The sequence below is a fragment of the Aegilops tauschii genome, chromosome 3 (genome assembly GCF_002575655.3).
Source record: "Aegilops tauschii subsp. strangulata cultivar AL8/78 chromosome 3, Aet v6.0, whole genome shotgun sequence".
NCBI lineage: Eukaryota > Viridiplantae > Streptophyta > Magnoliopsida > Poales > Poaceae > Aegilops > Aegilops tauschii.
This window is the reverse complement of record NC_053037.3, coordinates 231508941-231581029: the sequence shown is the minus strand read 5'-3', so window position 1 is coordinate 231581029 and position 72089 is coordinate 231508941. Positions and strand designations below refer to the sequence as shown.

General features: G+C 46.6%; 1 protein-coding gene and 1 long non-coding RNA gene across 3 annotated transcripts; one reads left to right on the top strand and one right to left on the bottom strand.

The window, feature by feature from the left end:
* Positions 1 to 14454: 14454 nt before the first annotated feature.
* LOC109776651 (uncharacterized) lies at positions 14455 to 18323 on the bottom strand. 2 transcript variants are annotated; one of them, XR_005772614.3, is made up of 3 exons: positions 17772 to 18323; positions 17246 to 17302; positions 14455 to 15887 (listed from the first exon to the last, which is right to left on the bottom strand). It is a non-coding gene; the product is annotated as an uncharacterized lncRNA (long non-coding RNA). The 2 variants fall into 2 exon arrangements; XR_005772615.3 differs by lacking the exon at positions 14455 to 15887 and adding an exon at positions 16716 to 17163.
* A 7123-nt stretch (positions 18324 to 25446) lies between these two features.
* LOC141042858 (uncharacterized) lies at positions 25447 to 25953 on the top strand. The gene is made up of 2 exons (XM_073511763.1): positions 25447 to 25701; positions 25759 to 25953. The coding sequence occupies exons 1-2, from the start codon at positions 25447 to 25449 to the stop codon at positions 25951 to 25953; spliced, it is 450 nt and encodes a 149-aa protein (XP_073367864.1).
* Positions 25954 to 72089: the final 46136 nt, after the last annotated feature.

Sequence of the window (72089 nt, the reverse complement as noted above, 5' to 3'; positions counted from 1 at the left end):
CGGGGAAATCCCAACGCAACTCACAAGTAGCAGGAAGAATTTCTAGCATTGTTGCCGGGGAGATATCATCAACATCTATCAAGTAACTACACATAAACTTTCATCTCCTTGCATGTACTTTATTTGCCATTTGCCTCTCGTTTTAATCTCCCCCACTTCTGAAAAGTTCTTTTACAAAAATACAAAATTATTTTTGGTTTGCCTTTTTTCCTGTTTGCTTCTTTGCTTGCTTGTTATCTTGTTTGCTTGTTTTGAAACTATCATCATGAGTGGCTTTGGTATGGCTGAAACAGATGATAGTAGAACTCCTAAAATTGGATGTTCTACTAATCTTGATGCTAAAACTTTTGATTTGGCACAAGGCAATGTTATAGGAAAAAGTGTCATCCAAGAATTCTTTAATTGCGTTGGAACTTTGACTTGTGATGATGCTCCTATACTTAAAAGAATTAAAACTTATGCAGAAGCTATTTCCACACTTGTTCTTAAACTTGAGAGAAGATTTATTCGCACTCATCCTACCTTATAAATATTGTTTTATGAGTTGCCTGTTATAAAATATCCTAGAGCTAAAAAGATAGCTACCCTTGTCCTTATGAATGAGTTTGATCACATAGTGCGGGAAGCTAGGGAGATCTTTGATTTTTATGGTATGAACCGTGAAAACCCGGTAATAGATGAAATCCTTTATAATAGTGATTATTTGTTAAGGTATTTGCTTCACAATGATCGCATCTTTGATGAGAACCTTAAAAAGGAAATTCCTCATTTGAGTATGATCGAACAAGTTTTCAATGATGTTAATCAACAATATTCCAAGATTGTAGCCGGTAATCAAGGGGGATTTGCAGACGGGCAACTTGCTAATGCTAAAATTTATATGGATGATGTGTTTCATGTTATATTTGAAAAACCTCCCGATGAAAACACATCTATGGAAAAGAAGAAGAAAGATGACAACACTTGAAATTATGCATTATGCCTAGCTAAGGGCGTAAAACAATAACGCAAGTTGGGAGGCAACCCAATAGTTATCTTTTAATTTTTGTTTTCCTTTCTATTTTTCAATAAATATACAATTATTCTACTGTTATAATTGTGTTTTAGTGTTTTAATTAGTGTTTGTGCCAAGTAAAGCCTTCGGGATGATTTGGGTGATAGTTGCTCTGATGTTGTGCATTAACAGAAACTTTTGCGCCCAGTAGCAGCATTGATGTGCTCTGCTGGAATGCGATAAATTTCTGAATTTTTTAAACAAGATTGATATACAAATTTCCCATGTTGTCCTAATTTTTCAGAATTTTTAGAGTTACAAAAGTATGGTCAAAGTTCAGATTACTAGAGGCTGTTTTGTTTTTGACAAATTCTGTTTTCATTGCATTGTGTGCTTATTTTGATGAATCTATGGATTGTATCGGGGAATATAAGCCATGGTAAAGTTAGAATACATTAGGTATAATGCAATAACTAAATATGAATGGGTTTGCAACAATAGTTAAAGTGGTGATTTGCTTTATTATACTAACAGATCTCATGAAGGTTTTTTTAAGTTTTGTGTGATTGAAGTTTTTATGTTTTGGGAGAGATCACGATGGATGAAGGAATAATGAATGGCAAGATCCTAAGCTTGGGGATGCCCGAGGCACCCCAAGGTAATATTCAAGGACTCACAAGCAACTAAGCTTGGGGATGGCTCGGAAGGCATGCCCTCTTTCTTCTAACGACCATCAGTAATTTTACTTGGAGCTATATTTTTATTCGTCACATATCATGAGTTTTGTTTGGAGCATATTTTATTATATGAGTATTTGATTTGTTTGCTTTTTAGTTTGTCATAATCATCCTTGCTTAACACACTTATTTGAGAGAGCCACACGCATATCATGATTTGTAAGAATACTTTATGTGCTTCACTTAAATCTTTTGAGCTAGGCAATTGCTCTAGTACTTCACTTATATATTTTTGAGCACGGCGGTGGTTATATTTTAAATAAATAAACTATCTTGCTTCACTTATATTATTTTGAGAGTTCTTTAATTTTAAATAAATATGCTCTCATGCTTCACTTATATTATATTGAGAGCTGAAATTTGTTGAAGAAATATTTATGCTCTCATGCTTCATTTAGATCTTTTTGAGAATTAAGAATAGTAATGATAATTTGCACGAGATATGAATTTGGTCCCAAAGTGATACATATCCAAGGGGGATATAATAAAAACTTTCATCAAGATCATTGGATATTATAAACATGATTCGTTATAATAGTTTTGCGATATAGAGATAGTGATATGTGAGTCATGTTGATGAGTAATTATGCTTTAGTAAGAATATTAGTGTTAAGGTTTGATATTCCCTATGCATGAACGTAAAGTTAATAGTTATGCAATAAAATTGTATCCTACTTGTGGTGCATTATTCGGTGTTAATTATGTTCAATGCGCGTTTATGACCGTTTTTGGTTTTTGGTTGGTTGCTTCTCAATATATTTGCTAGCTTTCACTTGTAATAAGCGAGAATACTGCCGGTGCATCCAACTCCTTAAACCCAAAGTTGTGCCAAATGAGTCGACCACACCTAACTATATCTGGTATTTCCATGTCGTTCCAAGTAAATTTGTATGTGCCAACTCTAATTTTCAAAATGAATTTCCATTTTGTGTGCTTGTACCGCTCATGAAGCGGCAGGGGGTGGACAATTTTTTCCATGCTAGGTATTTTATTCTCGCGATGAGTGTATATTCACTTGTCATTGCACGAGAGTATGGCAGGTAATAGGGATGCCTAGTCCCGAAATGAAAAAAATACTATGATAATAAATTCCTTGGGAAATGTTGGTATGGAAGGCACCCGTGGATACGACTAGCCATGGATTGTGAAAGAATGGTGGAAAGGAAATAAACTTTACTTTTGTTTGGGAACCGCCTATAATTTGTCTAGCATGGAAGATATTGGGAATTATCGGTCGTTTTCGTTGACAGGAAAAGCATGCCTCTCAAAACAATTTTATCTCTCAATTTAAGCTATGAGCTCTGGCACCTCTACAAATCTCTGCTTCCCTCTATGAAGGGCCTATCTACTTACTTTTATGCATTTTTTATTTTTATATTGAGTCTCCATCTTCTCATATGAAGCACCAACTAGGGATGATGCAACCCTATGTGCCGTTAGTACCAATCTGGTTGATAAAGTCAACCAAGAAACACTAGGTATATTGTGCAAGCGCTACGTCGACAAGTTGTGACGACGAAAGCATCAGCCTGTCAAACCTCAGTGCAACGACATAAAGATAATGCTCACAAAAGAAGTTACAAGATGCCGGCGTTACAAGATAGACTTGAGGCGGAACGAGGTCGTGGAGGTTGGATAACGCAAAGAGTGCAATCCGTGACCCAGCCCAAGACTGGTTTTGGTCCAAAACATTCGCCCAATATGTTCATGGACAAAGAAATTGCAGAATACAAGGACTGGAAGTTGGCCTCTATTGTACGTTAGCTGAGACAAAATTTGTACATGCAAGTAACATGTACATGCGAGGCAGGATTCCATCACGTACACGTTTTGCTTAGAGAAGCTAGGAGGCCTGCGTGCCTAATTGGCCAGTTGTAATTAACTAGGATATTACTATTCGGTTAGGATTGCTAGGAAAGTAGGAGTAGTAGAAGTCACTTTCGATCTGTCGGCCGCCAGCCGAAGTAGTATTTATAGTTTATCTCGTATCATTAGGAGGGGGAGGTTTTAGCTTATATTTTGTTGGACGAACAGAGACTAGCAAACCGGGGCATCTTCTGTTGGTGAGTTTATTCGTGCATACTAGTTGAGAAGCTTATATTATTGCTTTGTGTTCGGGCGAGGGATTAGAGACGCCGTCTCTAATTTGCTGCTGATTCTCAGAGGATCGTCCATGTACTTCTTCATCAAGGTGTGCATGTTGTTTTCGTGGTGATTGCATCTACAAGGTCACGAGCGCTGCGTCGTTTCAAGTGACACTGTACCATGAAAGATTGGGAAAATTATCCGCGCCATTGTTTTTCTGTCGAAAGTCGCATCAAGTGGTATCAGAGCAAGATTGATCATGGTACAATTTTTTGCCTGCTATTTAATTCAATTGTTTGAAAGATGGTGGACTCGCAGCATGAGAAATCTGATCATGAGGAGGAAGATGAACTTCCGGTGGATCTGGAGATAAGTGACGATTTGTGTATCCATCTGATGTCGATCAAGGGAGCCAAAAGGAAGCTTGGGACAAGGGTTGAGGAATTGTCTGCAAATATTGTCGGTGTCGATGATAGGTTGAACGAGTGTTTGACTGCCTATGACCGACAACGCACTAATAGTCTGCAGGTGGTGACCGAGAGTCTTAATCGGCTCACTGCTGCAGTTCAGCGCCTTCAGGCGAGGGATGTGGCACCCCGACAGTCCCGCTCACAACGACAACGTCGTGACCACGACAAACGATGATGATGGTGATTTTTCTGAGAATTCTGATACCCGTGGAGGCTTACCTCACCAACCATGGCATGATGTTGGGGCTCACCGCTATGCTGGGCGACGCCGGTACTATGGCGGCAATGGTGCCCACGAGGATGATGGTTTAGGTCGAATCAAAATAATCATACCTGAATTCTCGGGACGTTGTGCTGGCCCGGAGAAATATTTGGAGTGGGAAGATGCGCTTAAATTTTTTGATGGTCACAACTACTCCGAAGAGAAGAAGGTTCGTATTGCATCAATGGAATTTACAGAGTATGCTCTTATATGGTGGGATAATAAGAACCATACTTACGAGGACCAGTGACATGGGCTGACATGAAGCGAATCATGAGGGAACGTTTTGTGCTTGCTTATCACACTTGCCAGCTTTATAGTAGACTGCGTCGTCTAGTGCAAGGTACAAAATCAGTTGATGAGTACTACAAAGAGATGCAAGTTTTAATGATCCGTACAGCTGTGCGTGAGTCTGCGGAGGCCACCATGGTACGTTTCTTTGAGGGGTTAGAAGAAAAGATTCGTGATCGTGTTGATTTAATGCGATATAACAATATTCATGAGTTACTTCATCAAGCGGAGCGTGCTGGACGTTGGGTAGTGGAGAAGCAAGCTTCATAGACTCGTCCAACTTACAACAGTGGGTGATGTGGTTCTTCTCATATCGAGGGTTCATACGTCTCCAAGGTATCTATAATTTTTTTATTGTTCCATGCTGTTATATTATCAATCTTGGATGTTTTATAATCATTTTATATCATTTTTTGGTACTAACCTATTGACATAGTGCCAAGTGCCAGTTGCTGTTTCTGCATGTTTTTTACATCGCAGGAAATCAATATCAGACGGAGTCCAAATGCAACAAAACTTCAAGGAGATTTTTTCTGGACCAGAAGGAACATAATGGGCCCTGGTTGTACCTGGGGGGTGCCCCGAGGAGGGCACAACCCACCAGGGCACGCCAGGAGGCGCAGGCACGCCCTGGTGGGTTGTGCCCACCTCGGGTGCCCCCGGACCACCTCTTTGCTCTATAAATACCCCAATATTCCCAAAACCCTAGGGTAGTCGACGAAATATTCATCCAGCCGCCACAGAGTCCAGAACCACCAGATCCAATCTAGACACCATCTCGGATGGGGTTCACCACCTCCATTGGTGCCTCTCCGATGATGCGTGAGTAGTTCTTTGTAGACCTTCGGGTCCGTAGTTAGTAGCTAGATGGCTTTCTCTCTCTCGCTGAATTCTCAATAAAATGGTCTCTTGGAGATCCATATGATGTAACTCTTTTTGCGTGTGTTCGTTGGGATCTGATGAACTTTGAGTTTATGATGAGTTACATCTTTTTATATCCATGAAAGTTATTTGAGTTTCTTTCATCTCTTATATGCATGATTGCTTATAGCCTCGTATTTCTTCTTCGATATTTGGGTTTTGTTTGGCCAACTTGATCTATTTATCTTGGAATGGGAAGAGGTGCTTTGTAGTGGGTTCGATCTTACGGTGCTTGATCCCAATGACAGAAGGGGAACCGACACGTATGTATCGTTGCTACTAAGGATAAAACGATGGGGTCTATCTCTACATAGATAGAACTTGTCTACATCATGTCATATTTCTTATTGCATTACTCCGTTTCTCCATGAACTTAATACACTAGATGCATGCTGGATAGCGGTCGATGTGTGGAGTAATAGTAGTATATGCAGGCAGGAGTCGGTCTACTAATCTTGGACGTGATGCCTATATAATGATCATTGCCTGTATATCGTCATGATTATTTGAAGTTCTATCAATTGCCCAACAGTAATTTGTTCACCCACCATTTGCTATTTTCTCGAGAGAAGCCACTAGTGAAACCTACGGCCCCTGGGTCTCTTTCTCATATATTTGCCTTTGTGATCTACTTTTCCTTTGCATTTATTTTCAGATCTATTAAACTAAAAATACAAAAATACCTTGCTGCGTTTTATTTTATTTGTGATCTATTTATTCAATATATTACAACTTTCTCCCGTCCACAAGCCATCCTAGGCATTGTTACCAGAAAGGGATTGACAACCCCTTTAACACGTCGGGTTGCGAGTGGTTGTTATTTGTGTGCAGGGGCTGTTTATGTTGTGTTGCTTGGTTCTCCTGCTGGTTCGATAACCTTGGTTCCATATCTGAGGGAAATACCTACCGCCGTTGTGCTGCATCATCCCTTCCTCTTTGGGGAAATACGGACGTAGCTTCAAGCGACATCAAAAGGAATTTCTGGCGCCGTTGCCGGAGAGAATCAAGTCAAGATAGTCTCCCATCAACGCACCAATTTCTGGCGCCGTTGCCAGGGAGGATCTTCAACATATACCAGATTCCTAATCACAAATCTCATCTCCTCGCAATTTACATTATTTGTCATTTGCCTCTCGTTTTCCTCTCCCTCACTTCACAAAAATTTGCCGCTTTATTCGCTATCTTTTTCCGTTCGCCGTTTTCTCGTCAGATCTATTCTTTGCTTGCAATCATGAGTGATTTCGGTATGGCACCAACAGATGATGGCCTAACTCCTCAGATAGGACATACGGGCAATCTGGATGCCAAAACTTTTATCTTGGGGCAAGGGAAAAGAACGTATCCAAGAATTTTTCAATTGTGTTGGAAATCTAAATCTTGATGATGCTCCTATACTTAAAACTACTAGATCTTATGCGGATGCTATTTCAGCACTAGTTCTGAAACTTGAAAGTAGATTTATTCGTACTCATCCTACTTTGCAAAGATTGTTTTTTGAGCTTCCCAAAATAAAGAATCCTAAGGCTAAAATGTTGGCCACTCTCGTTCTTATGAATGAGTTTGACTACATAATACGGGAAGCTAGGGAAATCTTTGATTTTTATGGTATGAATCGTGAAAATCCCGTGATAGATGAAATTCTTTACAATAGTGACTATGCACTAAGGCATTTGCTTGGGGATTATAAAATGTTTGATGAGAATCTTAAAAAAGAAGTCCCCGTTCTAGATATAATCCAACAAGTTTTCAATCATGTTAATCAACACTACTCTTGGATTGTTGCGGGAAATCAAAGGGGTTATGATGAAAACCAATTAAGGAATGCTAAAGTTTCCATGGATAATATATTTTATGTTGTGTTTACAAAACCCCATGATGAAAACACCTCTAAGAAAATTAAGAAGAAAGATGACAAAATTTAGATCCTTGCTTTATGCCTAGCTAAGGGCGTAAAACTATAGCGCTTGTTGGGAGGCAACCCAATGAATAAAATTTATTTTGCTTTTTGCTTTCTGTTCTTGAGTGTTTACACAATTATGCTACTGTTATGATTGTGTTTTTTGTGTTTTAATTAGTGTTTGTGCCAAGTAAAGCCTATATGATCTTCTTGGGTGATAGTTGTTTGATCTTGCTGAAAAACAGAAACTTATGAGCTCACGAAAACAATTGTTAAAAATCACCAGAACGTGATAAAATGCCAATTATTTTTGAAGAAGATTAATATGTAAATTATCTAGGTCGTCCTACTTTTTCAAAAAAATTGGAGTTACGGAAGTATTCGAAATAGTCAGATTGCTATAGACTGTTCTGTTTTGACAAATTCTGTTTTCTTTGTGTTGTGTCCTTATTTTGATGGCTCTATGGTTTTCTTTGATGAGTTTTTGCCATAGAAAAGTTGGAATACAGTAGATATAATGCAAAAACAAAATATGAATTGGTTTGTTACAGTACTTATAGTAGTGGTTTGCTTTCTTATACTAACGGATCTCACGAAGGTTTTGTTGAGTCTTGTGTGATTGAAGTTTTCAAGTTTTGGGTTATCTTACGATGGATGAAGGAAGGATAGAAGAGTCTAAGCTTGGGGATGCCCCGGCATCCCAAGCTATTATCCAAAAATGAGCAACCAACTAAGCTTGGGGATTCCCCTGAGTGGCATCCCCTCTTTCTTCTAACGACCATCGGTATTTTACTCGAAGCTATATTTTTATTCGTCACATAATATGTGTTTTTCTTGGAGCATCTTGTATGATATGAGTCTTTGATTGTTTCATTTTGTGTTTTAAGTCTTGATCCCTTGCTGGACACACCTATTTGAGAGAGCCAAATTTATGTCATGACTTGTTAGAATTGCTCTCTATGCTTCACTTAAATTTTTATGAGCTATGGACTTGCTCTAGTGCTTCACTTATATCTTTTTGAGCACGGTGTGCTTTAGTATTTTTGAAGAAATACTCTCTTGCTTCACTTAGATTTATTTGAGAGTTAGTAAAATTTTCAAGATATTCTCTCTTGCTTCACTTAAATTATTTTGAGAGAAAGAAAAAGAATTATGCTCATGATCTTCACTTATATTTGTTTGAGCTTATGAAAAGCAACACATGAAAATTAGTCCCAAAGTGATATATATCCAAGAAGGATATAATAAAAACTCTCATGAAGATCATTGGACAAAATAAACTTGATTCTTAGTAATAGTTCTGAGATATGATGATGTGATATGTGAGTTGTGTTGATGAGTAATTATGCTTTAGAAAGAATATTGGTGTTAAGGTTTGTGATTCCCTATGCAAGCACGAAAGTCAATAGTCATGCAATGAAATTATATCCTACTTGTGGTGCATTATTCGGTGTTGATTATGCTTAATGCTTGCTTATGAGATTATTCGTTCCTTGGTTGGTCTCTTCTCAATCTTTTGCTAGCCTTCATTTTGCACCTAGTATGATCTCTACTTGTGCATCCAAATCCTTTAAACCAGTTTTGCCACATGAGTCCACTATATCTACCTATATGCGGTATTCTTTTGCCGTTCTAAGCAAATTTGCATGTGCCATCTCTAATTTTCAAAATAAACTTCTCTTTTGTCTGTTCGTTTCACTCGCGGAGCGGTGAGGGGTGGCTACTATTTTCCATGCTGGATGTGTTATTCTCACAATGAGTGTTTATTCACTTGTCATTGCACGAGAGTAAGGCAAAGGTTTTAGGGATGCCTAGTCCCGAAATGAAAAAATGAATTTACTTTATGTTGTCAAATAATAAATTCCTTGGAAAGTGTTGGTATGGAGGGCAACCGTGGATACGGCTAGCCATGGAAAGTGAAAGTATGGTGGAAAAAGGAATAAACTTTATTTTTCGTTTGGGAACCGCCTATAATATATCTAGCATGGAAAGTGTTGGGAACTCTAAGTTGTTTTCGTTGGTGGGATGGATACACCTTCCAAAAAAAATTATCTCTAATTTTTCGCTTTGAGCTCTGGCACCTCTACAAATCCCTACTTCCCTTTGTGAAGGACCTTTCTTTTACTTTATGCAATTTTTATTTTGAATTTGAGTCTCCATCTTCTCTTATAAAAGCACCAACTAGGAGGCAATATGATTATACTTGAGTATTGGGTGTAGTTAATATGCGAGTGTGTTTCATGATTGGATCAATGGTTGAGCATGATGGGCTAGGGATAACTTATTTTAGCGTTGATATTTTGAAAGACATGGTTGCTTGTTGATATGCTTGAGTATCTAAATTTAAGAACAGTAAAACTGAGCCTAAAGCAAGCTCTCTCAGCGATTCACATTCCCGGCCGTCCAATTTCACGATCTGAATGTTTCTGGCCGTTGGATCTCGTGTGGAAAGCCATCTCTCCCGCAACTGGCCCAACTGTTCTTTGGGCAGCTGCTCCCGAGGCCGAAAGGAAGGCCTGTGGTTAATTGGGCCGTCAGGCAGCCCATTACAGCTGACGAGGGATTCAGAGGAGCGATGGTGTGCGTCCATCCAGTCTCAGTGCGTTCTTCTCAGCCGCCGCACTCACCACCCCTGTCGTCGGCGCGCTACAAGCAGCACCGCTGCCTCCCAGTGCCAATGCCCTAGAGCCCCCACTCACGCCACCGCCCAGTGCCGTTGTTCCCATCGTTTCGTCCACACCGCCCTGCCCAACGTCGCCCCCCCCCAATCGCATCAGCGCCCACGCCGCCGCCCAGTGCTGTCGCCCCCGCATCCCCCACCCATGCCGACGTCTTCGCATCCCCCATCCACGCCGCCGAACCTGGAGGTCCGGACCAACAAAGGCAAAGTGAGCGGCGACGACGGCAAACCACCCCCTCCCATCGATGCGGATCAGGTCAGGAAAGAGATGCGGGGGCCAGACCTTCACATCCTTGCTTTGCTTCCTCATGGAACTAAAGCGGCGACATCCCTGGTGGGAGCGAACAAGGGTGTGAACCCAACTCAATACTGCAGCTGGCGAGTGACGCGAGACGTACAGGCGGAACCCTAGCCGGTGGAGGCGGCCATGGTTATATCCCTTCTGATTGATTCTATTTTTCCCTTCCAATCCGCCACAGGGCGTTAGTTCTGGTGTATTTGTTTGGGAAATCCTAAGGACTAAGGCCGATTTGCACAAAAAAAATCCATACCATCGGGTTGTGGCTCTGTAATTTTTCTGCAGTTGCACTTAGATCTCAGTTGAGGTATTCGAATCCTAAAGCTGGATTTCCAATGTCTGCTGGCCACGTTAGCTTCCATGTTCTCACACATGTCATCTTATTATCCAAGCATCTGCGTCCATGATTTTATACGGTTGATGCTACAGGCTATGTATATACAGTTTTGACTATTGCCGTCGAATTAAATCTTACCCAAATGGTATGTAAAACTAAGCCTGACGATGTTCTCACCGCGCAACGTGCAGACCTCACTCCCTTCGCCAGATCATCGCCGAAATCGACGCACAGATGACCGGCACCAGGGAGGAGTTCGACAGCGAAGAGAAGATCTGTGTTGGCCTGGTCAACGAACGAGCCCAACGAGGTGGGCGACCATGCTACTCATCATCGCTGAGAAAGGGTTCATCAATATCGTCGTCGAGTTGCTCAAGCACTCTGACAAGGAGAGCCTTGCGAGGAAGAACAAATCAGGATTCGATGCTCTGCATGTCACTTCAAAGGAAGGCCACGGAGGTGAGCACTGACAAACACTTCAATACTAAGCCACTTCTGATTGGTCATATTTTTACATGGGAACAGGGGAGCTTTGGACCTTGTGTCTAGACTGGAATCTCATAGTTCGCATGAAGAAAGGGGTTTATGGATTTCTAAATTAATTGATTGCCCTAGTTTTTTGAAGGGGAGCCTTGGCGGAGTGGTAAAGCTGCTGCCTTGTGACCATGAGGTCACGGGTTCAAGTCCTGGAAACAGTCTCTTGCAAAAATGTAGGGAAAGGTTGCGTACAATAGACCCAAAGTGGTCGGACCCTTTCCCAGACCCTGCGCAAGCGGGAGCTACATGCACTAGGGCTGCCCCTTTTTAGTACTGAAATTTACCTGATTTGTATGATAAATGCAGTGTGCCATTGCCTACACAAGCTAATGAGTAAGAAAGATGGACATCTGACACTGCTTGTAGATATTGTGAAGGTACTCCTGGACCATGATCGATCCCTTGGGAAAACGTTTGGCCAATCAAAGTGTGACTCCTCTGATAACTGCAGCGATTAGAGGCCGCCATGATGTAGCGAACCTTCTGCTGGAGCGAGATTCTGGATTGCTTAAACTATCGAAGGCAAACGGAACAACAATTTTTATTTTCCTGGTACATGGAATCTCCAGGCACGACAAAGTATGTATTTACATCAGAAAAATTCCTTAGCTTTTGCAGAAACATGATTTTGGTTTAATTATTTATTAGCACTACCCCAATTACATTGGATTTGTATGCACACTTCTCAAAGTAAGGTAGCATGGTCCATTTTTATAGGGTCGTATTTGGTAACCGTAACTTACCACAATACCAATTCTAAGTTTATTGTTTAATTCAACATTTCTATTAGCAATTAGTTTTGCTTATTTCACCTCACTGCATTAAACTCCACCAGTTTGAATTTCTTAATTCTACATACACTACTTATGCCATTGTGTGTTCCTCCACTTCTGGCCTCCTCCATTATCAGTGACTAACACTACGATACATATGCAAATAATGTAAGTTTGCAAGCTGCAATCCAAATTATAGTCATGGTGAGAACTAAGAACTGTATTCCTTCTAATTTGGGGAAAAGGTAGTTCGTCAATTTGCTTAAAATTTGCAAGAACTGAGTAGTTGTCACCCGCTTGCATAAAATAGACAGTCTAATTTACGATATGCTTCTGTTTTTTGTCATGCATTTTAATTTGGTAAGAAAACTCGCATGTAGTTTTAAATAACTCATTTTGGGAGCTAGCCAATGGATATTTCCTTTGGCGATTGTCAGTATTAATTTGAGTAATATATAGAGAGAGAGAGAGTGGGAGCTAAGATGCCTAGAAGTTTATTATCGTTTGATCCCGCATTTCATTCAGACTTGATTTGCGACAAACAATAGTATAATGGTTTTTTCTTCCTCTATATGCCCTATATAGCATTTTGCTATTTTGTGCTACTATTTAACTTTGTGCTTTGCATGTCAGTACTTTTGCTACACTACAGTAGCAACAATCCTTGTGTGACAATTATTGTACCGATTAATTATATCATAGCAAAGGGACAATATGTGGGGCTTTCAAACTGCAGTTTGAGAGACAATCTATTTGTCCTATGGAGGTGCTCAATGGACTTGTGTTTTTGGTCCCTGCAGCTACCATTAGGCATTACTATTCTTCAATAACTGTGTACCACATTTTCTTCCAAGCGACTTTATCCTTTTTCTTATAACTGTGTACCATCTGTTATCCAGTTAGTGAGATTTGCTGTGTTAATTCTCTCTTCTTAGTAGGCCAAAGATCTCACTTTTTCGTAGGTAAGGACAAAGCCCAGATTTCTTAGCGGAATTTAACATCAGAATAGCCTGGCTTGGAGAAAAGACAGAGTTATTTTGTTGTTGCAGTGTGCCTGCTCGGAAACAAGAAGTGAGTTCTTTGTTTTTTTTAAATAATATAACTAGAATGAATGAAATATGTGAGGGTTGAGCTCCTGAGTTGTGTAATTGGTCTAAACCTTTTTGGTTCTTTTTGTTGTTCTTGTGAAAAGTGTGATAACGGAGGCAAAGTTCTGAGAACACCCAGATCATGTATGCTTATGTATCAAGGACTTTGCTCATAGCCATCCTAAGTTGATCATTTCTACATACATACAATATTATCAAGAAGCATTCTTGTGGCTAGAAGCTCAACAAAATTGAAATTCTCAAGTCAATCTTGCATGATCATGTATGTAGTACGTCAGGCTTTGTTCATATATATCCTCACGAACATGCTCTTAAGTTGAATGTTGGTTCTAAATAAGAAGCTTAGGAGAATAGCAATGTGCTACAAATTTACAATACTAGTGGACCCATTGCGCCAAATGGCGCAGAGACCCGCTGAATCCATGTCCGGATTGAAAAGAAAATCCATGGTTTAGTTAGTTTAGTTGTGGGCAAGCACATACCTTAACTAATTTATCAACCTTTAATAAAAAAAGAAGATTGGTTTCTTGCTGTGTACAATAAGATGTACACATACATTTAAATTTGGCAGCATAAAATTTCAATGAAAACCATGTTGCACTGAAAATATGTGTATTTTTCAGTAATCTTCCATTTGAGCAACCACACACATTAAGAATTTAGATCCCATGTATACAAAAAAATATGCATAACAGTTAAGAAGGCCTTTATTTTTTTCAAGGTATTGCTTGCATCAATTTGTTTGTGTGTGTGTGCGTGTTCAGAAAAAAGATGACCCGTTACACCAAATGGCACAGACGCCCATTTAAACCATGAGCGTGCTTTCAAAAAAAAATTGCATTTGTTAATACCTTCATATTTGAGGGCATGTTTGTTGATAAACATGGTGTTTTAAAAAATTAAGTCTTTGTTGATAAAATTAGGTTTTAGCAATAACTTGAGATATATTTTTCCTGTCGGGATGATTTAGAGCATCATTATGTTTGACATACATAGCCTAGGCAAGTCTTTCAGCAGTAGGCGATTCCCTAAAGTTTGGTACAGAAGTAGAGACCCAACAAAATATTTCAAGATTGTCTTAGCAGGTGTGGTCATCAATTCACAGCTTTGAGTTGGTATACAAAGAATAAATTGGATAGTTATAGGTTGTACAACTAAGATTAAAGAACCAGAACGTGCGTACAAAGTCAAGCAACCGGATGCCTCTTCTGACACACATAAAACAGATACATCATCTCCTGCCATGCCTCATTCAAAGAAGAGATGCCTATAGAACAAAAACTGGATCGCTGACCTTGATGCTTTTTCCAGGTGGAAAGTGCCATTATGGAGATACTTATAAAGAAAAGAAACATTAAGAACAAATGGCCTTCAGAAGAGTTCAAATAGTTTCCTAAAAATAATTTGAACAACAAAGTGGCAAGACAAATGTACAACAGTGGAGACCCGACGACAGCCTCAAATACATGCATTGTGACAACTAACCAGTATACAACAGAAACATGCTTAAGAGAGTGAGGGACACAACTGGAAAATATATATTATGTGTAACATTACTAACCGATCTCACTACCAGAGTATAATGAACAACCATATGTTAAGGATGTATTCGGTCATACAAACCGCATTTCTGATCCCTTTTCCATTATATCTAAATGATATCTAGTGGAATTTTAATTTTTTTAGAGAACCCATCGCCAAATGGTGTACCATTATCAAGAAAATTTGGATGAAGGACTGCCAATTCGGTACAACATGTGTTTAATCTTATCCAAGTGTTTAAACCCCCTAAAGCGATCTCATACTAATTCCGTATCTTCAAATATCATTCTGGATGGGAAAGGAAAAAACAATGCATTAACCAAGGACCCTAGTAACATTTTAATTTATATTGAGAGCACTACGATATATATTCTCTGTGGCAGCAATATAGATCATCATTCATGTATAGTAGTTGTAGGCATCTTTTTTGCTTTTGATACATGGATATTCTGATTGCACGATTCTTTGCAAATCTGCAGTAGTTGTAGGAATCTTCTTTGTTTTTGAATTAAAAAAAGGAGAGTTAGCCAAGACAATACATCAAGTTTTGCAGCATAGCAATCCAAAGAAATCGGTAATACCTATCTCAATCAAAGCTTTGTTTGGAAATACATAACCAGTGCTCTCATCTTGTTCACGAGCGAGCATGAAAAAAGTTTGGTATATGCTCATGCAAATGGAATAAAACTGGCTTGATAGAACAAACAAACAAACCTATTATACTCCATGGATATACTATACTATTGCTTTTCAGAGCCAAAATGATCGGAAGTAATGAAATAACACGAAAGTAAATCAACGGCATGATTTGGGACCAGAAAGATATAAAATCATTATACGAAAAGTGCCACACCATATGTTTATTCAAGACAGAATAATCATGAGCAATGCATAATGAAGAAAGTAATTTCTTACAGAAACAACAGCCAGCTGAGCTGTGGACCATTCATGCTCCTGCAATTTGTAATAACACACTCAAGTTAATGGGATAAGCACACACATTATTTGCAGCGTAAAAAAAAAGACTTCCCTAAAGATGCAGCGGATATAAACTCACATTTCTGGACGTAATATGATTTAACAGAAACAAAATCCATTGGATTTGTGGCACCAGTTTGATGACAACAGGTAAGATAGAAACGCACCAAGCGGCCTGCTTGGTAAGGTACCAACAAGAAATTACAATCAAAGAAATGCATATGGAACTATGGCTACTGTTTGTACTTCAGAAAGTTCTAAAGTAGCACAGCTTAAGACTTTTACCAACAGTTAAAGAAAATATGTCTGCCAAACTCAATTAGAGCCCATACAGCTACCATATGACAATAGCTCAGAGCCATGTTTCACTTAATTATTTTGTTGACAAAATTAGTGCAGGACTTGTGGAGCATTTAGAAAGAATCCAAGAACAAAAGCACAAGGTACTTGGAAAGTTGGAATATAATACAACATAGGTGTGAAAGTATTATATGTACTCAGTAGAAAAATACTCGTGAAAGTACACTGTTCCAACATGGAACGATAAATTTGACGAACTTGATGACAATCTGAAGCTGAAATCCTACCTTCAGGACATATATGCATTTTGTTATGGAATGCATTGAGGCATAACTACACTGCCAGGAAAGAAACTCACACAATCAGGATCATTATACACTAAGAGGAAGGACTAAAGCAAAAAATGCAGTCAAATAAAAATATTAACACACAAAGCTCAATCAGCACCAAGAAAAGGGGTCAGCAAAAGATGTACAGCTGAACTGAACTGAATGTTATTGGGGCTTTTCCATGAACGCAAGCTATTGTTTTATTCGCCTGAGAAAATTACAGTGATGTTGTCTACACAACACAGATTACTCTTCCACCCTGATCAGCTCCTACATTACAATGAGCTAAATGGCACAAATACATCTATTTAACTATTACACCACTTCGAGTAAAACGGAAGGATGGCGCATTAACTAATCAATGCAGGAAACTACTATCACAATATATTGAAAATCATCACCAGGCTGAATCTGTATTATTGGTTGGACTATACAAAACGTGAAACATGGTCTGGTCTACTGTAATTGAACGACTGGGATTCCAACCATTGTGTGGGATGAATGATACAATTTTGGTAGGTAAGACTTTAGTTAACATGACGAAAGTGCTTAGGGAACTGCGAAAAAATAGTAACTTTAGAAAAACTGAAAAAGACCTCCACGCCAAAAATAACCTCTCCAACCTGTATGCAAAGTTGCAAACAATATTGATTTGATATGAACTGAAACAAAAACAGGAATCAAGAGAAGTCAAGAAGTGCATACCGGACCATGCTTAAACTCCGTCAGGGGTTCGATCTTAAGTCAGGCCTGCTAAACGTCCTGCACACACAAACATACAAAAAGTCAAGCTAAGAAGGACGGCGTGGTTGATTTAGTCTAGCTGAAATTGACGCACCAAAAATGGCACACGCCAAATTGAGCAGTAGTTCTACTACTGCATAATGCAAGGTTTAATATAAATGGACCAGATTTATTTAAGCCCTGTCATGCAAATCACACAGGTCCAGTATACGTTTACAGAGAAAAATCTTTGATATGTGTACATGTAAGGTCGCCTCATTTCTGAAAGCACAAACCCACCCTAACTTTTCGCATGAACAAAATGCAGATTTTCTCTTCCTTAAAGATATTACATGACTCGGCATCTTCTTGTATGGAAGGGTGAAAGTAAAGAAAGAAGAAAATAGCACAGGAAATTGCTCACAAGACTCCACTCACCTTCAAATGATCTGAAACAAGAAAAAATTGCAAGAGGCGTGAAGGGGGAGAAGGATTGAGAGAAGCTCACCTTGACATCATCCGAGCTCCTCCCGTGCGCACCATCTTCAGCCGTCGGGACTTCACCTTCCCTGCCGCTCCATGAGGATTCTGCTCCTTCCCTGTCGCCAGCCTCTCCTCCACCCCGTGAGGCGTCCGCCGCCTGGGTCGCCGGCCTCGCTGCTCCACCCCACACCGCTGGCCTCTTGGCCCTCCCCTGCTCCTTCACCCCCAGAGGCGCCATCTAGCCGAGGAGGGGGTGTTGAAGAAGAACATGAGGATGGAAGACGGGGCGAGGCGCGCGAAGGAGGAACGTCGCAGAAGAGAGAGAGAGAGAGAGCAGGAGAAGAACGGGGGTGCGGCGGCGGACAAGGGAGGGACCAGGGAGGGAGACGTGGTTGCTGTGATTTTCGAGGCTGCCCACGACGGGCCGCACGATGCGCTCCTGCGACGGTGCGAGGACGGGCCGCACGACGCGCCGTACTTTCCCCTTGGCGTCTAGGCCACACGTCGTACTTTCGCTCGCACCACGACCCCGACGAAACGGCATCCAGGGCAGCCGACGAGCGGGACCAAGAGCAGCGCCGGGCCACCCGTCATCCCAGAAGCCCAAAGGTGGGTGCAGAAACCGAGTGCAGACGCACCGGCCGGCCCCACCGCGCAGCTGCTGCCCACAACGCACGACGCGGACAGCATGCCAGGAGCGTCCCGCCAAGAGCGGTTGACCCCAGAAAACTCTAGCCAACACCTACACCGCGGGACATGCACTGGTGCAACCGACGAACGGGACCAAGGCAGCACCGGCCCACCAGTCAGCAGCCGCGGGCGGAGACACCGGGTGCATAAGCGCTGGCTCACGCCGGACGACGCGGACTCCACGTGATGGGACACGCGACACTGCAGGACTGGGTGACCCGAGTAAATCTGATTCCGTGACGCTCGCGCACGCGGCGCGGCAGGATCGCCCGCCCAGGCACCCAAAAAAGGCTCACCCAGCTAATCGGTTGAGAGGCCGAGCCCATAGGTCATGGCCTGCATGAACTCACCCCGCGGTCAAAGCAAAAATGACCGAAGATCCAACGTCAACCAACGAAAAAATCTGCTGTTTGACCCTCATCCAACGGCCCAACTCGAAACAAAACGAGGGACAACTGAGGAGACGAGTTGACTAGCCTCATTATATGTTAAAATATGGCTTTCATGATTCATGCCTAACAAGTGATAAGATTCTATAAGTCATGCCACTTACCTTTTTCCATCATACATATCATTATTATTTTGAGCTTCTTTTGGTAACATTCTACATTACTCTACAAATAGACGGGCGTAGCAACGCGCGCCATCCATAATCTAGTTATCATGTCAAAACTAGATTATTGCTCTGAATCGCTAAAAGTCTAATTGTCCATTCTATAAAGAAAAGAATATGATATGACATGATAGGCAGCATTCCACATCAAAAATTCTGTTTTTGTCACTGACCTACTCGAGGACGAGTAGGAGTTAAGCTTGGGGATGCTGATACGTCTCCAATGTATCTATAATTTTTTATTGTTCCATGCTGTTATATTATCAATCTTGGATGTTTTATAATCATTTTATAGTCATTTTATATCATTTTTTGGTACTAACCTATTGACATAGTGCCAAGTGCCAGTTGCTGTTTTCTACATGTTTTTTACATCGCAGGAAATCAATATCAGACGGAGTCCAAATGCAACGAAACTTCATGAAGATTTTTTTTTTGAACTATAAGGAACATAATGGGCCCTGGCTGCGCCTGGGGGTGTCCCGAGGAGGGCACAACCCACCAGGGCACGCTAGGAGGCCCAGGTGCGCCCTGGTGGGTTGTGCCCACCTCGGGTGCCCCCCCCCCCCGACTGCCTCTTTGCTCTATAAATACCCCCCAATATTCCCAAAACCCCAGGGGAGTCGACGAAATATTCATCCAGCCGCCACAGAGTCCAGAACCACCAGATCCAATCTAGACACCATCTCGGATGGGGTTCACCACCTCCATTGGTGCCTCTTCGATGATGCGTGAGTAGTTCTTTGTAGACCTTCGGGTCTGTAGTTAGTAGCTAGATGGCTTTCCCTCTCTCGCTGAATTCTCATCCGAGTATTCATATGATGTAACTCTTTTTGCGGTGGGTTTGTTGGGATCTGATGAACTTTGAGTTTATGATCAGTTACATCTTTTTATATCCATGAAAGTTATTTGAGTTTCTTTGATCTCTTATATACATGATTGCTTATAGCCTCGTATTTCTTCTCCGATATTTGGGTTTTGTTTGGCCAACTTGATCTATTTATCTTGCAATGAGAAGAGGTGCTTTGTAGTGGGTTCGATCTTACGGTGCTTGATCCCAGTGACAGAAGGGGAACCGACATCTATGTATCATTGCTACTAAGGATAAAACGATGGGGCCTATCTCTACATAGATAGATCTTGTCTACATCATGTCATCTTTCTTATTGCATTACTCCATTTCTCCATGAACTTAATACACTAGATGCATGCTGGATAGCGGTCGATGTGTGGAGTAATAGTAGTAGATGTAGGCGGGAGTCGGTCTACTAATCTTGGACGTGATGCCTATATAATGATCATTGCCTCGATATCGTCATGATTATTTAAAGTTCTATCAATTGCCCAACAGTAATTTGTTCACCCACCGTTTGCTATTTTCTCGAGAGAAGCCACTAGTGAAACCTACGGCCCCCAGGTCTCTTTCTCATATATTTGCCTTTGCGATCTACTTTTCCTTTGCATTTATTTTTAGATCTATTAAACTAAAAATACAAAAATATCTTGTTGTGTTTTATTTTATTTGCGATCTATTTATTCAACCCATTAAAACTTTCTCCCGTCCACAAGCCATAATGGGCGCCGTTACCCGAAAGGGATTGACAACCCCTTTAACACGTCGGGTTGCGAGTGGTTGTTATTTGTGTGCAGGGGCTGTTTATGTTGTGTTGCTTGGTTCTCCTACTGGTTCAATAACCTTGGTTTCATATCTGAGGGAAATACCTACCGCCGATGTCCCACTCATCCCCTCTCAAGCTACCAGTTAGATGCGTTGGCCTCACGACTAAGTCCTCACACTAAGGACAACTGTCGTGACAAAACCACGACAGTTGGCGCCCACCGTGGGGCCCCCGCATGATGGTGTTGAGTTCTTGGAGGGATCTCTCACAGGGATCGAGGAGGTCGCAAATTTTCTGGATTAAGGAGAGCCAGTTTGGAAAGGAAGAATTAGGGTTGCGATCAACTCCGCTCGGCCGCTATCTCGCAAGTCACCAAGGCTGAAGGTTTTCCCGTCGTCTTCAACATCGATCTAGCGGAGGGCTCAAGACTTGCGCCTAAGCCGCCCAGAGCAAAAGAAAATTAATCCTGATGGAGGTCCCAGCTCATGTGTGTTTCGGAGATCAAAATCAAACATTGCTAGTCCACGACCCAGAAAAGATGGCCACGACCTGTGGCTAATCTCGACTCCACCTTGTCCGTCCGAGTCGCCATCGTGCCTCGTCTCCTATCTGAGTGGTTGTCGCGCCTCGTCTCTTGTCTCAGTCGCCGTCATCGACCTGTTTCCGTCGCCGACGAGCCGCCTCTACAGCGCTTGCCTCGACAAGCCACCTGCTCCGCTGTGGCCAAGCGCCGCTTACCCTCACGGTCGGGGCTAAGTCACCACCTCCTGATTCTCTAGCCGTGGTCGGCGCACCGAGCCGCCCCTCGCTCCAAAGCCGGCCTTGTCAGCCGCCTCTCCACCGTGTTGAGCCGCCTTCGTCAAGTCATTCGCCGGAGTCCCTCAAACCGCGGGTTCGCCGCGGCGCCGTTGAGCCGCCAACCACACCGCCGCCTCGGGCCGTCCCCACGGTGCCGAGTTGCCGGCCCTGCACCGCTAAGCCGCTGCTCTGAACAGTTTCTGAGCCGATGGCCTACCGCTGCCGCGATCTTGCCTTGCCTCTGAGCAACTCGTCGCCAAGTCGCTCCCGCCGCTTCGTCTCAGGACCCACAGTCGCGCCTCAGAGTTGCCTACACGTCGCCTCCGGGTTGCGCCGGTCACGCCTCGGCCGCCCGCTTCAGCCGCTGCTGCGGCCTTGCTCCTCCCAGCGTCATGTGCCTGGACGGGGCCGACCCGCCTCGGTCTCCGCTGCAGGAAACTTCCTCCGCATATGAGCCACCGTTTTTGTGGCCTCACCTTGCCCCGTCTGAGCCTGCAAGCCAGACTCCACCGCCGCCTGTTGGTGTGGATTCAATTCAAGTCGGCTCCAGCTCCAAGCCGCTGCCCTGTCACACCTAACCTGTGATTAGTGTGCCCTAGAGCTGGCTGGTGGGCCCAGCCAGCTGGCCGGCCAAGTGGCGTGTGTGGGTGACTTTAAAAGAGGCCGCATGTGGTCATGGGTGTGATGCGTGTGTTGAGACTTTTCCTGTATCCCAAGCATTTATCTGAATTCGCATCTTCCCTTCTTCCTCTCCGAGTCACACTCTCGCTCTCCCCTCTCCTCTCTCAATCTAGATCGTCGTCCCCCTCCTGGTTCGTTACAGTTGGTATTCAGAGCCAATTTCACCGAAAAAATTTCGCCCTTGTGTTTGATTGTGGATCGATAACATCCACCGTGCCGGTGCGAGCTGCTCCGGCAAGCCGCACAAAATCCATCGCGGGGTTCGATCCCCTTCAGCACAAGACCACAGCTCCTTCAAAGGCTTCGGCGGCGACGCGGCAAATACTAGCCGCCATGGACGAGGGGAACGCCAACATCACAAAGATGCTTGAGGCCCTGCTCTCCAAGGTCGATGAGCAGAAAGCGGCGCACGAGAAACAGATCGAGCTGCAGGCTGCCTTCAACGCCCAAATCTCGTAGGAGGTGCGCGGTCTCTCTCGGCAGATCGATCTGACCCAAGCGGACATCGACGCCACGTGCAAGACGGTGGAAGGGTCGGCCTCGCCGGCGGGCTCGGTCACCACGTTCCTCCACCAGCCCGCCCAACAACAGAAGCAACCTTCACCTCCACCTACGCCCCCTCCTCCACCGTCACCGCGCCCCGTCCCCGACCCAGCTCGCCCGTCCTCGTCCCACGCGTGTTTGGGTGACCACCGCCCGCCGCTCATCCCGGTGCCTCCGACCGGCGGGTTCGTCGCCGCGGCGACTGCTTCTCCGACGGGATACCACGCCAACGAGTACCACAAGCCCCCCAAGCACAACTTCCCCAAGTTCGATGGCACAACACCATATCTGTGTTGGATCGCTGCCTCCCCTACTTCGAGCTCTACAAGGTGGCCTCACACCACTGGGTCGCCACCACGGCGCTCTACATCGACGGCCAGGCCACGCACTGGCTACAGGCGTTCCGGCAAATGCACCGCAAACATCACGTGGGATCTCTTCACAACGGCGATCCTGGAGGAGTTCGGCGCAGACAAGTTCGAGGTGGTGATGCACAAGCTGCTCCAACTCCGACAAATGGGCACCGTCACCAAGTACCGCGCCGCGTTCCACGAGAAGATGTACCACCTCCTCGCGCTCGACCCGTTGATCAACACAAAATTCTTTGTGACGCAATTCCTCCTCGGCCTGAAAGACGAGCTGCGCGCCCCAGTACGCCTTCAGGCACCCTCCAACATCACGCGCGCCTCGGTGCTCGCACGCATCCAAGAAGAGGAACTGGGCACGACCCGCACGCGCCCTCGCATTACTTCATTCGGTCGACCACCTCCAGCAGCAGCAGTAGCAACACCACAGCGAGCTACAGCCGCCCCGATCCGCGCCCAGGGAGACAAGTACGCGCGGGAGCGGCAACTGCGCGATTTTCGTCGCGGCAACAACCTCTGCTTCAAGTGCGGGGATCGCTACTCCAGGGAGCATCGCTGCGCCCAGCTCGAGCAGCTGCTCACCATCAGCGTCGGAGACCACGGCGAGGTTCTCTCGGACAACACCATCCACACCTTACAGCTGCTTGAAGACCCAGGACCAACGGTGCAACCCCCTGCACCAGCCGCGGACGCGCCAGAATGCTGCCTCCTCTTCTCACAGGCACTCGACGGCATAGACTCGGCGACCACGATCCGGTTGCGCGCGCTGGTGGGGAACCAAGTCATGCTCCTGCTGCTCGACTCAGGCAGTACCCACAGTTTTGTGAACAAGGCCTTCGTCGACTGCCTCGGCCTCGCCACGGAAGAGATGCCGCCGGCCGAGGTGTGTGTGGTCAACGGCGACAAGCTCACCTGCAACCCCATTGTGCCCGGCCTCAAGTGGTGGATGCAGGGCCACACCTTCGAGACGCCCATGCGCGAGCTGGAGATCAGAGCGTACAACGGCATCCTGGGGATGGACTGGCTCACTCATCACAGTCCAATGACATGTCACTGGCAAGACAAATGGGTCAAGTTCCAGCACGACAGCGAAGAGGTCACCCTGCGGGGCGTACCAACCAACACGGCCACCACTCTCAAAGCAGTCGAACCCGACGAGCTACGCAAGATGATCGCTGGGAACGATGTCTGGGCCATGGCCATGGTGGACACCTGTGGTCACGCGGCGCGCCCAGCTCGCAAGTGTCCAAGCCAAACCCCTCTCGCCGACCTGCTCGAGGAATTCGCTGACGTGTTCGCGGCACTGCAGGGGCTCCCTCCTCACCGCCAGTACGACCACGTCGTCACGCTGGTGGAGGGCGCGGTCCCCGCGAACACGCGCCCGTATCGCTACTCGTCGCTCTAGAAGGACGAGAACGAGCGCCAGGTCAAGGAGATGCTGGACTCCGGCATGATCACACACAGCGTCAGCCCGTATGCCGCGCCGGTCCTGCTGGTCAAGAAGAAGAAAAGCACATGGAGATTCTGCGTCGACTATCGCCGTCTCAATGATGCCACCATCAAAAACAAGTTTCCCCTGCCCATCATCGACGAGCTGCTTGACGAATTGGCCGGCGCAGCGGTGTTCTCCAAGATGGACTTGCACGCTGGTTACCACCAGATCAGGATGCGCGAGGAGGACGAATCCAAGACGGCGTTCAAGACACACCACGGGCACTTTCAGTTCCGGGTTATGCCGTTCGGCCTCACGAATGCTCCCGCCACATTTCAGTGCCTGATGAATGCCATCTTTGGTAAGTATGTCCACAAGTTCGTTATCATCTTCCTGGATGATATCCTTGTCTTCAGCGAGACCCTGGAGGAGCACCTGGAGCACCTGCGCATCGTCTTCGAACTGCTCCGCGCGCACCAGCTCTACGTCAAGGAATCCAAGTGCACCTTCGCCTGCGACCACATCGACTACCTAGGTCACGTGATCTCCAAGGAGGGCGTGGCCATGGACAAGGAGAAGACGCAGGCCATGGAGCAGTGGCCGACTCCAACGAACGCCACGGAGCTGCGCGGCTTTCTGGGCCTCACGGGCTATTACAGAAAGTTTGTGCCGCACTACGGCATCATCGCGAAGCCGCTCACGCAGCTGCTCACCAAGAAGGGGTTCCCATGGACCTACCAAGCACAAATGGCGTTCGACATGCTCAAGCAGGCCATGGTCACCACGCCGGTCCTGGCACTGCCAAACTTCAAACGGCCGTTAATGATTGAGACGGACGCCTGCGACACGGGCGTGGGCGCGGTGCTCGCGCAGGATGGCCACCCCGTGGCATACTTCAGCAAGGCATTGGGGGGGCGCAATCAGAAGCTGCCACCTATGAGAAGGAGTTTCTCGCCGTGATGACGGCCATCGACAAGTGGTGCCAGTACCTGCAGCGCGGCCCCTTCGACATCGTCACGGACCACAAGTCGCTCTGCAACCTCGGCGAGCAGCACCTGGAGACAGAGCTCCAACGCAAGGCCATGACGAAACTGGTGGGACTCCAATTTTGCTTCCAGTATAGGCGGGGACTGGACAACAGAGCCGCCGACGCGCTCTCCCACGTGGGCAAGCAGTTCGAGGTGGCCGTGCTCTCCGCGTGCCAGCCGGCCTGGGTACAGGAGGTGATCAACTCCTACGACACCGATGCTGACGCCCAGGAGTGACTGCAGCAACTCATCGTACACAGCCCCGACGAGCACGGCTACGAGCTCTACCGTGGCACCATCAGGCGCCAGAACCGCCTCTGGATTGGGGCTAATTCGGCACTGCGCACCAAGCTCATCGCCGCGCTGCACTGCAGTGCAGTAGGTGGCCACTCTGGCAACACTGCTACCTACCAGCGCGTGCGCAAACACTTCGACTAGCGGGGACTCAAGCGCGATGTCGACGACTTCGTGCAGCAGTGTGCGATGTGCCAGCAGGCCAAACACGAGCACGTTAAGCCGGCCGGTCTCCTGGCCCAGCTGCCCATTCCGGTCGCGCCCTGGGAGGATCAGACCATGGATTTCGTTGAGGGCTTGCCGCACTCGGAAGGCCGCGACATGATCATGGTGGTCATCGACCGCTTCACCAAATTCGCGCACTTCATCCATCTACGCCATCCCTTCAATGCCATGCAGGTGGCGCGCGCATTCTGGGATAACGTGGTGAAGCTGCACAGCATCCCGTCGTCCATCGTCTCCGACCGCAACAAGACCAGCCACCTTTGGCGCGAGCTGCTCGCCGAAGCAGGCACCAAACTTCTCTACTTGATGGCCTACCACCCCCAGACGGACGGCCAGAGCGAGCGGGTGAATCAATGCATGGAGATGTACCTCTGTTGCGCGGTGCACGACTCACTGCACAAATGGCGTCGGTGGCTGCCAATGGCCGAGTTTTGGTACAACTCGACATTCCATGCCTCGCTCAACGGCACGCCCTTCAAGGCCCTCTACGGTAAAGAGGCCAATCTCGGAGTAATGGCGTCCTGGGCGGATTCGGCGCTGGCTGACGAAGAGATGGACTGGACGGCACACACCGCGCACATACGCGCCCAGTTGGAGCGAGCTCAGCGCCGATTCAAGAAGAATGCCGATCGCAATCGCACAGAGCGCCACTTCCAGGCGGGAGAGCAGGTTCTGCTCAAGCTCCAGCCCTATGCCCAGCCACTGGTGGTCAACCGCCCGTGCACCAAGCTCGCCTTCAAGTACTTCGGCCCCAACAATATTCTCGAGAAGATCGGGTCGCTCGCCTACAAGCTCGACCTACCGCCAGAGAGCCAGGTCCACCCAGTCTTCCATGTCTCGCAGCTGAAGCCATTCACACCTGACTTCACGCTGGTGTACGGGGAGCTGCCCAAGGTGTCGGACCTCTCCGTCGACGCCCTCACACCTACGCGCATCCTGGATCGGCGCATGATGAAACATGGAGACGTGCCGGTGGTGCAGATCAAGGTCCAGTGGGGCATAGGCGACACCGCCCCGATGACGTGGGAAGATTACGACATGCTCCGCCACCGTTTTCCGTCAGCAGCACTCTGGACGGAGGCAGATGACGACGAAGACACTAAAGAAGAAGAAGAAGCGCCTTAAGGAGGGAGGAATGTCACACCTAACATGTGATTAGTGTGCCCTAGAGCTGGCTAGTGGGCCCAGCCAGCTGGCCGGCCAAGTGGCATGTGTGGGTGACGTTAAAAGAGGCGGCCTGTGGCCGTGGGTGTGATGCGTGTGTTGAGACTTTTCCTGTATCCCAAGCATTCATCTGAATTCGCATCTCCCCTTCTTCCTCTCCAAGTATTGCTCTCGCTCTCCCCTCTCCTCTCTCGATCTAGATCGCGGTCCCTCTCCCGCCGCTTCGTCTCAGGACCCGCAGTCACACCTCAGAGCCGCCTGCGCGTCGCCTCCGGGTTGCGCCGGTCACGCCTCGGCCGCCCGCTTCAGCCGCTATTGTGGTCTTGCTCCTCCCGGCGCCGTATGCCTGGCCGGGGCCAACCCGCCTCGGTCTTCGCTGCAGGAAACTTCCTCCGCGTCTGAGCCACCGTTTCTACGGCCTCACCTCGCCCCATCCGAGCCTGCAAGCCGGAACCCACCGCCGCCTGTTGCTGTGGATTCAAGTCAAGTCGGCTCCAGCTCTAAGCCGCCGCCCTCACGGCCGTGATCTCACCCCGAGCTCCCTTTTGCTCTTTTCTGCAGCAGCTCCAGCTTGCTTTTGTTCTGCTCCGCGCACGGGTGTGCGCACAACCCCAACTGGCCTCGCATCTGCCGCAAGCTGGCCTTACGCTACTGACCAAATCTGCGGCCAACTCGCCGCGCCTCCTCAACAGCAGTCCTCGTTTTCGCCATTGCAGCCACTCGGGCAGCCGCCTCCACCTGCGAGCTGCCTCCGTCTTGAGCCGGCCCATCCCCGTGCGACTCGGTGGTCGAGTCATTGGTCTCCGCTAAGTTGCTATTCTGAGTTGCCGCACGAGCACCTCTGAGTCATCCTCGCTCGTTTTCTGCCACGACCGCTTCCACTTTCACAGATCGCCTGCGTCAAGCCGTTCTGTTGACCCACCTCTGCGGCATGGCCATGGCCTCGCCTTCACTCTGAGTCGGCCGTCTCGCCACTCCGCTTCTACGGCTTCATATTGCCACGGCCTCTACCTCAACTCGCCTCTGTGGCCTCACGACGCTGCTTGCGCGGCGCTGACAGCTCGCCTTGGTGAAACTGGTTCTCTGAAGACTACCCAGCTGACTCAATATGTGAATGAGGATGGATATACCTGAACTGTTCTTGTTGGTTGCACTCAACCAAGACGTGTGGCTGCCATGAGTGTTGTCACCGATGTTCTCCGCTTCCAGCTCAGCGAAGCCACGTGAGTGGTGAAGATGGCGAACTGGGCAAGCTATTTGGAAGCAAAGATGATTACAATTTTCACACCTCCAAACTGGTCATGCCTCCGACGCCGGGTCTCTTCTTGCCTCCAACCCGTCACCTCCGCTGTGACTGCCGCTCCGGGTCGACCCGGCCGAGAACCATCGCCTCCACCCGCAGATCAGCAGGTCGCTGTGGTTCGCCCCGCTGGGCCTCCTCCATCGACGCGGTCCTACCGCCTCGCCGGTGCACCAATTGAAGGAAATATGCCCTAGAGGCAATAATAAAGTATTATATATTTCCTTATATCATGATAAATGTTTATTATTCATGCTAGAATTGTATTAACCGGAAACATAATACATGTGTGAATACATAGACAAACAGAGTGTCACTAGTATGCCTCTACTTGACTAGCTCGTTAATCAAAGATGGTTATGTTTTCTAGCCATAGACATGAGTTCTCATTTGACGAATGGGGTCACATCATTAGGAGAATGACGTGATTGACTTGACCCATTCCGTTAGCTTAGCACCCGATCGTTTAGTATGTTGCTATTGCTTTCTTCATGACTTATACATGTTCCTATGACTATGAGATCATGCAACTCCCGTTTACCGGAGGAACACTTTGTGTGCTACCAAACGTCACAGCGTAAATGGGTGATTATAAAGGTGTTCTACAGGTGTCTCCAAAGGTACTTGTTGGGTTGGCGTATTTCGAGATTAGGATTTGTCACTCCGATTGTCAGAGAGGTATCTCTGGGCCCACTCGGTAATGCACATCATTATAAGCCTTGCAAGCATTGTGACTAATGAGTTAGTTGCGGGATGATGTATTACGGAACGAGTAAAGAGACTTGCCGGTAACGAGATTGAACTAGGTATCGAGATACCGACGATCGAATCTCGGGCAAGTAACATACCGATGACAAAGGGAACAACGTATGTTGTTATGCGGTCTGACCGATAAAGATCTTCGTAGAATATGTGGGAGCCAATATGGGCATCCAGGTCCCGCTATTGGTTATTGACCGGAGAGGTGTCTCGGTCATGTCTACATAGTTCTCGAACCTGAAGGGTCCGCACGCTTAACGTTACGATGACAGTTTTATTGAGTTTTGATGTACCGAAGGAGTTTGGAGTCCCGGATGAGATCGGGGATATGACGAGGAGTCTCGAAATGGTCGAGACGTAAAGATCGATATATTGGACGACTATATTCGGACTTCGGAAAGGTTCCGAGTGATTCGGATATTTTTCGGAGTACCGGAGAGTTACGGGAATTCGTATTGGGCCTTAATGGGCCATACGGGAAAGGAGAGAAAGGTCTCTAAAGGTGGCCGCACCCCTCCCCATGATCTGGTCCGAATTGGACTAGGGAAGGAGGGCGCCCCCTTCCTTCTTTCTCCTTCCCCCTTCCCTTCTCCTACTCCCACAAGGAAAGGAGGAGTCCTACTCCCGGTGGGAGTAGAACTCCCCCCTTTGGCGCGCCTATACCCTTGGCCGGCTGCCTCCCCCTTGCTCCTTTATATACGGGGGCAAGGGGGCACCCCAAAGACACAACAATTGATCCTTGAGATCTCTTAGCCGTGTGCGGTGCCCCCCTCCACCATATTACACCTGGATAATACCGTTGCGGAGCTTAGGCGAAGCCCTGCGTCGGTGGAACATCATCATCGTCACCATGCCGTCGTGCTGACGAAACTCTCCCTCAACACTCGGCTGGATCGGAGTTCGAGGGACGTCATCGAGCTGAACGTGTGTAGAACTCGGAGGTGCCGTGCGTTCGGTACTTGATCGGTCGGATCGTGAAAACGTACGACTACATCAACCGCGTTGTGATAACACTTCCGCTGTTGGTCTACGAGGGTACGTGGACAACACTCTCCCCTCTCGTTGCTATGCATCACCATGATCTTGCGTGTGCGTAGGAATTTTTTTGAAATTACTACGTTCCCCAACAGTGGTATCAGAGCCTGGTTTTATGCGTTGATGCTATGCACGAGTAGAACACAAGTGAGTTGTGGGCGATATAAGTCATACTGCTTACCAGCATGTCATACTTTGGTTCAGCGGTATTGTGAGATGAAGCGGCCCGGACCGACATTACGCGTACGCTTACGCGAGACTGGTTTCACCGTTCGGAGCACTCGTTGCTTAAAGGTGACTGGCGGGTGTCTGTCTCTCTCACTTTAGTTGAACCGAGTGTGGCTACGCCCGGTCCTTGCGAAGGTTAAAACAGCACCAACTTGACAAACTATCGTTGTGGTTTTGATGCGTAGGTAAGAACGGTTCTTGCTAAGCCCGTAGCAGCCACGTAAAACATGCAACAACAAAGTAGAGGACGTCTAACTTGTTTTTGCAGGGCATGTTGTGATGTGATATGGTCAAGACATGATGTGATATAATGTGTTATATGAGATGATCATGTTTTGTAACCGAGTTATCGGCAACTGGCAGGAGCCATATAGTTGTCGCTTTATTGTATGAGATGCAATCGCCATGTAATAGTTTTACTTTATCACTAAGCGGTAGCGATAGTCGTAAAAGCAATAAGTTGGCGAGACGACAACGATACTACGATGGAGATCAAGGTGTCGTGCCGGTGACGATGGTGATCATGACGGTGCTTCGGAGATGGAGATCACGAGCACGGTGCTTCGGGGATGGAGATCACAAGCACAAGATGATGATGGCCATATCATATCACTTATATTGATTGCATGTGATGTTAATCCTTTATGCATCTTATCTTGCTTTGATTGTCGGTAGCATTATAAGATGATCCCTCACTAAAATTTCAAGATAAAAGTGTTCTCCCTGAGTATGCACCGTTGCAAAAGTTCTTCGTGCTGAGACACCACGTGATGATCGGGTGTGATAAGCTCTACGTTCAAATACAACGGGTGCAAAACAGTTGCACACGCGGAATACTCAGGTTAAACTTGACGAGCCTAGCATATGTACAGATATGGCCTCGGAACACAGAGACCGAAAGGTCGAGCGTGAATCATATAGTAGATATGATCAACATAGTGATGTTCACCATTGAAACTACTCCATCTCACGTGATGATCGGACATGGTTTAGTTGATTTGGATCACGTAATCACTTAGATGATTAGAGGGATATCTATCTAAGTGGGAGTTCTTAAGTAATATGATTAATTGAACTTAAACTTATCATGAACTTAGTCCTGATAGTATTTTGCAAATTATGTTATAGATCAATAGCTCGCGTTGTTGCTTCCCTGTGTTTATTTTTGATATGTTCCTAGAGAAAAAGTTATGTTGAAAGATGTTAGTAGCAAAGATGCGGATTGGATCCGTGATCTGAGGATTATCCTCATTGCTGCACAGAAAAATTATGTCCTTGATGCACCGCTAGGTGGCAGACCTATTGCAGGAGCAGATGCAGATGTTATGAACGTTTGGCTAGCTCAATATGATGACTACTTGATAGTTTAGTGCACCATGCTTAACGGCTTAGAATCGGGACTTCAAAGACGTTTTGAACGTCATGGACCATATGAGATGTTCCAGGAGTTGAAGTTAATATTTCAAGCAAATACCCGAGTTGAGAGATATGAAGTCTCCAACAAGTTCTATAGCTAAAAGATGGAGGAGAATTGCTCAACTAGTGAGCATGTGCTCAGATTGTCTGGGTACTACAATCGCTTGAATCAAGTGGGAGTTTATCTTCCAGATAAAATAGTGATTGACAGAATTCTCTAGCCACCATCACCAAGTTAGTAGAACTTCGTGATGAACTATAGTATGCAAGGGATGACGAAAGTAATTCCCGAGCTCTTCGTGATGCTGAAATCGACGAAGGTAGAAATCAAGAAAAACATCAAGTGTTGATGGTTGACGAGACCACTAGTTTCAAGAAAAGGGCAAAGGGAAGAAGGGGAACTTCAAAAAGAACGGCAAGCAAGTTGCTACTCAAGTGAAGAAGCCCAAGTCTGTACCTAAGCCTGAGACTAAGTGCTTCTACTGCAAAGGGACTGGTCAACTGGAAGCGGAACTACCCCAACTATTTGGTGGATAAGAAGGATGGCAAAGTTAACAAAGGTATATTGGATATACATGTTATTGATGTGTACTTTACTAGTATTTATAGCAACCCCTCGGTATTTGATACTGGTTCAGTTGCTAAGAGTAGTAACTCGAAACGAGAGTTGCAGAATAAACAGAGACTAGTAAAAGGCGAGGTGACGATGTGTGTTGGAAGTAGTTCCAAGATTGATATGATCATCATCGCACACTCCCTATACTTTCGGGATTAGTGTTGAAACTAAATAAGTGTTATTTGGTGTTTGCGTTGAGCATGAATATGATTTGATCATGTTAATTGCAATACGGTTATTCATTTAAGTTAGAGAACAATTGTTGTTCTGTTTACATCAATAAAAACCTTCTATGGTCATACACACCAACGAAAATGGTTTGTTGGATCTCGATCGTAGTGATACACATATTCATAATAATGAAGCCAAAATATGCAAAGTTAATAATGATAGTGCAACTTATTTGTGGCACTGCCGTTTAGGTCATATTGGTGTAAAGCGCATGAAGAAACTCCATACTGATGGGATTTTGGAATCACTTGATTATGAATCACTTGATGCTTGCGAACCGTGCCTCATGGGCAAGATGACTAAAACGCCGTTCTCCGGAACTATAGAGAGAGCAACAGATTCGTTGGAAATCATACATACAGATGTATGTGGTCCGATGAATATTGAGGCTCGTAGCAGGTATCATTATTTTCTGACCTTCACAGATGATTTGAGCAGATATGGGTATATCTACTTAATGAAACAGAAGTCTGAAACATTTGAAAAGTTCATATAATTTCAGAGTGAAGCGAAAATCATCGTAACAAGAAAATAAAGTTTCTACGATTTGATCATGGAGAAGAGTATTTTAGTTACGAGTTTGGCCTTCAGTTAAAACAATGTGAAATAGTTTCACTACTCACGCCACCTGGAACACCACAGCATAATGGTGTGTCCGAACGTCATAACCGTACTTTATTGGATATAGTGCAGTCTATGATGTCTCTTACCAATTTACCACTATCATTTTGGGGTTATGCATTAGAGATAGCTACATTCACGTTAAATAGGGCACCATCAAAATCCGTTGAGACGACGCCTTATGAACTGTGGTTTGGCAAGAAACCAAAGTTGTCGTTTCTTAAAGTTTGGGGTTGCGATGCTTATGTGAAAAAGTTTCATCCTGATAAGCTCAAACCCAAATCAGAGAAATGTGTCTTCATAGGATACTCAAAGGAGACAGTTGGATACACCTTCTATCACAAATCCGAAGGCAAGACATTCGTTGCTTAGTATGGATCCTTTCTAGAGAAGGAGTTTCTCTCGAAAGAAGTGAGTGGGAGGAAAGTAGAACTTGATAAGGTAACTGTACCTGCTCCCTTATTGGAAAGTAGTTCATCACAGAAATCTGTTCCTGTGACTCCTACACCAATTAGTGAGGAAGTTAATGATGATGATCATGGAACTTCAGATCAAGTTATTACTGAACCTCGTGGGTCAACCAGAGTAAGATCCGCACCAGATTGGTACGGTAATCCTGTTCTGGAGGTTATGTTACTAGACCATGACGAACCTACGAACTATGAAGAAGCGATGGTGAGCCCAGATTCCGCAAAATGGCTTGAGGCCATGAAATCTGAGATGAGATCCATGTATGAGATCAAAGTGTGGACTTTGGTTGACTTGCCCGATGATCGGCAAGCAATTGAGAATAAATGGATCTTCAAGAGGAAGACGGGCGCTGATAGTAGTGTTACTGTCTACAAAGCTAGAATCGTCGCAAAAAGGTTTCCGACAAGTTCAAAGTGTTGACTACGATGAGAGTTTCTCACTCATATCTATGCTTAAGTCTGTCCGAATCATGTTAGCAATTGCCGCATTTTATGAAATATGGCAAATGGATAAACAAAACTGCATTCCTTAATGGATTTATTAAAGAAGAGTTGTATATGATGCAACCAGGAGGTTTTGTCAATCCTAAAAGTGCTAACAAAATATGCAAGCTCCAGCAATCCATCTATGGACTGGTGCAAGCATCTCGGAGTTGGAATATACACTTTGATAAGTTGATCAAAGGATATAGTTTTATACAGACTTGCGGTGAAGCCTGTATTTACAAGAAAGTGAGTGGGAGCACTACAACATTTCTGATAAGTATATGTGAATGACATATTGTTGATCGGAAATAATGTAGAATTATTCTACAAAACATAAAGGAGTGTTTGAAAGGAGTTTTTTCAAAGAAAGACCTCGGTGAAGCTGCTTACATATTGAGCATCAAGATCTATAGAGATAGATCAAGACGCTTGATAAGTTTTTTCAATGAGTACAAACCTTAACAAGATTTTGAAGTAGTTCAAAATAGAATAGTCAAAGAAAGAGTTCTTGCCTGTGTTACAAGGTGTGAAATTGAGTAAGATTCAAAGCCCGACCACGACAGAAGATAGAAAGAGAATGAAAGTCATTCCCTATGCCTTGGCCATAGGTTCTATAAAGTATGCCATGCTGTGTACCAGATCTATTGTATACCCTACACTAATTTTGGCAAGGGAGTACAATAGTGATCTAGGAGTAGATCACTGGACAGCGGTCAAAATTATCCTTAGTGGAATAAGGATATGTTTCTCGATTATGGAAGTGACAAAAGGTTCGTCGTAAAGGGTTACGTCGATGGAAGTTTTGACACTAAATCTAGATGACTCTAAGTCTCGGTCTAGATACATATTGAAAGTGGGAGCAATTAGCTAGAGTAGCTCCGTGCAGAGCATTGTAGACATAGAAATTTGCAAAATACTTACGGATCTGAATGTGACAGACCCGTTGACTAAAATTATCTCACAATCAAAACATGATCACACCTTAGTACTCTTTGGGTGTTAATCACATAGCGAGTGAACTAGATTACTGACTCTAGTAAACCCTTTGAGTGTTGGTCACATAGAGATGTGAACTATGGGTGTTAATCACATGGTGATGTGAATTGTTGATGTTAAATCACATGGCGATGTGAACTAGATTATTGACTCTAGTGCAAGTGGGAGACTGAAGGAAATATGCCCTAGAGGCAATAATAAAGTATTATTTATTTCCTTATATCATGATAAATGTTTATTATTCATGCTAGAATTGTATTAACCGGAAACATAATACATGTGTGAATACATAGACAAACAGAGTGTCACTAGTATGCCTCTACTTGACTAGCTCGTTAATCAAAGATGGTTATGTTTCCTAGCCATAGACATGAGTTGTCATTTGATTAACGGGATCACCTCATTAGGAGGATGACGTGATTGACATGACCCAATCCGTTAGCTTAGCACCCGATCGTTTAGTATGTTGCTATTGCTTTCTTCATGACTTATACATGTTCCTATGACTATGAGATTATGCAACTCCCGTTTACCGGAGGAACACTTTGTGTACTACCAAACGTCACAACGTAAATGGGTGATTATAAAGGTGCTCTACAGGTGTCTCCAAAGGTACTTGTTGGATTGGCGTATTTCGAGATTAGGATTTGTCACTCCGATTGTCGGAGAGGTATCTCTGGGCCCACTCGGTAATGCACATCACTATAAGCCTTGGAAGCATTGTGACTAATGAGTTAGTTGCGGGATGATGTATTACGGAAGGAGTAAAGAGACTTGCCGGTAACGAGATTGAACTAGGTATCGAGATACCGACGATCGAATCTCGGGCAAGTAACATACCGATGACAAAGGGAACAACGTATGTTGTTATGCGGTCTGACCGATAAAGATCTTCGTAGAATATGTGGGAGCCAATATGGGCATCCAGGTCCCGCTATTGGTTATTGACCGGAGAGGTGTCTCGGTCATGTCTACATAGTTCTCGAACCCGAAGGGTCCGCACGCTTAACGTTACGATGACAGTTTTATTGAGTTTTGATGTACCGAAGGAGTTCGGAGTCCCGGATGAGATCGGGGACATGACGAGGAGTCTCGAAATGGTCGAGACGTAAAGATCGATATATTGGACGACTATATTCGGACTTCGGAAAGGTTCCGAGTGATTCGGATATTTTTCGGAGTACCGGAGAATTACGGGAATTCGTATTGGGCCTTAATGGGCCATACGGGAAAGGAGAGAAAGGTCTCTAAAGGTGGCCGCATCCCTCCCCATGATCTGGTCCGAATTGGACTAGGGAAGGAGGGCGCCCCCTTCCTTCTTTCTCCTTCCCCCTTCCCTTCTCCTACTCCCACAAGGAAAGGAGGAGTCCTACTCCCGGTGGGAGTAGGACTCCCCCCTTTGGCGCGCCTATACCCTTGGCCTGCTGCCTCCCCCTTGCTCCTTTATATACGGGGGCAAGGGGGCACCCCAAAGACACAACAATTGATCCTTGAGATCTCTTAGCCGTGTGCGGTGCCCCCCTCCACCATATTACACCTGGATAATACCGTTGCGGAGTTTAGGCGAAGCCCTGCGTCGGTGGAACATCATCATCGTTACCACGCCGTCGTGCTGACGAAACTCTCCCTCAACACTCGGCTGGATCGGAGTTCGAGGGACGTCATCGAGCTGAACGTGTGTAGAACTCGGAGGTGCCGTGCGTTCGGTACTTGATCGGTCGGATCGTGAAGACGTACGACTACATCAACCGCGTTGTGATAACGCTTCCGCTGTCGGTCTACGAGGGTACGTGGACAACACTCTCCCCTCTCGTTGCTATGCATCACCATGATCTTGCGTTTGCGTAGGAATTTTTTTGAAATTACTACGTTCCCCAACACCAATAAGCCGCGCGCCCAGCTCCCGCGCCCGCTAGCTTACCGCGCCTGATGAGCCGCCCCTCTGCACCTTAGCTTTTTGTTGACTCGCCATATCAATTTGCCCTGTTGAGCCGCCCGACGCTTTGCTCCTCTGCCGCCGTCTTATCCATGCGGTGAGCCATCGAGCCACTGCGGCCTCAAATCGCCAATTCCGAGCCGCCGGCGCCCCTCCGCATTTGCAGTACCGGCCTCAAGCCATCGCCCCTACTAACGTACCGAGCCGCCACCGTAGCGTGCTCCATCTCTGCTGCACGAGCCGTCGGCGCGCTGAGCTACTGTTGTGGCCCTCCTCGCCTCTAACCCGCCGGCGCGGTCCCTCGCGTCGAGCTGCCGCTGATCGTTGTTACCTCCGAGCCGCCCCTGTGCAGGCCGAGTCGCCGGGCGCCGCCGTCTGACCTCCCGTACCGCCTCTCCACAGTCCTCTTCCTCCGCTCCTGAGTCGTCGCTCCACTTTTGGTGTGAACCGCCCTCACACGGGCCTCGCGGTGAGTCACCGGTCTCCGCCGGCGCGCCTCCGCTGCCGAGCCGCCTCACTGCGGACCAACTTCGCTACGGCCAAGCCAAAGTCGCCGCCGCATCACTGTAACGCCCACGATGCGGCTATATCTCCCACGTGTCGAGGCACGACTTAGAGGCATAACCGCATAGTGGTTTTGTCGCGAGAAGGGTCATCTTCACATAATCCCATGTAATGAACAAGAATGGGATAAAGAGTTGGCTTACAATCGCCACATCACACAATACATAAATATTATTCATACATCATCCAAATACAAGCATATAGACCGACTACGGTCAAAATCCAGATGAAAATAAGACAACCCCAAATGCTAGATCCCCGATCGTCCCAACTGGGCTCCACTACTGATCATCAGGAAAAGACACATAGTAACGACCACGTTCCTCGTCGAACTCCCACTTGAGATCGACGCCATCATCTGCACTGGCATCGTCGGCACCTGCAACTGTTTTGGTAGAATCTGTGAGTCACGGGGACTCAGCAATCTCACACCCGCGAGATCAAGACTATTTAAGCTTGTAGGAAAGGATGGCGCAAAGAGGTGGAGCTGCAGCGGCAAAAGCATATATGGTGGCTAACTTGCGCAAATGAGAGAGAGAAGAGAAGCAACGGAACGGACGTCATCTAGCAATGACCAAGAAGTGATCCTGAACACCTACTTACGTCATACATAACTCAGACAGTGTTCACTTCCCGGACTCCGCCGAGAAGAGACCATCACGGCTACACACGCAGTTGATGTATTTTAATTGGGTCAAGTGACAATTTATCTACAACCGGACATTAACGAATTCCCATCTGCCTCATAACCGCGGGCACGGCTTTCGAAAGATAATACCCTGCAGGGGTGTCCCAACTTAGCCCATCATAAGCTCTCACGGTCAACGAAGGATAAACCTTCTCCCGGAAAGACCCGATCAGTCTCGGAATCCCGGTTTACAAGACATTTCGACAATGGTAAAACAAGACCAGCAAAGCCGCCCGAATGTGCCAACAAATCCCGATAGGAGCTGCACATATCTCGTTCTCAGGGCACACCGGATGAACACTACGTACAGCTAAAACCAATCCTCGAGTTTCCCCAAGGTGGCGCTGCAAGTGGCTCTAGTTTGGACCAGCACTCAGAGGAACACTGGCCCGGGGGTTTAAATAAAGATGACCCTCGGGCTCGCGAAAACCCGGGGGAAAAGGCTTAGGTGGCAAATGGTAAAACCAAAGTTGGGCCTTGCTGGAGGAGTTTTTTCAAGGCGAACTGTCAAGGGGGTCCCATAAATCACCCGACCTTGTAAGGAACGCAAACTCAAGGAACATAATCCCGGTATACAGTAACTAGGGCGGCAAGAGTGGAACAAAACACCTGGCATAAGGCCGAGCCTCCCACCCTTTACCAAAATATATAGATGCATTAATTAAATAAGAGATATTGTGATATCCCAACATATCCATGTTCCGACATGGAACAAACTTCAACTTCACCTGCAACTAGCAATGCTATAAGAGGGGCTGAGCAAAAGCGGTAACTTAGCCAAACAGCGGTTTGCTAGGAAAGGATGGTTAGGGGCTGACATGGCTAAAATAGGAGACATGATATAGCAAGTGATAGGTAGCGGAGCATGGCAATAGAGCGAACAACTAGCAAAGCAAAGATAGAAGTGATTTCGAGGGGTGGTCATCTTGCCTGCAAGGTTCTCAGAGTTGTCGAAAGCTTGATCCTCGTAAGCGTACTCGACAGGTTCCTCATTCACGAACTCGTCTCCCGGCTCTAACCAAGACAAGAACACAAGCAAACGGAACCACAATCAACAACGAGAAATGCGCAAGCAACATGATGCAAAACATGTATGATATGCGAGATATGATATGCGATGCATATGCGTGCTCCGGAAGGAAAATGATGAACATGGCAGTAACTTGGAAAACCAAGCATGCCACTGGAAAGATGAGATGATTTCGGTCGAAATCGATATAAAGATCACCGGAAACGGATGCACGGTTTGCAAATGGCAAGCAAAACAAGAATGACACTAATCTGCGATAAACAGCAAGATAGCACTTAAAATGCAACAAGCAATAATGCTACAGCACCCCAACACAGCAACAAAGCACATGACAGTAAACTACAGGAGATGCTTGACAAAAGATGAACACTGAGCTATGGCTAGTTCACAATATATCAAGCTCAAACAAGCATGGCAAAAGTGCAAAAGATTACAGGTTCACAGACTTAGTGAAAAACTGGACATGGCAGAAAACAGCATCAGGTAGCAATGTTCAGAGCATGAAATCAACATGCTACAGGAACTTAACATAGCAAAGCAAGGCATGGGAGTGTTCTACTAAAAGCATATGACAAAAGTCTCTTACTCACAATAAGCCAAAAAGGACCAGAAGATATGATGGCAAGCATGTAAACATAGCAAGTTTCGTTATCAGGTTTCAGACTTAGCAGAAAACAGAGCATAGCAGAAATATTAATATGTAGGCGTCTTTGTGAGCTTGATGCACTCACTACCGAGCAATGCACTACAAACCAAGCATACGTACAGCAAGATGGCATGTTTATGAAGTTAACCATGTCAAGAACAATTGCATAGCATGTATGGATCAACTACAATAAGCTTGGCAATATTGCATATCATGTTAAGAATCTGCCAGAAATATTTTATAGCAAAAGTAGAGCAAGATTGAGTCATGCTATGGCACTCCATAATTGCAAGAAATTGCAGGAATGGATCAGCTACAACTATAGCTACAAAACATCCTTACTGAACATCTCCAAAATATGCATGGATCTCTCTGTAGCATCATGTTTACATGGAAACAAAATTACAGCAGACAAGGACTTAGAGAAATCACCAAGTCCCTGAAATCAGAAATATTACGGGGCCTAGTTTGCATGCTTGTGCTAGTCACCAAAATATCACAAAACTACATGGACTACACCACTGGAAAGATGGCATGGCATACCTCAAAACGCATGTAGAGCTCATGCCCAAAAGATGCACAGAATAAATGATACAAAAATGACAAATCTCCAAGTTCTGATAAGAACCAGAGAATAACAGCAACTAGCCCTCTTCCAACAGAGATTTGGGCATCAAGATGACCTCTAATGAACATGGTGCGATTGAACAAAATGAAGAACATCACGAGGCGAACAATTTGACATATTACATGCGCGAATCGGAGCTACATGCACGGAGTTATGGAGCTACGAACATGGCAAGATGCTGTAAAGATTTGAGGACTTAGAGGATTTGGAGACTCGGGAAAAAGTCAACGCTCACCGAACGGATCCAGATCGCGAGCTCCTCGAGCTCGATGGAGTTCACCGGCGGGAGGAGAGAGAGGGAGGCCGCGGCGGTGAGGGGGACCGGAGTGGCGCCGGAGGGAGGAGGAGGCGGCGGGCCTCGGGGCCGGCGACGGCGATGGCCGGCGGCGGGCGCGCGGTGGCGGCGGCGGCGGCCGGTGCCGGCGAGGCGGCGGGGCGGTAGGGCCGGCCGGCGCGGCGGCGGCGGGGAGGCCGCGGCGGCGCGGTGGACGGCGGGGCAGGCGCGGGCTCGCGGGGCCCGACGTGGGCTCCGCGGGCCAGCGCGGTACGGCGGCGGCGGATGCTGACGTGGCGGCACGCGATTCGTCCGCCGGCGCGGGCGGACGTGTCCGGCGCGGGTGGACTTTGTCCGGCGACGCGAGGTGGAAGACGCTAGGGTTTAGAGTGCGATTCCGTTTTTCGGGAATGCCCACATATAAATAGGTAGAGGGAGCTAGGAGGCTCCAAATGAGGTGCGGTTTTCGCCCACACGATCGTGATCGAACGACCTAGAGCATGGAAGAGAGTTTGGTGTGTTTTGGGCTGGTTTTATAGGGGGTTTTTGCTGGACACTTAAATGGACTTTGCGGATGCCCGGTTAACCGTTGGAGTACCAAACGACCTCTGAATGGAACGAAACTTGACCGGTGGTCTCCGGGTGGTATACTAGGGCCACTTGACAAGCCTCGGTCCATTCCGAGAAAGTTTGACACACGCACACGAAAGAAAACAAGAGGGGTGCACCGGAGGAGATAGGAGCGTCGGATTGGAAAACGGACAACGGGGAAAATGCTCGGATGCAAGAGACGAACACGTATGCAAATGCAATGCACATGATGACATGATATGAAAATGCATGACATGACAAAATACAAAACGAAAGACAAAACCCGACAACGGAGGGAAAATCATATCACATAGCCGGAAATGGTAAGAGTTGGAGTTACAAATATGGCAAGTTACATGCGGGGTGTTACAATCACGCCGCCTCCGGTTCCAATCCAGCACCCACACACTGGCCTCCCGCTGGCTCTGTCGCGCCACAGCTGCCCGCGCGCCTGTCTCTTGAGTCGCCGCCACTGTTCCGCGTGGTTTGAAGCTGTTGTGCTCTACATCTGCTGCTACTTCGCGGATACTGGGGAGGTCCAATATGTTCAGCTTATCCGTAACAAGTAAAATGGACAGCTTCAGGGTTATGGTTTTGTCGAGTTCGCTAGCCATACAGCTGCTAACCGGTTTTTCTTCGGTCAGTCAATGGATAAAGGATGCCAAATGTTGATCTGCTGTGCAGACTTAACTAGGCCAGTGTTGGTGAAGAATGTGATAATACCGCGGACTAATACAGTCTTTATTGGGGAGTTGAAAGCTGATATTGTAGACTACATGTTACAGGAAATATCCAGGGCCCATTACCCTTCAGTGAAGGGACAAAAACTTGTAACTGACAAGATGACAATGTGCTCAAGGGATTATGGGATTGTGAAGTTTGCAAAGAAAAAGACAACGTGGGTTTAGGAGAGAGTACCAACTCCAAGTACAAATACGCCAGGAGCCTAGTTTGACCAACTCACGATATTTGATGGTCTTGACCCCAATGTCATGGAAAATACCTTGAAACAAGTGTTTGCTTCTGTCAAAAAAAAGGAGGTGGATCATGGCAAAAAAGCTCAGGGTCATCTATTATTGCTGGCAGTAGTAGTATGCCCATCCACGCCACTGTTGGGCCTCCTTATATCCAAGTTAATTTCTGGACCATGCAAAGATCATCTGGCGTTCAGATGCATCAGGTAATATCCGTTCAGTCTATTTTAATAGCACATATTAAATTCTTTAAGAACAAGTACTCTGGCTTGTGATATTTTTTGATGCAGGATAATTGTTCACTGCTTGGGGGCTTCCAACCCACCGAGTTTAGCTTTCATACTCTCTTGACCAGGCGTGGACGCCAAATTATGGGTTAAACCTGCCTATTTGCAACTTGCTACTCTGCCAGGTGACCCGCCGAACTCTTAACAATCAATCTTTTTTAAGACCCTGAACTTGTTAAGGTTAAAACAGCGACTTGTGTTATGTGAGAGCCGACTTACAGTGAGCTAGGATAAACTCAACGGTTGTTGCGGCCATTGAAAGCAAGCATGTGGCCTGAGTGCCAAACGGCTGTTGCGGCCATTGAAAGCAATCATGTGGCCTGAGTGCCAAATGGCTGTTGCGGCCATTGAAAGCAAACATGTGTCCTGAGTGACAAACAGCTGTTGCGGCCATTGAAAGCAATCATGTGGCCTGAGTGCCAAACGGCTGTTGCGGCCATTGAAAGCAAACATGTGTCCTGAGTGACAAACAGCTGTTGCGGCCATTGAAAGCAATCATGTGGCCTGAGTGTCAAACGGCTGTTGCGGCCATTGAAATCAATCATGTGGCCTGAGTGCCAAACGGCTGTTGCGGCCATTGAAAGCAATCATGTGGCCTGTGAGCCAACGGCTAATGCGGCCTTTGAAAGCAAATATGTGGCCTGTGAGCCAACGGCTATTGCGGCCTTTGAAAGAAAATATGCGGCCTATGAGCCAACTTTTTCTGTCATGCTTTGAAAGCTAGCTTAACGAATATTTGAGATTTGCATATTTTCTGTTTTGGTTTTCAGATGCTTTTATGCACTCAAGTTTTGGCTTTTGCGCAAGTTATGAATCCCTGGGTTACGCGACTCCGGGTTATGCTATTCATGATTGAGTATTTCGGGTTGTCACCCGCCTTGGCATGTGACTTTAAGTTGCTAGGATGTTTTGGCTCATCAGCCATGTTCATGATTTTTTCAATAGCTGGATTTTCATTATGGTTATAACCAGTATTGAATGGTTAAGGTTTTCATACCGGATTATATTATTTGGATCTTAAATAGCCAACATGGCTAGATTTTCATTATGGTTATCATAACCAGTATTGGATGATTGGGGTTTTCAAAGCTCCTTCAAAGTAATGGCCATTACTTTCTCATCCAAGAATACTAGCTTACAACAAAGAGCATGGTTCAGTATTGATATGCAAGGCTTTCAGCAACATCATCAGGATAATGGATATGGCTTTATTTTATAATGGAAGGAATAGTCTCAAGTTGCTGCAGGCATACGACCCCGCACTTGGGGGCTACATTATTCAAATCATGATTATATCAAGTATGCAAGTCCCATGTCGCTGCAAGCATGCACCATGGCACTTGGGGGCTAATGCAAGTTGTTTTTCAAGTCATCACGTTATTCAAATCATCGGGTTATCTCAGGAAGATGAGTCGACCTTCTATCCTTTTCTAACTCCCAGCCCAGTATTGTCTTACTGAGCCGCACTTGGGGGCTACACATTGCTCCTCAATTCTATATGATCAGATCTACAAAAGTCCCTGCTCATTATTGCATAATGACCCGGCCCTTGGGGGCTACACTAGCTAGCTCAGATGAACAACACCGGATTTTTTCTAGAGTTGCAATATTTATATTGAAGCAAGTCTTAAAACTATCACTACGTTCCCCTCTTAAGACTTGGGGGCTACAGGTAATATGGATACAAGGAAGGTATGCCTTCAAATTCTTAGTTATGAGTGAACCAGGTTTCATATTTTTTGATGAAGAAGTTTGCAAAGGTTATCTCCTCCGGGCTATTCAGACAACTTAACATCATATGGATTTTTCATTGAAGTCTGAAGTATTGAAAGTTGGCACAAGATTAGATGAATTTTACAAGCCAAGGCAGTTGAAGATAATAATGGTAAGGGTTATTTTTTTCTCCAAGGAGCCAGCATCAATTTATTGATATGACAGAGATTCAGAATTTTCAGGAGCTGGTCAACTGGTCTTTTTGAGTGAGCCAGTCCCTTTACATATTCTTATTTCAAGAGTTTAGCATGAATAAATTCCAAGCTAAACTGGGGGCTAATGTTGGGGATATTCCCCACAACCAAGACCCAGCTCTTAACGATAAGTTGCCCTAACGATTAAGTCATCTTTGTGCTTAAGCCACCCTGACGTTAAGTCATCTCTGGGATTAAGCAGCCATGTTAAGTCCACTCTGGGCTTAACCAGCCATCTTAACCCGCCATGATGAGTCCCGGAGATGAGTCTTGGAGATGAGTCCTGAAGATAAGCCCTGAAGGTAAGCCGGCAGGTGTAAACCGGTAGGTGAGACCCGACAGGTGTAAGCTGGCAGGTGTAACCCGGCAGACAGTTATGACCCGACAGAGAGTTATGACCCGGCAGACAGTTATGACCCGTCAGACAGATTGTAACCCGGCAAGTACTTAGCCATGAAAATGAGTCGCGTGGAGATAAGAAGCCCAGGCATTAAGAAGCCCACGAAGAGAAGCCCAGGGTTAAGAAGCCCGCAATGGGAAGTCATAATAGGCTAAGTCTTAATCCGACTTGGACTCTACATGTAAGCCACCCCTTCAAACTTATATAAGGAGGGGCGATCACCCTTAGAGGGTCAAGTTTTTCTAGACGTCTCAATAGACAGGTCTTAGACAGACAAGTCTTAGACAAGTCAAAGTACGTGCTCTCGAGATAAAGGAAGCAAAACCTCGCCCTTGTAACCGAGATCATCATGATTATCAATATCAATCAAGCATGATGTAGGCTTTTACCTCCACCGCGAGGGGCCGAACCTGGGTAAAATCTTGTGTCTCTTGTCCCGCTCAACCCCTCTCAAGCTACCAGTTAGATGCGTTGGTCTCACGAATAGGTCCTCACACTAAGGACATTTGCCGTTGACTTCATCTCATCATCGTAATATTATTTTCCACAAGTGTGGAGGATGTGGACACATGAAGCATGAATGTTCCAATCAACGAAGGGTTCTACTTGTTGATGCGGAATATATTTCAGAATCTGAAGATGAGACGCCTAAGTTAGAGGATGGAATTGAAAGAGGTCATGGTGATACCATACTATGCTATCCTCAAGATGATCCTGATATGGAGAGTTTGCTAGCACATAACGTCCAGTGAGATGACAAGTCCATTGTTGAACAAGGACAATGCTGGAGTATTTTTGAAAGTGCATGTACTATCAAGGGAGATGTTTGCAAACTCGTAATTGATGGTGGCAATGCTAGCAACATGATTAGCAAGGATGTGGTGGAGTCTCTTTCTTTGCCAACATGGGAGCATCCAAACCATACTATATGAAGTGGATCAATGATGTGGGCAAAGTGAAGGTCACTCACAGGGTGAAGGTCCCTTTTTCTGTTGATGGCTATGTTGATAAAGTGGAGTGCGATGTTATGCCACTACATGTTTTTGTCACCTTATTTTGGGGTGTCCATGGCAGCATGATGTTAACGCTCTTCATCATGGACGAACAAATAGGTACACTTTTATGCATAAGGGTGTATTTCATGCTATTCTTCCCAAAGATGCAAAGAATATATGGTGTACCATTGAAGTGTTTAAAAAATCTGCAAGGTATAGGTCGAAACCAAGGACGGTTTCCTGCGAAGGGAGGGAGGATGATGCAACCCTATGTGTCGTCAGTACCAATCTGGTTGATACGGTCAACCAAGGAAGAAACTCTAGGTATATTGTGCGTGCGCTACGTCGACAAGTTGTGACGACGAAAGCACCAGCCTGTCAAACCTCAGTGCAACGACATAAAGATAATGCTCACAAAAGAAGTTACAAGGTGCCTGCGTTACGTGACAGACTTGAGGCGGAAGGAGGTCGTGAGGTTGGATAACGCAAAGAGTGCAATCCGTGACCTAGCCCAGGACTGGTTTTGGTCCAAAACGTTCGCCCAATATGTTCATGGACAAGGAAATTGCAGAATACCAGGACTGGAAGCTGGCCTCTGTACATACGTTAGCTGAGATGAAACTTGTACATGCAAGTAACATGTACATGCGAGGCAGGACTACAACACATACATGTTTGGCTTAGAGAAAGCTAAGAGGTCTGCGTGCCTAATTGTCGTGCCTAATTGGACGGTTGTAATTAACTAGGATATTACTATTCAGTTAGGATTGTTAGGAAAGTACGAGTAGTATATTTTGTTGGACGAACAGAGACTAGCAAACCGGGGTATCTTCCTTTAGCGAGTTTATTCGTGCGTACTGGTTGAGAAGCTTATATTATTGCTTTGTGTTCGGGCGAGGGATTAGAGATGCTGTCTCTAATTTGCTGTTCATTCTCAGAGGATCATCCACATACTTCTTCATCAAGGTGTGCGTGTTGTTTTTGTGGTGATTGCATCTACAAGGTCGCAAGCGCCGTGTCGTTTTAGGTGACACTGTACCGTGAAAGATTGGGAGAATTATCTGCACCATCGTTTTTCTATCGAAGGTCGCATCAAGGGAACAATATTGTCATACTTGTGTATTGGATGTAGTTAATATTTGAGTGTGTCTCGTGAATGGATCAATGATTGAGCATAATGGGCGAGGGATAACTTTCTTTAGCATTGATATTTTGAAAGACATGGTTGCTTGTTGATATGCTTGAGTATTGATGTCTTCATGTCAAATTATAGGCTATTGCTTTGAATCATTCAAGTCCAAATGTCCATGTTATAAAAGAAAATAATCTATGATGAATATGTTAGGTAACATTCCACATCAAAAGTTTCGTTTTTATCATTTACCTACTCGAGGACGAGCAGGAATTAAGCTTGGGGATGCTTGATACGTCTCCAAGGTATCTATAATTTTTTATTGTTCCATGCTATTATATTATCAATCTTGGATGTTTTATATACATTTTCAAGCAACTTTGTATCATTTTTTGGGACAACCCTATTAACTTAGTGCCCAGAGCTAGTTGCTGTTTTTTGCTTGTTTTTGACTTTGCAGAATATAAGTACCAAACGAAGTCCAAATGCCATGAAACTTTTTGGAGATTTTTTTCTAGCAATAAGAGACCCTGGAAGCTTCGGGAGGGAATGAGAAGATGGAGGAGTGGTGCACTAAGCACCCTGGTGAGTAGTGGAGCCCACGAGCCTCCTTTTGACCTACCTCTGCCTCTATAAATACTCTAAAATCCCGAAACCTATAGGGGAGTCCACGAAATACTTTTTCCGCCGCTTGAAGTTCCAGAACCACGAGATCCAATCTAGAGGCCTTTTCCGACACTCTGCCGGAGGGGGGAACGATCACGGAGGGGTTCTTCATCATCCTTGCTGCCCCTCCGATGATGCGTGAGTAGTTTACCATGGACCTATGGGTCCATAGTCAGTAGCTAGATGGCTTCTTCTCTATTTTTCATCTTCAATACAATGTTCTCTTCGGTGTTCTTGGAGATCTATTTAATGTAATGACTTTTTGTGGTGTGTTTGTTGGGATCCAATGAATTGTGAGTTTATGATCAGATCTATCCATGAATATTATTTGAGTTTTCTCTGAATTCTTTTATGCATGATTATTATAGCCCCATATTTCTTCTCCGATTTATTGGTTTGGTTTGGACAACTAGATTGATTTATCTTACCATGGGAAGGGGTGCTTTGTGATGGGTTCGATCTTCCGGTGCTCAATCCCATTGACAGAAAGAGACATGACACATAGGTATCATTGGTATTAAGGGTAACAAGATGGGATTTATTTCATCCATGAGTTTATCTTGTCTATATCATGTCATCTTGCTTAAGGCATTACTCTGTTGTTTCATGAACTTAATAAACTAGATGCATGCTGGATAGCGATCAATGTGTGGAGTAATAGTAGTAGATGCAGAATCATTTTGGTCTACTTGTCTCGGACCTGATGCCTATATACATGATCATTGCCTTGGATATCGTCATAATTATTTGCTTTTCTGTCAATTGCCCAACAGTAATTTGTCTACCCACCGTATGTTATTTTCTCGAGAGAAGCCTCTAGTGAAAACTATGGCCCCGGGGTCTATTTTCTATCACATATTAAAACCAAAAATACCATGCTGCAATTTTCTTTTATTTATTTTCTTTTGTATTTTTGTCAGATCTATGTATCAAAAACTATATCTTTTAATCTTGCTCGTAACCGTTGAGGGATTGACAACCCCTATACGCGTTGGGTTGCCAGTATTTGTTGTGTGTGTGCAGGTGTTGTTTACATAGTGTTGCTTGGTTCTCCCACTGGATTGATAATCTTGGTTTCATAACTGAGGGAAATACTTATCTCTACTTTACTGCATCATCCTCTCCTCTTCGGGGAAATCCCAACGCAGCTCACAAGTAGAAGTGACCGAGGTCTCCCGGGTCCAAACACTAGGCTTACCCATCTGGGACTTCGCCTTTGGGGGCCACCACGTGTGGCTCCTCGGTCAGGAGCACCGAGAGCAGGGGAGTCATGGGCTCCTCTGGTTGTGGAGTCGGGCATTGCACTCCTTGAACCCAGGCCAGCCACTCATACAAAGCGTCAAGCATAACGATTTGTTAAATTCTACTCCTCAGTACGGAGGACACAAATGTAAACTCGTGAGTAAGATCACTTATCGGGGGGCTTCATAGCCGTCCTTGAGGTCGCGGTCCTCCCCTTCCTTGGGGATCTTGTCCTTGGCCAGCTTCATGAGCTTTGTCCACATAGCGGCCAAGGTGGAGCGGAAGAAGACGGTAAGGGACCGATGTCCTCGGGCTTTTGCACCCACATCGGGGTAGCCCGAAGCCGGAGAGGGAGCATGTGGTGGTTGAGCATGACGTTGACGACGTTGGCAAGCTTGATCTTCCCCGTGATGGACCACCATTTGACCCTCTTGATCAAGGCATCCACCTCTTTCGAGTTCCCCCAGGCGACGCCCTTCTCCTTCCAGGACTTGAGCATCTTTGGAGGCCCGGCCGAGAAGGCCGGGACCTCAGCCTGGCTCGGGGTGAGCGGTTCAGTGATATAAAGCCACTCCCGTTGCCACTCCTTCACCGTTTCGATGAAGGTGCCCTTGAACCTTTTGCCCCCCTGGTTTTTGCTAATCATGGCCCCTCCGCATTTCGCGAGGTTGGAGCCACTGGGCTTCGGATTGATCCCGAAGATCTTCAGTCACAGGCCAAAGTGTGGCTCGCAGTGGAGGAAGGCCTCGTAGATTGTGATGAAGGAGGCGAGATGGAGAATGGATTTTGGGGCCAAATGATGAACATCGAGCCCGTAATAGAACATCACACGACGCACAAAAGGATGCAGCGGGAACCTGTTAGATTCGGGGCTTCGCAGACCCTAGATAGATTCGAACTCTGGGGTGCGTGCAAAGAACTCAACCTCCCCGGTCTGCCAGCTCGTCGATCCCATGGCTTAGCTCGATGAACTGGAAGGAAATGGGACACGGTTGTTTACCCAGGTTTGGGCCACCTTGCGGTGTAAAACCCTACTCCTGCTTTGTGGTGGATTAGCCTCGAGGTGGGCTGAGGATGAACTAGTACAGTGGAAGAACAACCTCAGGAGTTGTTTTCTTGTGCTGGTGTGGGTGTGGATGCTCTGGATCCCGATCCCTCTCTATGGCGGTGGCTAGGCTATACTTATAGTGGCTTTGGTCCTCTTCCCCCAAAATGAAGGCGGGAAGGGATCCACAACGGCCAAATTCGAAGGGAGACCAAACTAGTACAGCTTATCCTGACGAAAGGTGGTCTGCGCGTGAAAAGCTTCCGGTCCTGACGACGTGGTGGGCTCGGCGATGAACTCCGTCCTGCCGTCCTGGCGGTCTTGGTCTTGTTGCATGGAAATGGAAACCTTTAGTTGATGCCTCGGGACTCTGCGCCTGCGCTTGCCTCTTTAGCACCAAAGAGGAAACCTGCTGTACTACACCCGCTGGCGCCCGCCTTGCCTTGGTCGTCATGGCTCACGTCATCCGAACATCACGAGGTGAGGGCTCGCATAGAAATATCCACTCTCAGGAGCCAGCCTAAGGAGGCCGCTCCTTCTTGAGGTCTTGGTGTCGTGCGCCTCGCGAGGCTTGGCCCCTCGCGAGGGTCTTGTGTTGTTGGTGCTGAAGATGGGCCGTACCAGGCCATCGATGGAGCCACGCCGCGGGCCGTAGGCAGGCAAGTCTGGGTACCCCGGTTCCCAGAACACCGACAGTAGCCCCCGGGCCTAAGGCGTGCTCGGACTTGGCTTCGAGGCGAAACCAAAGGGCAAGGGTGGAGCGCCGCGGGCCCCAACCGCCTACAGCCTCGGTCGATGCGTGGCGTTTGATGGGACGTGTGTGTCTCTGCTTCCCCATGCAGCCTCGACAACCTTCCTGGGCTGACAAAAAGGCTGGTGCCTGCCGCCGAGCCTTCATTGCCTTCCCTTTGTCTTGCTCCAGATCCCCTTCACTCCCTGCTCAGAGCGTCTCTAGATCTGCCAACCTCTCCTTGGACTTGCCTCCGATGGCGACCGAAAAAGCGAAGCCTGCCGCTCCTTCCGCGCGCTCGGCCTCCTTGTTCGAGACGGACCTGAGCACGTCTACCATCACTGAGGAGAAGCATCTTGCCACCGTGCTCCCGCTGACGGTGAGCATCGACAATGAGGGACGAGAGACGGCGCCCCGGGTTGGGTCCGCCAAGCCGGAAACCCTGGGGGAGACCTTCTACCCCTTCTTCCTGCACAGCGTCTTGGCTGGGCTCGTCCCCCCTTTCTCCAACTTCTTCTTTGCCATCCTCAACCATTACCAGATCCACGCCCTTCATCTTCATCCCAATTCCATCCTCCTCCTGTCGATCTCCGCCTTCTACTGCGAGGCGTTTGTGGGGGTGGCGCCCTCTGTTGCGCTGCTCCGCCACTTCTTCTACCTCCGGATGGGCAGCACCCAGTGCTCCGGGTGCGTCTGCTTTGTCGCGTCTCACGGCAGCAACGCGATCTCGAGGGCCGGGAAGAAGGTGGAGGACTTCCGGCACAAGTGGATCTTCATGGACGCCAAGGGCTCTCACGCTCCGCTGGAAATGCTGACCGCGTTGCCGGTGAAGCTGGACCGGTGGGCTCACGAGAAGCCCACTGACCCCCGGGCGGAGCTGCTGCTAGAGAAGATGATGGCTGACCTGAAGGTGGAGAAGCTGACAGGGGCCATGCTCGTCAGGGAGTTCCTGACGCAGTGCCTGGCTCCGCTCCAGGTGCACTCGCGCCCTCTGTGGAGCCTTAAGGGCGCGGAAGACGACCTCCGGCTGTGCCCGGACGACTTGTCCGACGAGGAGCTGAGCAAGGACGTGCACACCTTGCTCGAGACGGACCCGGGTAGCCTGTCAGAAGCCTATCTCCCGCTGTACCGCCGCCATGACACAGAGAAGGTAGCCGCCGCCATACCCATCTTCAACGAGCGGGGGCTCGTGCTGCCAAAGCCTCCCCAGCCCCCTAGCTCCCCGATGTCGGTGTCCTTCGGCGAGCACTCCGGGGAGGAGGCGTAGGAGGACTCGGAGGCGACCTTTGATACGTCTCCAACGTATCTATAATTTTTTATTGTTCCATGCTATTCTATTATCCATCCAGGATGTTTTATATGCATTTATATGCTATTTTATATGATTTTTGGGACTAACCTATTAACCTAGAGCCTAGTGCCAGTTTCTGTTTTTTCCTTGTTTTTGAGTTTTACACAAAAGGAATACCAAACGGAGTCCAATTGACGTGCCAATTTTTGATGATTTTTGATGGACCAAAAGAAGCCCGCGGAGTAAAAGAGTTGGGCCAGAAGAGTCCCGGGCCGTCCACGAGGGTGGGGGCGCGCCCCCCTACCTCGTGGCCACCTCGGAGACCCCCCTGACTTGTTCCCAACGCCAAAAATTCCTATAAATATAGAAACCCCCAGAAAGAAACCTAGATCAGGAGTTCCGCCGTCACAAGCCTCTGTAGCCACTAAAAACCAATCGGCAGCCTGTTTCGGCACCCTACCGGAGGGGGAATCCCTCACCGGTGGCCATCTTCATCATCCCGGTGCTCTCCATGACGAGGAGGGAGTAGTTCACCCTCGGGGCTGAGGGTATGTACCAGTAGCTATGTGTTTGATCTCTCTCTCTCTCTCTCCCGTGTTCTTGATTTGGCACGATCTTGATGTACCGCAAGCTTTGCTATTATAGTTGGATCTTATGATGTTTCTCCCCCTCTACTCTCTTGTAATGGATTGAGTTTTCCCTTTGAAGTTATCTTATCGGACTGAGTCTTTAAGGATTTGAGAACACTTGATGTATGTCTTGCATGTGCTTATCTGTGGTGACAATGGGATATTCACGTGATCTACTTGATGTATGTTTTGGTGATCAACTTGCGGGTTCAGTGACCTTGTGAACTTATGCATAGGGGTTGGCACACATTTTCGTCTTGACTCTCCGGTAGAAACTTTGGGGCACTCTTTGAAGTTCTTTGTGTTGGTTGAATAGATGAATCTGAGATTGTGTGATGCATATCGTATAATCATACCCACGGATACTTGAGGTGACATTGGAGTATCTAGGTGACATTAGGGTTTTGGTTGATTTGTGTCTTAAGGTGTTATTCTAGTACAAACTCTAAGATAGATCGAACGGAAAGAATAGCTTCGTGTTATTTTACTACGGACTCTTGAATAGATCGATCAGAAAGGATAACTTTGAGGTGGTTTCGTACCCTACAATAATCTCTTCGTTTGTTCTCCGCTATTAGTGACTTGGAGTGACTCTTTGTTGCATGTTGAGGGATAGTTATATGATCCAGTTATGTTATTATTGTTGAGAGAACTTGCACTAGTGAAAGTATGAACCTTAGGCCTTGTTTCCTAGCATTGCAATACCGTTTGTGCTCACTTTTATCATTAGTTACCTTGCTGTTTTTATATTTTCAGATTACAAAAACCCATATCTACCATCCATATTGCACTTTTATCACCATCTCTTCGCCGAACTAGTGCACCTATACAATTTACCATTGTATTGGGTGTGTTGGGGACACAAGAGACTCTTTGTTATTTGGTTGCAGGGTTGTTTGAGAGAGACCATCTTCATCCTACGCCTCCCATGGATTGATAAACCTTAGGTCATCCACTTGAGGGAAATTTGCTACTGTCCTACAAACCTCTGCACTTGGAGGCCCAACAACGTCTACAAGAAGAAGGTTGTGTAGTAGACATCAAGCTCTTTTCTGGCGCCGTTGCCGGGGAGGTGATTGCTTGAAGGTATATCTTTAGATCTTGCAATCGAATCTTTTAGTTTCTTGTTTTATCACTAGTTTAGTTTATAAAAGGAAACTACAAAAAAATGGAATTAAGGTTGCCTCATATGCTTCATCTTTTTAATGTCGTTCGTGAAAATGATAGGAAGGAAAATTGTGCTCAAGTACTAGAAGAAGAATTACACAGAATGCTTGGCATAAAATATGTGAATGATGAGCATGATTGCAATGTTTTTAGTATGAATTCTTTGAATATCCATGATGCTAATGATATTCAAAGCCACAAGCTTGGGGATGCTATGTTTGATGAAGATGATATGTTTAGTCCCCCAAGTTTTGATGAGCAAATTTATTATGATGAAAGCATGCCTCCTATTTATGATGATTATTGTGATGACACGTATGCTATAAAGAATAAAGATAACCATGAAACTTGTCATCATGATTTTAATTTTCAATTGGATTATGCTTCACATGATAGTTATTTTGTTGAGTTTGCTCCCGCTACTATTGATGAGAATAAATTTGCTTATGTGGAGAGTAGTAAAATTTCTATGCAAATAGATCATGAAAAGAATGCTTTATGTGCTGGTTATATGGTTGAATTCATTTGTGATGCTACTGAAAATTATTATGAGAGAGGATCATATGCTTCTACATATTGCAATAATATTAAGTTTCCTCTCTGTGTGTTGAAAATCTTGAAGATTTGCTTGTTTTGCCTTCCTATGCTAGTTGATTATTGTTCCCATAAGTTGTTTTCTCAAAAAATCCCTATGCATAGGAAGTGGGTTAGACTTAAATGTGTTAGTAATATGCTTCATGATGCTCTCTTTATGTTTCAATTCTTATCTTTTATGCGAGCATCATTGAAATCATCATGCCTAGCTAAAAGGCATTAAAGAAAAGCGCTTGTTGGGAGACAACCCAATATTTACCTTTACTGTTTTTGTGTGTTCACATGATTATGCTACTGTAGTGATCATTTTCTATAGCTTTTGTTTCAATAAAGTTCCAAGTAGAACCTTTAGGATAGCTTACGGTGATAGTTGTGCTGATCCTGATGAAAATCGGAAACTTTTGCGCCCAGTAAATTTGTTTTGATAATTCACAGAAAGGTGCTTTTGATCTGATTCTTTTTGCTCTGGATTGGTAAACAAATTTCTCAGGCTTTCCTAATTTGGTAGGATTTTTGGAGTTACAGAAGTATTCGAATGATACAGATTACTGCAAACTGCTCTGTTTTTGAAAGATTCTGTTTTCATTGTGTTGTTTTCTTATTTTGATGAATCTATGAGTAGTATAGGAGGGTATGAACCATACAGAAGTTGGAATACAGTAGATATTACACCAATATGAATTTAGAATGAGTTCACAACAGTACCTAAGTGGTGATTTATTTTCTTATACTAATGGAGCTTACGAGTTTTCTGTTAAGTTTTGTGTTGTGAAGTTTTCAAGTTTTGGGTAAAGATTCGATGGACTATGGAATAAGGAGTGGCAAGAGCCTAAGCTTGGGGATGCCCAAGGCACCCCAAGATAAAATTCAAGGACAACCAAAAGCCTAAGCTTGGGGATGCCCCAGATGGCATCCCCTCTTTCGTCTTCGTTCATCGGTAACTTTACTTAGAGCTATATTTTTATTCACCACATGATATGTGTTTTGCTTGGAGCGTCATTTTATTTTGTTTTGCTTGCTGTTTGAATAATATCCCAAGATCTAAAATTCTTAAATGTTTCAAAGTATTCACATAGTTACATAATTATTCGACTACTCATTTATCTTCACTTATATCTTTTGGAGTAGTTTGTCATTTGCTCTAGTGCTTCACTTATATCTTTTTAGAGCATGGCGGTAGTTTTATTTTGTAGAAATTATTGATCTCTCATGCTTCACTTATATTATTTTGAGAGTCCTAAACAGCATGGTAATTTGCTTTGGTTATGAAACTAGTCCTAATATGATAGGCATCCAAGATGGGTATAATAAAAACTTTCATATAGAGTGCATTGAATACTATGATAAGTTTGATACTTGATAGTTGTTTTGTGATATAAAGGTGGTAATGTTAGAGTCATGCTAGTTGGGGAATTGTGAAATTGAGAAATACTTGTGTTGAGGATTGCAAGTCCTGTAGCATGCACGTATGGTAAACGTTGTGTGACAAATTTGAAGCATGGGGTGTTCCTTGATTGCTTTCCTTATGAGTGGCGGTTGGGGACGAGCGATGGTCTTTTCCTGCCAATCTATCCCTCCAGGGGCATGCATAGTAGTACTTTTCTTCGAGGGCTAATAAACTTTTGTAATAAGTATATGAGTTCTTTATGACTAATGTGAGTCCATGGATTATACGCACTCTTACCTTTTCGCAATTTGCTAGCCTCTACGGTACCGTGCATTGCCCTTTCTCACCTTGAGAGTTGGTGCAAACTTCGCCGGTGCATCCAAACCCCGTGATATGATACGCTCTATCACACATAAGCCTCCTTATATCTCCTCAAAACAGCCACCATACCTACCTATTATGGCATTTCCATATCCATTCCGAGACATATCGCCATGCAACTTTCCACCGTTCCGTTTATTATGACACGCTCCATCATTGTCATATTGCTTTGCATGATCATGTAGTTGACATCGTATTTGTGGCAAAGCCACCTTCATAATTCTTTCATACATGTCGCTCTTGATTCATTGCATATCCCGGTACACCGCCGGAGGCATTCACATAGAGTCATATTTTGTTCTAAGTATCGAGTTGTAATTCTTTAGTTGTAAGTAAATAGAAGTGTGATGATTTTCATTATTAGAGCATTGTCCCATGTGAGGAAAGGATGATGGAGACTATGATTCCCCCACAAGTCGGGATGAGACTCCGGACGAAAAAAATAAAAAAAAGAAGAGGCCAAAGAAGCCCAAATAAAAAAGAGGCCAAAGAAGCCAATAAAAAAAGAGGCCAAAGAAGCCCAAACAAAAAAACAAAAAAAATGAGAGAAAGAGAGAGAAGGGGCAATGTTACTATCCTTTTTCCACACTTGTGCTTCAAAGTAGCACCATGATCTCATGATAGAGAGTCTCTTATGTTGTCACTTTCATATACCAGTCGGAAATTTTCATTATAGAACTTGGCTTGTATATTCCAATGATGGGCTTCCTCAAAATGCCCTAGGTCTTCGTGAGCAAGCAAGTTGGATGCACACCCACTTAGTTTCTTTTGATGAGCTTTCATATATTTATAGCTCTAGTGCATCCATTGCATGGTAATCCCTACTCCTCGCATTGACATCAATTTATGGGTACCTCCATAGCCCGTTGATTAGCCGCGTCAACGTGAGACTTTCTCCTTTTTGTCTTCTCACATAACCCCTATCATCATACTCTATTCCACCCATAGTGCTATGTCCATGGCTTGCGCCCATGTATTGCGTGAGGGTTGAAAAGGCTAAAGCGCGTTAAAAGTATGAACCAATTGCTCGGCTTGTCATCGGGGTTGTGCATGATGGGAGCATTTTGTGTGACGAAAATGAAGCATGGCCAAACTGTATGATTTTGTAGGGATAAGCTTTCTTTGGCTATGTTATTTTGATAAGACATAATTGCTTGGTTAGTATGCTTGAAGTATTATTATTTTTATGTCAATAATAAACTTTTGTCTTGAATCTTATGGATCTGAATATTCTTGCCACAATAAAGAAGATTACATTGATAAATATGTTAGGTAGCATTCCACATCAAAAATTCTGTTTTTATCATTTACCTACTCGAGGACGAGCAGGAATTAAGCTTGGGGATGCTTGATACGTCTCCAACGTATCTATAATTTTTTATTGTTCCATGCTATTATATTATCCGTCTAGGATGTTTTATATGCATTTATATGATTTTTGGGACTAACCTATTAACCTAGAGCCCAGTGCCAGTTTTTGTTTTTCCTTGTTTTTGAGTTTTACAGAACAGGAATGCCAAATGGAGCCCAATTGACGTGCCAATTTTTGATGATTTTTTATGGACCAAAAGTAGCCCCGGAGTAAAAGAGTTGGGCTAGAAGAGTCCCGGGCCGTCCACGAGGGTGGGGGCGCGCCCCCCTACCTCGTGGCCGCCTCGGAGACCCCCCTGACTTGTTCCCAACGCCAAAAAATCCTATAAATACAGAAACCCCCAGAAAGAAACCTAGATCGGGAGTTCCCCCGCCGCAAGCCTTTGTAGCCACCAAAAAACAATCGGGAGCCTGTTCCGGCACCCTGCCGGAGGGGAATCCCTCACCGGTGGCCATCTTCATCATCCCGGCGCTCTCCATGACGAGGAGGGAGTAGTTCACCCTCGAGGCTAAGGGTATGTACCAGTAGCTATGTGTTTGATCTCTCTCTCTCTCTCGTGTTCTTGATTTGGCACGATCTTGATGTACCACGAGCTTTGCTATTATAGTTGGATCTTATGATGTTTCTCCCCCTCTACTCTCTTGTAATGGATTGAGTTTTCCCTTTGAAGTTATCTTATCAGATTGAGACTTTAAGGATTTCAGAACACTTGATGTATGTCTTGCATGTGCTTACCTGTGGTGACAATGGGATATTCACGTGATCTACTTGATGTATGTTTTGGTGATCAACTTGCGGGTTCAGTGACCTTGTGAACTTATGCATAGGGGTTGGCACACGTTTTCATCTTAACTCTCTGGTAGAAACTTTGGGGCACTCTTTGAAGTTCTTTGTGTTGGTTGAATAGATGAATCTGAGATTGGATGAATATCGTATAATCATACCCACGGATACTTGAGGTGACATTGGAGTATCTAGGTGACATTAGGGTTTTGGTTGATTTGTGTCTTAAGGTGTTATTCTAGTACGAACTCTATGATAGATCGTACAGAAAGAATAGCTTCGTGTTATTTTACTACGGACTCTTGAATAGATCGGTCAGAAAGGATAACTTTGAGGTGGTTTCGTACCCTACAATAATCTCTTTGTTTGTTCTCCGCTATTAGTGACTTTGGAGTGACTCTTTGTTGCATGTTGAGGGATAGTTATATGATCCAGTTATGTTATTATTGTTGAGAGAACTTGCACTAGTGAATTATGAACCTTAGGCCTTGTTTCCTAGCATTGCAATACCGTTAACGCTTACTTTTATCATTAGTTACCTTGCTGTTTTTATATTTTCAGATTACAAAAACCCATATCTACCATCCATATTGCACTTTTATCACCATCTCTTCGCCGAACTAGTGCACCTATACAATTTACCATTGTATTGGGTGTGTTGGGGACACAAGAGACTCTTTGTTATTTGGTTGCAGGGTTGTTTGAGAGAGACCATCTTCATCCTATGCCTCCCACGGATTGATAAACCTTAGGTCATCCACTTGAGGGAAATTTGCTACTGTCCTACAAACCTCTGCACTTGGAGGCCCAACAACGTCTACAAGAAGAAGGTTGTGTAGTAGACATCAACCTTGGAGGGGGTGGGGGAGACCTCTCCCCCGCGGCAGAGCGAGCTCCTCCACGTCCTCTCCGATGATGATGACGCTGGTGAGTACCTGGTCGAGGGGTCGCCGCGCTCCACCGGGGTCGCCACGAGGTCCGGGGCACCCCTCTAAGGAGGCTGAAGCAGGGGACCTCAAAGAAGGGCGGGATAGTGTCGCTTCCCCTGGGCGACGCCTCCACCTTGTCGCCGACCCCCGCTGTCGTGGAGCCGGCCGTCGCGCGCTCGTCCGCTCCTGAGAACGCGGCGAAGCTCGTGCCCAAGAAGCTTGGGGGCGCCGCGCTCCTGGCCAAGAGGAGGGCATACATTGCTGATGACGAGTTAGTACTTCACCTTGTTTCTACTTCTCATCTTCGACGCCGTGCTCACGACACCTTCCTCCCTGGTGGCCAAGCTACAGCCAGTGCTGAAGAGGAAGAAGGAGGAGGCCAGGGCCTCCAAGGCCAAGCGGCCTGCTTCGGCCACGGCGACTCCGGCGCGGGAAGAGGAGGCTGCCTCGCGTCCTCCTGCGACGGAGCTGGCCTCTCGAGGCTCGGGGGCTTAGCCTCAGGAGAAGACCGCCTCCGTGGCTAAGCTGACTCCAGAGGCGCCCGTCTCCAGCGCACCCGCTGGGGTGTGAGGGCTCCAGAGCCCCCTACCGTCCTTGCTGCCATTGCTTCGCCAGCCCAGGCGCTAGTTCTACCTCCTCCCCAAGCCATCATGTTGGCGGACCATGGTTCCTCTGCGATGCCCGGCGCTCTAGAGGATGCCTTCTTCACGCTGGACCAGCTCCGGGCTGATCTTCAGGGCGCCGACCGTCGCATGGCGACGGGGCGTCTGGGGCTGGTCTCGGGGTGGCTCCAAGCCGACTCGTCCGTCAGGACAGTCTGGGGCCAGGCCGAGGCCGCCGCCGAGGAGGGTAGGAAGGTGGCCGGCGTGGCCACAGTTGCTCGCGATGCAGCGCTGGCTGACGCAGCGGTCGCGGAGAAACGCTGCCGCGCGGTGGATGCCGAGCTGAGGCCCTCCGCGATGAGCAGGTCGCCCGCACCCGTCAGCTCGAGGAGTAGGAGGAGGAGCTGAAGGCCCGGGAGGCTGGGCTCGCCAACCGTGACGCTGAACTGGAGCAGGCAGCCCAGGAATAGGCTACGGAGCGGAGCCGCCTGGAGAAGCTGAAGGAGGAGACAGAAACGGCCCAGGCGTCCCACACCAAGCTCGCCTCCGATGAGAAGGCCCGGCTGGAGGCCAGGGAGAAATCCCTCGCCGCGGCTGAGAAGGCGGCCGCCGCGGGGCGCGACGCCTTCATCTCCCTCGAGCAGAGGTCCCGCAAGGCACTGCAGGACCTTTATGGGGAAGGGTACGAGAAGCCACTAGCGACTCCGGAGGAAGGCCCCGCCGGGCTGCTCCCCAAGCTTGCCGCAGCACTCGAGGGCATCATCGTCGGAGTGGGCCCCATGGTGGAGGGAGAGGCTCGCGCGCTTTTTACCTCGGCCGCGACGCGCATCTTCAGCCACCTCCACCTTCGGGACCCCAGCTTCGACTTTGGTGCGTTGCTCGAACCTGTGGATCCCGAGCTCCACGACGCTGCCGCCGAGGCCATGAAGAAGTAGGTGGAGGCCCTACTGCAGAAGTTCCTCTGCGTCGACCCTGCGGCCGCGGCTGATGGCAAGGACGACGGTGACGTTGTCGATGACGGGCCTCCCCAGGCGGGCAACGGTGGTGTCCAAGGCTGAGGAAGAGGCTCGAAGGCGGCGCTTCCCCCTATTTTAATACTGAAACATTTATCGTGCCTCGTGGAGGCATAAAAACTTATGCTTTGAGCTTTTAAGAGATAGTATGTTTTGTAATAATTTGCTAGGGTTCCGCGATTTCCTTTCCGTTTGCTTTAGTGTTCTGCGTTGGCAGGGCCCGGCCCCACGCATGCCTCAACCGCCATTGGGTCATCTGGATCACCAGGACGAGACCAAGGGTGAGGGGCTACGTGACCAGTGAGGCTCCTGAATCGCATGCTCAGGAGTCCCCCTTGACGTACGAACAGCCCTCAGGAAGGAGATGCGGGTGTAGGTTTTAGCGTTCTGCGTCGGCAGGGCCCGGCCCCGCACATACCTCGGCCGCCGTTGGGGTGTCCGGATCACCAGGACGAGACCAAGGGGTGAGGGGCTACGTGACCAGTTAGGCCTCTGGGTCGCGATGCCCAGGGGTCCCCTTGATGTACGAACAACCCTCCATACCTTTCCTCACGGGTCTCTCGCTTGGGAGGGGCGCGCGAAGACCAGGTCTGAGGGACCTGGCGAGGTGGCGTACGCCAGGCATGACCTGAGCGTATCCCCCGTGCCTAGCCCCCTCGCGCGACTCTCCTGAGGGGAAAGCGACACGGTGAGGCTGAACAGCGAGCCTAGTGGCTCTCCTGAGGGTACTGCAGCCGTTAGGCTGCCCTCAGTTGTTTATTCACTAGCACGGAGCATGGTGCTTCCGCTCTTGCATGGGCATAGCCGCTCCTCAACCGTTTCGTCTGCCAGTGCGGAGCATGGGGCTTCCACTGGTACATGGGTGGGAGCTCCCTCTGAGGGGAGACTCCAGGGCATGTACAGCCCCGTCCTGACACATGGATTGCACGGCAGGACTAGAGGAGGTGTGTATGGGCACTCGTGAGCCAGCGCGGGACTCACGAGGACCTACCTCAAGGCGGGTTGCGCCTGAATTTGATTCGGAACACTTGTGATGGTCCTACGAGATGGTTAGGCAGCCTGCGCCGAGTGAATCTCCTGAGGTTATCGCATGAGAAGGCCAAACACCAACGACCCCAGGAGGTGACGTGAATGGGGCCGGCCCGCTAGACAGAGCTCAGCCGTTGGGTTTGTCGACGCTGTAGGGACGGACTCGAGCACAGACGCCGTGCCCAGTCTTCTCATGCGAAAGTCCTGAAGAAAGACAACCGGCGCGTGGCTCCCGTGACGGCGAGGCACCGGGTCACGCGCCCTAACTTATCCGCCCCTGATTAGCTCATCCGAGAACAAGGCACCAAGGACCATGGGAGGTGACGTGCACGGGAGATGGCCTGCGAGCCATAGCTCAGCCACTTGGGTTTAGCGACGCTGCACGGATGGACCCGAGCACAGACGTCGTGCCAGTCCTTAATCATGAGGCGGTCGTGGGCGGGTTTACAAGGGCGTACGACGTTCATGGCGACGAAGCACCGGACAGACATGTGATAATCATAAAGAAACTCATGGAAAGGGTAAAGCCAGTCCTGATAGATGCAAAGAATGATACATGCCGCAGGGACGGACCCACACGACTTGGGGATAATGCAGCCCGAGGGGCGCCCCCAACTGAGCGAACCAAAAAGTGTCACCTGTCACCGTTGTTGAAGAAGTGTTGAAGTAGCTGGAGACGCGTGCTGCAGAAGTCACTCTTCACGAGTCGCCCAGGCTCTGGAGGCCCGGGGGGCTCGCGAGGATCCATCGCCACCTCTGATAAGATCGCTTGGTGCCCGGCCTCGTGAGCCGCCAGGACGCCCCGCATGTGGTGCTGGTGCGTGGCAGCCCGTTCAGCAAACCGAAAGGCATGCGAACGTAGCTGTGAGGGGGGCCTTCGCACCGGCCAACGTGGAACGGCCAGAAGAACTCCTGAGACGCGGCTCTGTTGAGCCTGGAATGTTAACGTAGACGCGCAACTCGCTACCCTCGTCAGGGGAGGGAGCTGCGCTGGGTGGTGCAGGGCGACGCTCGCCTCGCATGGCTCTTGCTTCCTGAAGCTCCTTGGTTGCCTTGGTGATGAACTCCTGAGCGCCTGGCGCCTCGCGCCCTGCACTCTCCTTGCGAAAGCGCGCGTTGAAGCACGCCTCCACATGGTGCCCGAGCGCCTCCCTCATGACGATGGCCAGGTCAGAGGTCCTCCAGAGGAGAGCCCCCGAGCCCAGTCTGAGAGGGGCGTCAGGCGCACCTTCCTATGGGATAGGGGAAGGTGCCCCGGCAGTGGGCGCAGGTCCTGAAGCACGGCCGTCCGAGGCCCCATCTGTTGGGTAACGTAGCAATAATTCAAAATTTTCCTACGTGTCACCAAGATCAATCTAGGAGATGCTAGCAACGAGAGAGAGGGAGTGCATCTTCATACCGTTGAAGATCGCTAAGCGGAAGCATTACAAGAACGCGGTTGATGGAGTCGTACTCGCGGCGATTCAAATCGCGGAAGATCCGATCTAGCGCCGAACGGACGGCGCCTCCGCGTTCAACACACGTACAGCCCGGGGACGTCTCCTCCTTCTTGATCCAGCAAGGGGAGATGAGAAGTTGAGGGAGAACTCCAGCAGCACGACGGCATGGTGGCAATGGAGCTCGTGGTTCTCCGGCAGAGCTTCGCTAAGCACTACGGAGGAGGAGGAGGAGGAGTTGGAGGAGGAGAGGGCTGCGCCAGGCCAAAGGTGTGGCTACCCTCTCTGTCCCTCACTATATATAGGGGGAAGGGGGGTGGAGGAGGCGCCCTAGGGTTCCCTAGGAGAGGGGCGGCGGCCACAGGGGAAACCCTAGATGGGTTTGGGCGCCCCCACCCCTGGGAAACTTGCCCCCCAAGCCGGGAGGGGTGGCTGCCCTAGGGGAGGCGCCCCCACCTCTCCACGTTACGTGAGAGGGGTTGGGAGGGGCGCATAGCCCCTTAGTGGGCTGGTTTGCCCCTTCCCCTTGGCCCATAAGGCCCCCCAACGCTTGTCGGGGCCTCCGAAACCCCTTTCGGACATGCTGGCCATAGCGTATTACCCCCGGAGCAATTCCGGACTCCAATACCCTTCGTCCAATATACCGATCTTCACCTCCGGACCATTCCGGAGCTCCTCATCATGTCCGGGATCTCATCCGGGACTCCGAACAACCTTCGATAACCACATACTATTTCCCATAACAACTCTAGCGTCACCGAACCTTAAGTGTGTAGACCCTACGGGTTCGGGAACCATGCAGACATGACCGAGACGTTCTCCGGCCAATAACCAATAGCGGGATCCGGATACCCATGTTGGCTCCCACATGTTCCACGATGATCTCATCGGATGAACCACGATGTCGGGGATTCAATCAATCCCGTATACAATTCCCTTTGTCCATCGATATGTTACTTGCCTGAGATTCGATCGTCGGTATCCCAATACCTCGTTCAATCTCATTACCGGCAAGTCTCTTTACTCGTTCCATAACGCATGATCCCGTGGCTAACCCATTAGTCACATTGAGCTCATTATGATGATGCATTACCGAGTGGGCCCAGAGATACCTCTTCGTCATACGGAGTGACAAATCCCAGTCTCGATTCGTGCGAACCCAACAGACACTTTCGGAGATACCTGTAGTGCACCTTTATAGCCACCCAGTTACGTTGTGACGTTTGGTACACCCAAAGCATTCCTACGGTATCCGGGAGTTGCACAATCTCATGGTCTAAGGAAACGATACTTGACATTAGAAAAGCTCTTAGCAAACGAACTACACGATCTTGTGCTATGCTTAGGATTGGGTCTTGTCCATCACATCATTCTCCTAATGATGTGATCCCATTATCAATGACATCCAATGTCCATGGTCAGGAAACCATAACCATCTATTGATCAACGAGCTAGTCAACTAGAGGCTTACTAGGGACATGTTGTGGTCTATGTATTCACAAATGTATTACGGTTTCCAGTTAATACAATTATAGCATGAACAATAGACAATTATCATGAACAAGGAAATACAATAATAACCATTTTATTATTGCCTCTACGGCATATTTCCAACAATCTCCCACTTGCACTAGAGTCAATAATCTAGTTCACATCACCACGTGATTAACACTCAAAGTTCACATCGCCATGTCACTAATACCCAAGAGTTTACTAGAGTCAATAATCTAGTTCACATCACTATGTGATTGTAATGAATCCAACACCCATGGGGTTTGTTCCTATCTCGCTTGTGAGAGAGGTTATTAGTCAACGGGTCTGAACCTTTCAGATCCGGGTGTGCTTTACAAATCTCTATGTCATCTTGTAGATGCAGCTACCACACGCTACTTGGAGCTATTCCAAATAACTGCTCTACTATACGAATCCGGTTTGCTACTCAGAGTCATCCGGATTAGTGTCAAAGTTTGCATCGACGTAACCCTTTACGACGAACTCTTTTTCCACCTCCATAATCGAGAAAATTCCTTAGTCCACTAGATACTAAGTATAAGTTCGACCGCTGTCATGTGATCCATTCCTAGATCACTCTTGTACCCCTTAACTGACTCATGGCAAGGCACACTTCAGGTGCGGTACACAGCATAGCATACTGTAGAGCCTACGTCTAAAGCATAGGGGACAACCTTCGTCCTTTCTCTCTCTTCTGCCGTGGTCATGTTTTGAGTCTTACTCAATACTCACACCTTGTAACACAGCCAAGAACTCCTTCTTTGCTGATCTATTTTGAACTCCTTCAAAATCTTGTCACGGTATGTATTCATTTGAAAGTACTATTAAGCATTTTTTTATCTATCCTTATAGATCTTGATGCTCAATGTTCAAGTAGCTTAATCCAGGTTTTCCATTGAAAAACACTTTTCAAATAACCCTGTATACTTTCCAGAAATTCTACATCATTTCTGATCAACAATATGTTAACAACATATACTCATCAAAAATTCTATAGTGCTCCCACTCACTTCTTTGGAAATACAAGTTTCTCATAAACTTTGTAAAAACCCAAAATCTTTGATCATCTCATCAAAGCGTACATTCCAACTCCGAGATGCTTACTCCAGTCCTTAGAAGGATTGCTGGAGCTTTGCATACATGTTAGCATCTTTCAGGATTGACAAAACCTTCTGGTTGTATCACATACAACCTTTCCTCAAGAAAATCGTCAAGGAAACTATGTTTTGACATCCTATCTGCAAGATTTCATAAATAATGCAGTAACTACTAATATAATTCCAACAGACTCTTAGCATCACTACGAGTGAGAAAGTCTCATCGCAGTCAACTCCTTGAACTTGCCGGAAAACATCTTAACGACAAGTCGAGCTTTCTTAATGGTGACACTTACCATCATTGTCTGTCTTCCCTTTAAAATCCATCTGTACCCAACAGCCTTACGACCATCAAGTAGTTCTTCCAAAGTCTATACTTTGTTTTTATACATGGATCCTCTCTCAGATTTTATGGCCTCGAGCCATTCGTCGGAATCTGGGCCCACCATCGCTTCTCCATAGCTCGTAGGTTCATTGTTGTCTAGCAACATGACTTCCAAGACAGGATTACGTACCACTCTGAAGTAGTACGCATCCTTGTCGTCCTATGAGGTTTGGTAGTGACTTGATCCGAAGTTTCATGATCACTGTCATAAGCTTCCACTTCAGTTGGTGTAGGTGCCACAGGAACAACTTCTTGTGCCCTGCTACACACTAGTTGAAGTGACGGTTCAGTAACCTCATCAAGTCTCCACCATCCTCCCACTCAATTCTTTCGAGAGAAACTTTTCCTCGAGAAAGGACCCGTTTCTAGAAACAATCACTTTTGCTTCCAGATCTGAAATAGGAGGTATATCCAACTGTTTTGGGTATTCTATGAAGATGCATTTATCCGCTTTGGGTTCGAGCTTATCAGCCTAAAACTTTTTCACATAAGCGTCGCAGCCCCAAACTTTTAAGAAACGACAGCTTAGGTTTCTCTAAACCATAGTTCATACGGTGTCGTCTCAACGGAATTGCGTGGTGCCCTATTTAAAGTGAATGCGGTTGTCTCTAATGCCTAACCCATAAACGATAGTGTAATTCGATAAGAGACATCATGGTATGCACCATATCCAATAGGGTGCAGTTATGATGTTCGGACACACCATCACACTATGGTGTTCCAGGCGGTATTAGTTGTGAAACAATTTCCACAATGTCTTAATTGTGTGCCAAACTCGTAACTCAGATATTCATCTCTATGATCATATCACAGACATTTTATCCTCTTGTCATGACGATCTTCAACTTCACTCTGAAATTACTTGATCCTTTCAATAATTCAGACCTGCGTTTCATCAAGTAAATATACTCAGCATCTACTCAAATCATCTGTGAAGTAAGAACATAACGATATCCACTGCATGCCTCAGCACTCATTGGACTTCACACATCAAAATGTATTACTTCCAACAAGTTGCTTTCTTGTTCCATCTTACTGAAAACGAGGCCTTTCAGTCATCTTGCCCACGTGGTATGATTTGCATGTCTCAAGTGATTCAAAATCAAGTGAGTCCAAACGATCCATTTGTATGGACTTTCTTCATGCATATATACTAATAGACATGGTTCGCATGTCTCAATCTTTTCAAAAACGAGTGAGTCCAAAGATCCATCAACATGGAGCTTCTTCATGCGTTTTATACCAATATGACTCAAGTGGCAGTGCCACAAGTATGTGGTACTATCATTACTATCTTATATCTTTTGGCATGAACATGTGTATCACTACGATCGAGATTCAATAAACCATTCATTTTAGGTGCAAGACCATTGAAGGTATTATTCAAATAGACAGAGTAACCATTATTCTCCTTAAATGAATAACCGTATTGCGATAAACATAATCCAATCATGTCTATGCTCAACGCAAACACCAAATAACAATTATTTAGGTTTAACACCAATCTCGATGGTAGAGGGAGCATGCGATGCTTGATCACATGAACCTTGGAAACACTTCCAACACATATCGTCATCTCACCTTTAGCTAGTCTCCGTTTATTCCGTAGCCTTTTATTTCGAGTTACCAACACTTAGCAATGGAACCGGTATCTAGTACCCTGGTGCTACTAGGAGTACTAGTAAAGTACACATTAATATAATGTATATCCAATATACTTCTGTCGACCTTGCCTGTCTTCTCATCTACCAAGTATCTAGGGTAGTTCTGCTTCAGTGAACGTTCCCCTCATTACAGAAGCACTTAGTCTCGGGTTTGGGTTCAACCTTGGGTTTCTTCACTAGAGCAGCAACTGATTTGCCGTTTCATGAAGTATCCCTTCTTTCCCTTACCCTTCTTGAAACTAGTGGTTTTACTAACCATCAACAATTGATGCTCCTACTTGATTTATACTTTCGCGGTGTCAAACATCGCGAGTTGCTCAAGGATCATCATGTCTATCCCTGATATGTTATAGTTCATCACGAAGCTCTAATAGCTTGGTGGCAGTGACTATGGAGAACTATCACTATCTCATCTGGAAGATTAACTCCCACTCGATCCAAGCGATTGTAGTACTCAGACAATCTGAGCACATGCTCAACGATTGAGATTTTCTCCCTTAGTTTGCAGGCTTAAGAAACTTGTCAGAGGTCTCATACCTCTTGACGTGGGCACTAGTCTGAAATCCTAATTTCAGTCTTTGGAACATCTCATATGTTCTGCGACGTTTCAAAAACGTCTTTGGCGCCTCAATTCTAAACCGTTAGCATTATGCACTGAACTATCACGTAGTCATCAAAACGTGTATGTTAGATGTTCGCAACATCCACAGACGATGCTCGAGGTTCGGCACACCGAGCGGTGCATTAAGGACATAAGCCTTTTGCACAGCAATGAGGATAATCCTCAGTTTACGGACCCAGTCCGCATGATTTCTACTATCAACTTTCAACTAAATTTTCTCTAGGAACATATCTTAAACAGTGGAACCAAAGCATAAGCTATGACATAATTTGCAAAGACCTTTTGACTATGTTCATGATAATTAAGTTCATCTGATTATTTAATGAACTCCCACTTAGATAGACATCCCTCTAGTCATCTAAGTGATACATGATCCGAGTCAACTAGGCCGTGTCCAATCATCACGTGAGACGGACTAGTCATCAACGGTGAACATCTCCATGTTGATCGTATCTACTATACGACTCATGTTCGACCTTTCGGTCTCTTGTGTTCCGAGGCCATGTCTGTACATGCTAGGCTCGTCAAGTCAACCTAAGTGTTTCGCATGTGTAAATCTGGCTTACACCCGTTGTATGTGAACGTTAGAATCTATCACACCCGATCATCACGTGGTGCTTCGAAACAACGAACCTTCACAACGGTGCACAGTTAGGGGGAACACATCTCTTAAAATTTTAGTGAGGAATCATCTTATTTATGCTACCGTCGTTCTAAGCAAATAAGATGCAAACATGACAAACATCACATGCAAATCATAAAGTGACATGATATGGCCAATATCATCTTGCGCCTTTTGATCTCCATCTTCGAGGCGCGGCATGATCACCTTCGTCACCGGCATGACACCATGATCTCCATCATCGTGTCTTCATGAAGTTGTCTCGCCAACTATTACTTCTACTACTATGGCTAATGGTTAGCAATAAAGTAAAGTAATTACATGGCGTTTTTCATTGACACGCAGGTCATACAATAAATTAAGACAACTCCTATGGCTCCTGCCGGTTGTCATACTAATCGACATGCAGGTCGTGATTCCTATTACAAGAACATGATCAATCTCATACATCACATATATATAATTCATCACATCCTTTTGGCCATATCACATCACATAGCATACCCTGCAAAAACAAGTTAGACGTCCTCTAGTTGTTGTTGCATGTTTTACGTGGCTGCTATGGGTTTCTAGCAAGAACGTTTCTTACCTACGCAAAAGCCACAACGGTGATATGCCAATTGCTATTTACCCTTCATAAGGACCCTCTTCATCGAATCCGATCCGACTAAAGTGGGAGAGACAGCCACCCGCTAGCCACCTTATGCATCAAGTGCATGTCAGTCGGTGGAACCTGTCTCACGTAAGAGTACGTGTAAGGTCGGTCCGGGCCGCTTCATCCCACAATGCCGCTGAATCAAGATAAGGCTAGTAACGGCAAGCAAATTGAACAAATCATCGCCCACAACTACTTTGTGTTCTACTCGTGCATAGAATCTACGCATAGACCTAGCTCATGATGCCACTGTTGGGTAACGTAGCAATAATTCAAAATTTTCCTACGTGTCACCAAGATCAATCTAGGAGATGCTAGAAACGAGAGAGAGGGAGTGCATCTTCATACCCTTGAAGATCGCTAAGCGGAAGCGTTACAAGAACGCGGTTGATGGAGTCGTACTCGCGGCATTTCAAATCGCGGAAGATCCGATCTAGCGCCGAACGGACGGCGCCTCCGCGTTCAACACACGTACAGCCCGGGGACGTCTCCTCCTTCTTGATCCAGCAAGGGGAGAGGAGAAGTTGAGGGAGAACTCCAGCAGCACGACGGCATGGTGGCAATGGAGCTCGTGGTTCTCCGGCAGAGCTTCGCTAAGCACTACGGAGGAGGAGGAGGAGTTGGAGGAGGAGAGGGCTGCGCCAGGCCAAAGGTGCGGCTGCCCTCTCTCTCCCTCACTATATATAGGGGTAAGGGGGTGGAGGAGGCGCCCTAGGGTTCCCTAGGGGAGGGAAGGCGGCCACAGGGGAAACCCTAGATGGGTTTGGGCACCCCCACCCCTGGGAAACTTGCCCCCCAAGCCGGGAGGGGTGGCTACCCTAGGGGAGGCGCCCCCACCTCTCCACGTTACGTGAGAGGGGTTGGGAGGGGCGCACAACCCCTTAGTGGGCTGGTTTGCCCCTTCCCCTTGGCCCATAAGGCCCCCCAACGCTTGCCGGGGCCTCCGAAACCCCTTTCGGACATGCTGGCCATAGCCTGATACCCCCGGAACAATTCCGGACTCCAATACCCTTCGTCCAATATACCGATCTTCACCTCCGGACCATTCCGGAGCTCCTCGTCATGTCCGAGATCTCATCCGGGACTCCGAACAACGCTCGGTAACCACATACTATTTCCCATAACAACTCTAGCGTCACCGAACCTTAAGTGTGTAGACCTACGGGTTCGGGAACCATGCAGACATGACCGAGACGTTCTCCGGCCAATAACCAACAGCGGGATCTGGATACCCATGTTGGCTCCCACATGTTCCACGATGATCTCATCGGATGACGATGTCGGGGATTCAATCAATCCCGTATACAATTCCCTTTGTCCATCGGTATGTTACTTGCCCGAGATTCGATCGTCGGTATCCCAATACCTCGTTCAATCTCATTACCGGCAAGTCTCTTTACTCGTACCATAACGCATGATCACGTGGCTAACCCATTAGTCACATTGAGCTCATTATGATGATGCATTACCGAGTGGGCCCAGAGATACCTCTCCGTCATACGGAGTGACAAATCCCAGTCTCGATTCGTGCCAACCCAACAGACACTTTCGGAGATACCTGTAGTGCACCTTTATAGCCACCCAGTTATGTTGTGACGTTTGGTACACCCAAAGCATTCCTACGGTATCCGGGAGTTGCACAATCTCATGGTCTAAGGAAACGATACTTGACATTAGAAAATCTCTTAGCAAACGAACTACACGATCTTGTGCTATGCTTAGGATTGGGTCTTGTCCATCACATCATTCTCCTAATGATGTGATCCCG

Coding starts and splice junctions, on each gene's coding strand:
- LOC141042858 (XM_073511763.1), top strand. CDS start 25,447: ATGACGGCCATCGACAAGTGGTGCCAGTACCTGCAGCGCGGCCCCTTC. Junction 25,702..25,758: donor CCGCGTGCCAGCCGGCCTGG/GTACAGGAGGTG, acceptor GAGTGACTGCAG/CAACTCATCGTACACAGCCC.